The sequence below is a fragment of the Haliotis cracherodii genome, unplaced genomic scaffold (assembly GCF_022045235.1).
Source record: "Haliotis cracherodii isolate W230 unplaced genomic scaffold, xgHalCrac1.p SCAF_13, whole genome shotgun sequence".
Classification (NCBI taxonomy): domain Eukaryota; kingdom Metazoa; phylum Mollusca; class Gastropoda; order Lepetellida; family Haliotidae; genus Haliotis; species Haliotis cracherodii.
The window spans coordinates 839,929-912,017 of NW_027266268.1; positions in this window are offsets into that span (position 1 = coordinate 839,929).

The following is a 72,089-nucleotide window of genomic DNA, read 5'->3' on the forward strand; positions in this document are numbered from 1 at the left end:
CAGAACAAAAATGTTTGGTGTGTGGATGCATTCTTACATGGTCCACCCTCATGAAAAGAATTGGCGCATTTGCAAGAAAATTCATGACTTGAGGTCGAACTATAAATACATCAGTGATTCGAACTTTTTCACATGCACGACTTTTACGCCATGAGAGTTATTCTGTAAAGTATAAGTTTCAGAACAAAAATGTTTGGTGTGTGGATGCATTCTTACATGGTCCACCCTCATGAAAAAAATTGGCGCATTTGCAAGAAAAATCATGACTTGAGGTCGAACTATAAATACATCAGCGATTCGAGCTTTTTCACATACACGACTTTTACGCCATGAGAGTTATTCTGAAAAGTATAAGTTTCAGAACAAAAATGTTTGGTGTGTGGATGCATTCCTACATGGTCCACCCTCATGAAAAAAATTGGCGCATTTGCAAGAAAAATCATGACTTGAGGTCGAACTATAAATACATCAGCGATTCGAACTTTTTCGCATGCACGACTTTTACGCCATGAGAGTGATTCTCAAAAGTATAAGTTTCAGAACAAAGATGTTTGGTGTGTGGATGCATTCTTACATGGTCCACCCTCATGAAAAAGATTGGCGCAATTGCATAGAAATTCAGGACTTGAGGCCAAACTATAAATACATCAGCGATTCGAACTTTTTCGCATGCACGACTTTTACGCCATGAGAGCTATTCTCAAAAGTATAAGTTTCAGAACAAAAATATTTGGTGTGTGGATGCATTCTTACATGGTCCACCCTCATGAAAAAAATTGGCGCATTCGCAAGAAAAATCATGACTTGAGGTCGAACTATAAATACATCAGCGATTCGAACTTTTTCACATACACGACTTTTACGCCATGAGAGCTATTCTCAAAAGTATAAGTTTCAGAACAAAAATGTTTGGTGTGTGGATGCATTCTTACATGGTCCACCCTCATGAAAAAAATTGGCGCATTTGCAAGAAAAATCATGACTTGAGGTGGAACTATAAATACATCAGCGATTCGAACTTTTTCGCATGCACGACTTTTACGCCATGAGAGTGATTCTCAAAAGTATAAGTTTCAGAACAAAGATGTTTGGTGTGTGGATGCATTCTTACATGGTCCACCCTCATGAAAAAAATTGGCGCAATTGCATAGAAATTCATGACTTGAGGTCGAACTATAAATACATCAGCGATTCGAACTTTTTCACATGCACGACTTTTACGCCATGAGAGCTATTCTGAAAAGTATAAGTTTCAGAACAAAAATATTTGGTGTGTGGATGCATTCTTACATGGTCCACCCTCATGAAAAAAATTAGCGCATTCGCAAGAAAAATCATGACTTGAGGTCGAACTATAAATACATCAGCGATTCGAACTATTTCGCATGCACGACTTTTACGCCATGAGAGCTATTCTCAAAAGTATAAGTTTCAGAACAAAGATGTTTGGTGTGTGGATGCATTCTTACATGGTCCACCCTCATGAAAAAGATTGGCGCAATTGCATAGAAATTCAGGACTTGAGGCCAAACTATAAATACATCAGCGATTCGAACTTTTTCGCATGCACGACTTTTACGCCATGAGAGTTATTCTCAAAAGTATAAGTTTCAGAACAAAAATGTTTGGTGTGTGGATGCATTCTTACATGGTCCACCCTCATGAAAAGACTTGGCGCATTTGCAAGAAAATTCATGACTTGAGGTCGAACTATAAATACATCAGTGATTCGAACTTTTTCACATGCACGACTTTTACGCCATGAGAGTTATTCTGTAAAGTATAAGTTTCAGAACAAAAATGTTTGGTGTGTGGATGCATTCTTACATGGTCCACCCTCATGAAAAAAATTGGCGCATTTGCAAGAAAAATCATGACTTGAGGTCGAACTATAAATACATCAGCGATTCGAACTTTTTCACATACACGACTTTTACGCCATGAGAGCTATTCTGAAAAGTATAAGTTTCAGAACAAAAATGTTTGGTGTGTGGATGCATTCCTACATGGTCCACCCTTATGAAAAAAATTGGCGCATTTGCAAGAAAAATCATGACTTGAGGTCGAACTATAAATACATCAGCGATTCGAACTTTTTCGCATGCACGACTTTTACGCCATGAGAGTGATTCTCAAAAGTATAAGTTTCAGAACAAAGATGTTTGGTGTGTGGATGCATTCTTACATGGTCCACCCTCATGAAAAAGATTGGCGCAATTGCATAGAAATTCAGGACTTGAGGCCAAACTATAAATACATCAGCGATTCGAACTTTTTCGCATGCACGACTTTTACGCCATGAGAGCTATTCTCAAAAGTATAAGTTTCAGAACAAAAATATTTGGTGTGTGGATGCATTCTTACATGGTCCACCCTCATGAAAAAAATTGGCGCATTCGCAAGAAAAATCATGACTTGAGGTCGAACTATAAATACATCAGCGATTCGAACTTTTTCACATACACGACTTTTACGCCATGAGAGCTATTCTCAAAAGTATAAGTTTCAGAACAAAAATGTTTCGTGTGTGGATGCATTCTTACATGGTCCACCCTCATGAAAAAAATTGGCGCATTTGCAAGAAAAATCATGACTTGAGGTGGAACTATAAATACATCAGCGATTCGAACTTTTTCGCATGCACGACTTTTACGCCATGAGAGTGATTCTCAAAAGTATAAGTTTCAGAACAAAGATGTTTGGTGTGTGGATGCATTCTTACATGGTCCACCCTCATGAAAAAAATTGGCGCAATTGCATAGAAATTCATGACTTGAGGTCGAACTATAAATACATCAGCGATTCGAACTTTTTCACATGCACGACTTTTACGCCATGAGAGCTATTCTGAAAAGTATAAGTTTCAGAACAAAAATATTTGGTGTGTGGATGCATTCTTACATGGTCCACCCTCATGAAAAAAATTAGCGCATTCGCAAGAAAAATCATGACTTGAGGTCGAACTATAAATACATCAGCGATTCGAACTATTTCGCATGCACGACTTTTACGCCATGAGAGCTATTCTCAAAAGTATAAGTTTCAGAACAAAGATGTTTCGTGTGTGGATGCATTCTTACATGGTCCACCCTCATGAAAAAAATTGGCGCAATTGCATAGAAATTCATGACTTGAGGCCAAACTATAAATACATCAGCGATTCGAACTTTTTCGCATGCACGACTTTTACGCCATGAGAGCTATTCTCAAAAGTATAAGTTTCAGAACAAAAATGTTTGGTGTGTGGATGCATTCTTACATGGTCCACCCTCATGAAAAAAATTGGCGCATTTGCAAGAAAAATCATGACTTGAGGTCGAACTATAAATACATCAGCGATTCGAACTTTTTCGCATGCACGACTTTTACGCCATGAGAGCTATTCTCAATAGTATAAGTTTCAGAACAAAAATATTTGGTGTGTGGATGCATTCTTACATGGTCCACCCTCATGAAAAATATTGGCGCAATTGCATAGAAATTCATGACTTGAGGCCAAACTATAAATACATCAGCGATTCGAACTTTTTCGCATGCACGACTTTTACGCCATGAGAGCTATTCTCAATAGTATAAGTTTCAGAACAAAAATATTTGGTGTGTGGATGCATTCTTACATGGTCCACCCTCATGAAAAAAATTGGCGCATTTGCAAGAAAAATCATGACTTGAGGTCGAACTATAAATACATCAGCGATTCGAACTTTTTCACATACACGACTTTTACGCCATGAGAGCTATTCTCAAAAGTATAAGTTTCAGAACAAAAATGTTTGGTGTGTGGATGCATTCTTACATGGTCCACCCTCATGAAAAAAATTGGCGCATTTGCAAGAAAAATCATGACTTGAGGTCGAACTATAAATACATCAGCGATTCGAGCTTTTTCACAAGCACGACTTTTACGCCATGAGAGCTATTCTCAAAAGTATAAGTTTCAGAACAAAAATGTTTGGTGTGTGGATGCATTCTTACATGGTCCACCCTCATGAAAAAAATTGGCGCATTCGCAAGAAAATTCCTGACTTGAGGTCGAACTATAAATACATCAGCGATTCGAACTTTTTCGCATGCACGACTTTTACGCCATGAGAGTTATTCTGAAAAGTATAAGTTTCAGAACAAAAATGTTTGGTGTGTGGATGCATTCTTACATGGTCCACCCTCATGAAAAAAATTGGCGCATTCGCAAGAAAAATCATGACTTGAGGTCGAACTATAAATACATCAGCGATTCGAACTTTTTCACATTCACGACTTTTACGCCATGAGAGTTATTCTGTAAAGTATAAGTTTCAGAACAAAAATGTTTGGTGTGTGGATGCATTTTTACATGGTCCACCCTCATGAAAAAAATTGGCGCATTTGCAAGAAAAATCATGACTTGAGGTCGAACTATAAATACATCAGCGATTCGAACTTTTTCGCATGCACGACTTTTACGCCATGAGAGCTATTCTCAAAAGTATAAATTTCAGAACAAAAATGTTTGGTGTGTGGATGCATTCTTACATGGTCCACCCTCATGAAAAAAATTAGCGCATTCGTAAGAAAAATCATGACTTGAGGTCGAACTATAAATACATCAGCGATTCGAACTTTTTCACATGCACGACTTTTACGCCATGAGAGTTATTCTGAAAAGTATAAGTTTCAGAACAAAAATATTTGGTGTGTGGATGCATTCTTACATGGTCCACCCTCATGAAAAAAATTGGCGCATTTGCAAGAAAAATCATGACTTGAGGTCGAACTATAAATACATCAGCGATTCGAACTTTTTCGCATGCACGACTTTTACGCCATGAGAGTTATTCTCAAAAGTATAAGTTTCAGAACAAAGATGTTTGGTGTGTGGATGCATTCTTAGTGGTTCACCTTCATGAAAAAAATTGGCGCAATTGCATAGAAATTCATGACTTGAGGCAAAACTATAAATAAATCAGCGATTCGAACTTTTTCGCATGCACGACTTTTACGCCATGAGAGCTATTCTCAAAAGTATAAGTTTCAGAACAAAAATGTTTGGTGTGTGGATGCATTCTTACATGGTCCACCCTCATGAAAAAGATTGGCGCAATTGCATAGAAATTCAGGACTTGAGGCCAAACTATAAATACATCAGCGATTCGAACTTTTTCGCATGCACGACTTTTACGCCATGAGAGCTATTCTCAAAAGTATAAGTTTCAGAACAAAAATATTTGGTGTGTGGATGCATTCTTACATGGTCCACCCTCATGAAAAAAATTGGCGCATTTGCAAGAAAAATCATGACTTGAGGTCGAACTATAAATACATCAGCGATTCGAACTTTTTCACATACACGACTTTTACGCCATGAGAGCTATTCTCAAAAGTATAAGTTTCAGAACAAAAATGTTTGGTGTGTGGATGCATTCTTACATGGTCCACCCTCATGAAAAAAATTGGCGCATTTGCAAGAAAAATCATGACTTGAGGTCGAACTATAAATACATCAGCGATTCGAACTTTTTCGCATGCACGACTTTTACGCCATGGGAGTGATTCTCAAAAGTATAAGTTTCAGAACAAAAATATTTGGTGTGTGGATGCATTCTTACATGGTCCACCCTCATGAAAAAAATTGGCGCAATTGCATAGAAATTCAGGACTTGAGGCCAAACTATAAATACGTCAGAAATTCGAACTTTTTCACATGCACGACTTTTACGCCATGAGAGTTATTCTGAAAAGTATAAGTTTCAGAACAAAAATGTTTGGTGTGTGGATGCATTCTTACATGGTCCACCCTCATGAAAAAAATTGGCGCATTTGCAAGAAAAATCATGACTTGAGGTCGAACTATAAATACATCAGCGATTCGAACTTTTTCGCATGCACGACTTTTACGCCATGGGAGTGATTCTCAAAAGTATAAGTTTCAGAACAAAGATGTTTTGTGTGTGGATGCATTCTTACATGGTCCACCCTCATCAAAAAGATTAGCGCAACTGCATAGAAATTCAGGACTTGAGGCCAAAATATAAATACATCAGCGATTCGAACTTTTTCACATGCACGACTTTTACGCCATGAGAGCTATTCTCAAAAGTATAAGTTTCAGAACAAAAATGTTTGGTGTGTGGATGCATTCTTACATGGTCCACCCTCATGAAAAAAATTGGCGCATTTGCAAGAAAATTCATGACTTGAGGTCGAACTATAAATACATCAGCGATTCGAACTTTTTCGCATGCACGACTTTTACGCCATGAGAGTTATTCTGTAAAGTATAAGTTTCAGAACAAAAATGTTTGGTGTGTGGATGCATTCTTAGTGGTTCACCTTCATGAAAAAAATTGGCGCAATTGCATAGAAATTCAGGACTTGAGGCCAAACTATAAATACATCAGCGATTCGAACTTTTTCGCATGCACGACTTTTACGCCATGAGAGCTATTCTCAAAAGTATAAGTTTCAGAACAAAAATATTTGGTGTGTGGATGCATTCTTACATGGTCCACCCTCATGAAAAAAATTGGCGCATTTGCAAGAAAAATCATGACTTGAGGTCGAACTATAAATACATCAGCGATTCGAACTTTTTCACATACACGACTTTTACGCCATGAGAGCTATTCTCAAAAGTATAAGTTTCAGAACAAAAATGTTTGGTGTGTGGATGCATTCTTACATGGTCCACCCTCATGAAAAAAATTGGCGCATTTGCAAGAAAAATCATGACTTGAGGTCGAACTATAAATACATCAGCGATTCGAACTTTTTCGCATGCACGACTTTTACGCCATGGGAGTGATTCTCAAAAGTATAAGTTTCAGAACAAAAATGTTTGGTGTGTGGATGCATTCTTACATGGTCCACCCTCATGAAAAAAATTGGCGCAATTGCATAGAAATTCAGGACTTGAGGCCAAACTATAAATACATCAGAAATTCGAACTTTTTCGCATGCACGACTTTTACGCCATGAGAGTTATTCTGAAAAGTATAAGTTTCAGAACAAAAATGTTTGGTGTGTGGATGCATTCTTACATGGTCCACCCTCATGAAAAAAATTGGCGCATTTGCAAGAAAAATCATGACTTGAGGTCGAACTGTAAATACATCAGCGATTCGAACTTTTTCGCATGCACGACTTTTACGCCATGGGAGTGATTCTGAAAAGTATAAGTTTCAGAACAAAGATGTTTGGTGTGTGGATGCATTCTTACATGGTCCACCCTCATCAAAAAGATTGGCGCAATTGCATAGAAATTCAGGACTTGAGGCCAAAATATAAATACATCAGCGATTCGAACTTTTTCACATGCACGACTTTTACGCCATGAGAGCTATTCTCAAAAGTATAAGTTTCAGAACAAAAATGTTTGGTGTGTGGATGCATTCTTACATGGTCCACCCTCATGAAAAAAATTGGCGCAATTGCATAGAAATTCAGGACTTGAGGTCGAACTATAATTAAATCAGCGATTCGAACTTTTTCACATGCACGACTTTTACGCCATGAGAGCTATTCTGAAAAGTATAAGTTTCAGAACAAAAATATTTGGTGTGTGGATGCATTCTTACATGGTCCACCTTCATGAAAAAAATCAGCGCATTCGCAAGAAAAATCATGACTTGAGGTCAAACTATAAATACATCAGCGATTCGAACTATTTCGCATGCACGACTTTTACGCCATGAGAGCTATTCTCAAAAGTATAAGTTTCAGAACAAAAATATTTGGTGTGTGGATGCATTCTTACATGGTCCACCCTCATGAAAAAAATTGGCGCATTCGCAAGAAAAATCAGGACTTGAGGTCGAACTATAAATACATCAGCGATTCGAACTTTTTCACATGCACGACTTTTACGCCATGAGAGCTATTCTCAAAAGTATAAGTTTCAGAACAAAAATGTTTGGTGTGTGGATGCATTCTTACATGGTCCACCCTCATGAAAAAAATTGGCGCATTTGCAAGAAAAATCATGACTTGAGGTCGAACTATAAATACATCAGGGATTCGAACTTTTTCGCATGCACGACTTTTACGCCATGAGAGTTATTCTCAAAAGTATAAGTTTCAGAACAAAGATGTTTGGTGTGTGGATGCATTCTTAGTGGTCCACCTTCATGAAAAAAATTGGCGCAATTGCATAGAAATTCATGACTTGAGGCCAAACTATAAATACATCAGCGATTCGAACTTTTTCGCATGCACGACTTTTACGCCATGAGAGCTATTCTCAAAAGTATAAGTTTCAGAACAAAAATATTTGGTGTGTGGATGCATTCTTACATGGTCCACCCTCATGAAAAAAATTAGCGCATTCGCAAGAAAAATCATGACTTGAGGTCGAACTATAAATACATCAGCGATTCGAACTATTTCGCATGCACGACTTTTACGCCATGAGAGTGATTCTCAAAAGTATAAGTTTCAGAACAAAGATGTTTGGTGTGTGGATGCATTCTTACATGGTCCACCCTTATGAAAAAAATTGGCGCAATTGCATAGAAATTCAGGACTTTAGGCCAAAGTATAAATACATCAGCGATTCGAACTTTTTCGCATGCACGACTTTTACGCCATGAGAGCTATTCTCAAAAGTATAAGTTTCAGAAAAAAGATGTTTGGTGTGTGGATGCATTCTTACATGGTCCACCCTCATGAAAAAAATTGGCGCAATTGCATAGAAATTCATGACTTGAGGTCGAACTATAATTAAATCAGCGATTCGAACTTTTTCACATGCACGACTTTTACGCCATGAGAGCTATTCTGAAAAGTATAAGTTTCAGAACAAAAATATTTGGTGTGTGGATGCATTCTTACATGGTCCACCTTCATGAAAAAAATCAGCGCATTCCCAAGAAAAATCATGACTTGAGGTCGAACTATAAATACATCAGCGATTCGAACTATTTCGCATGCACGACTTTTACGCCATGAGAGCTATTCTCAAAAGTATAAGTTTCAGAACAAAAATATTTGGTGTGTGGATGCATTCTTACATGGTCCACCCTCATGAAAAAAATTGGCGCATTCGCAAGAAAAATCAGGACTTGAGGTCGAACTATAAATACATCAGCGATTCGAACTTTTTCACATGCACGACTTTTACGCCATGAGAGCTATTCTCAAAAGTATAAGTTTCAGAACAAAAATGTTTGGTGTGTGGATGCATCCTTACATGGTCCACCCTCATGAAAAAAATTAGCGCATTCGCAAGAAAAATCATGACTTGAGGTCGAACTATAAATACATCAGCGATTCGAACTATTTCGCATGCACGACTTTTACGCCATGAGAGTGATTCTCAAAAGTATAAGTTTCAGAACAAAGATGTTTGGTGTGTGGATGCATTCTTACATGGTCCACCCTTATGAAAAAATTGGCGCAATTGCATAGAAATTCAGGACTTGAGGCCAAAGTATAAATACATCAGCGATTCGAACTTTTTCGCATGCACGACTTTTACGCCATGAGAGCTATTCTCAAAAGTATAAGTTTCAGAAAAAAGATGTTTGGTGTGTGGATGCATTCTTACATGGTCCACCCTCATGAAAAAAATTGGAGCAAATGCATAGAAATTCATGACTTGAGGTCAAACTATAATTAAATCAGCGATTCGAACTTTTTCACATGCACGACTTTTACGCCATGAGAGCTATTCTGAAAAGTATAAGTTTCAGAACAAAAATATTTGGTGTGTGGATGCATTCTTACATGGTCCACCTTCATGAAAAAAATCAGCGCATTCCCAAGAAAAATCATGACTTGAGGTCGAACTATAAATACATCAGCGATTCGAACTATTTTGCATGCACGACTTTTACGCCATGAGAGTGATTCTCAAAAGTATAAGTTTCAGAACAAAGATGTTTGGTGTGTGGATGCATTCTTAGTGGTCCACCTTCATGAAAAAAATTGGCGCAATTGCATAGAAATTCATGACTTGAGGCCAAACTATAAATACATCAGCGATTCGAACTTTTTCGCATGCACGACTTTTACGCCATGAGAGCTATTCTCAAAAGTATAAGTTTCAGAACAAAAATATTTGGTGTGTGGATGCATTCTTACATGGTCCACCCTCATGAAAAAAATTAGCGCATTCGCAAGAAAAATCATGACTTGAGGTCGAACTATAAATACATCAGCGATTCGAACTATTTCGCATGCACGACTTTTACGCCATGAGAGTGATTCTCAAAAGTATAAGTTTCAGAACAAAGATGTTTGGTGTGTGGATGCATTCTTACATGGTCCACCCTTATGAAAAAATTGGCGCAATTGCATAGAAATTCAGGACTTGAGGCCAAAGTATAAATACATCAGCGATTCGAACTTTTTCGCATGCACGACTTTTACGCCATGAGAGCTATTCTCAAAAGTATAAGTTTCAGAAAAAAGATGTTTGGTGTGTGGATGCATTCTTACATGGTCCACCCTCATGAAAAAAATTGGAGCAAATGCATAGAAATTCATGACTTGAGGTCAAACTATAATTAAATCAGCGATTCGAACTTTTTCACATGCACGACTTTTACGCCATGAGAGCTATTCTGAAAAGTATAAGTTTCAGAACAAAAATATTTGGTGTGTGGATGCATTCTTACATGGTCCACCTTCATGAAAAAAATCAGCGCATTCCCAAGAAAAATCATGACTTGAGGTCGAACTATAAATACATCAGCGATTCGAACTATTTTGCATGCACGACTTTTACGCCATGAGAGTGATTCTCAAAAGTATAAGTTTCAGAACAAAGATGTTTGGTGTGTGGATGCATTCTTACATGGTCCACCCTTATGAAAAAAATTGGCGCAATTGCATAGAAAGTCATGACTTGAGGCCAAAGTATAAATACATCAGCGATTCGAACTTTTTCGCATGCACGACTTTTACGCCATGAGAGCTATTCTCAAAAGTATAAGTTTCAGAAAAAAGATGTTTGGTGTGTGGATGCATTCTTACATGGTCCACCCTCATGAAAAAAATTGGCGCAATTGCATAGAAATTCAGGACTTGAGGTCGAACTATAATTAAATCAGCGATTCGAACTTTTTCACATGCACGACTTTTACGCCATGAGAGCTATTCTGAAAAGTATAAGTTTCAGAACAAAAATATTTGGTGTGTGGATGCATTCTTACATGGTCCACCTTCATGAAAAAAATCAGCGCATTCGCAAGAAAAATCATGACTTGAGGTCGAACTATAAATACATCAGCGATTCGAACTATTTCGCATGCACGACTTTTACGCCATGAGAGCTATTCTCAAAAGTATAAGTTTCAGAACAAAAATATTTGGTGTGTGGATGCATTCTTACATGGTCCACCCTCATGAAAAAAATTGGCGCATTTGCAAGAAAAATCAGGACTTGAGGTCGAACTATAAATACATCAGCGATTCGAACTTTTTCACATGCACGACTTTTACGCCATGAGAGCTATTCTCAAAAGTATAAGTTTCAGAACAAAAATGTTTGGTGTGTGGATGCATTCTTACATGGTCCACCCTCATGAAAAAAATTGGCGCATTTGCAAGAAAAATCATGACTTGAGGTCGAACTATAAATACATCAGCGATTCGAACTTTTTCGCATGCACGACTTTTACGCCATGAGAGTTATTCTCAAAAGTATAAGTTTCAGAACAAAGATGTTTGGTGTGTGGATGCATTCTTAGTGGTCCACCTTCATGAAAAAAATTGGCGCAATTGCATAGAAATTCATGACTTGAGGCCAAACTATAAATACATCAGCGATTCGAACTTTTTCACATGCACGACTTTTACGCCATGAGAGTTATTCTGAAAAGTATAAGTTTCAGAACAAAAATGTTTGATGTGTGGATGCATTCTTACATGGTCCACCCTCATGAAAAAAATTGGCGCATTTGCAAGAAAAATCATGACTTGAGGTCGAACTATAAATACATCAGTGATTCGAACTTTTTCACATGCACGACTTTTACGCCATGAGAGTTATTCTGAAAAGTATAAGTTTCAGAACAAAAATGTTTGGTGTGTGGATGCATTTTTACATGGTCCACCCTCATGAAAAAAATTGGCGCATTTGCAAGAAAAATCATGACTTGAGGTCGAACTATAAATACATCAGCGATTCGAACTTTTTCGCATGCACGACTTTTACGCCATGAGAGCTATTCTCAAAAGTATAAGTTTCAGAACAAAAATGTTTGGTGTGTGGATGCATTCTTACATGGTCCACCCTCATGAAAAAAATTAGCGCATTCGTAAAAAAAATCATGACTTGAGGTCGAACTATAAATACATCAGCGATTCGAACTTTTTCGCATGCACGACTTTTACGCCATGAGAGTTATTCTCAAAAGTATAAGTTTCAGAACAAAGATGTTTGGTGTGTGGATGCATTCTTAGTGGTCCACCTTCATGAAAAAAATTGGCGCAATTGCATAGAAATTCATGACTTGAGGCCAAACTATAAATACATCAGCGATTCGAACTTTTTCGCATGCACGACTTTTACGCCATGAGAGCTATTCTCAAAAGTATAAGTTTCAGAACAAAAATGTTTGGTGTGTGGATGCATTCTTACATGGTCCACCCTCATGAAAAGAATTGGCGCATTTGTAAGAAAAATCATGACTTGAGGTCGAACTATAAATACATCAGTGATTCGAACTTTTTCACATGCACGACTTTTACGCCATGAGAGTTATTCTGTAAAGTATAAGTTTCAGAACAAAAATGTTTGGTGTGTGGATGCATTCTTACATGGTCCACCCTCATGAAAAAAATTGGCGCATTTGCAAGAAAAATCATGACTTGAGGCCAAAGTATAAATACATCAGCGATTCGAACTTTTTCGCATGCACGACTTTTACGCCATGAGAGCTATTCTCAAAAGTATAAGTTTCAGAAAAAAGATGTTTGGTGTGTGGATGCATTCTTACATGGTCCACCCTCATGAAAAAAATTGGCGCAATTGCATAGAAATTCATGACTTGAGGTCGAACTATAATTAAATCAGCGATTCGAACTTTTTCACATGCACGACTTTTACGCCATGAGAGCTATTCTGAAAAGTATAAGTTTCAGAACAAAAATATTTGGTGTGTGGATGCATTCTTACATGGTCCACCTTCATGAAAAAAATCAGCGCATTCGCAAGAAAAATCATGACTTGAGGTCGAACTATAAATACATCAGCGATTCGAACTATTTCGCATGCACGACTTTTACGCCATGAGAGCTATTCTCAAAAGTATAAGTTTCAGAACAAAAATATTTGGTGTGTGGATGCATTCTTACATGGTCCACCCTCATGAAAATAATTGGCGCATTCGCAAGAAAAATCAGGACTTGAGGTCGAACTATAAATACATCAGCGATTCGAACTTTTTCACATGCACGACTTTTACGCCATGAGAGCTATTCTCAAAAGTATAAGTTTCAGAACAAAAATGTTTGGTGTGTGGATGCATTCTTACATGATCCACCCTCATGAAAAAAATTGGCGCATTTGCAAGAATATTCATGACTTGAGGTCGAACTATAAATACATCAGCGATTCGAACTTTTTCGCATGCACGACTTTTACGCCATGAGAGCTATTCTCAAAAGTATAAGTTTCAGAACAAAAATGTTTGGTGTGTGGATGCTTTCTTACATGGTCCACCCTCATGAAAAGAATTGGCGCATTTGTAAGAAAAATCATGACTTGAGGTCGAACTATAAATACATCAGTGATTCGAACTTTTTCACATGCACGACTTTTACGCCATGAGAGTTATTCTGTAAAGTATAAGTTTCAGAACAAAAATGTTTGGTGTGTGGATGCATTCTTACATGGTCCACCCTCATGAAAAAAATTGGCGCATTTGCAAGAAAAATCATGACTTGAGGTCGAACTATAAATACATCAGCGATTCGAACTTTTTCACATGCACGACTTTTACGCCATGAGAGTTATTCTGAAAAGTATAAGTTTCAGAACAAAAATGTTTGGTGTGTGGATGCATTCTTACATGGTCCACCCTCATGAAAAAAATTGGCGCATTCGCAAGAAAATTCCTGACTTGAGGTCGAACTATAAATACATCAGCGATTCGAACTTTTTCGCATGCACGACTTTTACGCCATGAGAGTTATTCTGAAAAGTATAAGTTTCAGAACAAAAATGTTTGATGTGTGGATGCATTCTTACATGGTCCACCCTCATGAAAAAAATTGGCGCATTTGCAAGAAAAATCATGACTTGAGGTCGAACTATAAATACATCAGCGATTCGAACTTTTTCACATGCACGACTTTTACGCCATGAGAGTTATTCTGAAAAGTATAAGTTTCAGAACAAAAATGTTTGGTGTGTGGATGCATTTTTACATGGTCCACCCTCATGAAAAAAATTGGCGCATTTGCAAGAAAAATCATGACTTGAGGTCGAACTATAAATACATCAGCGATTCGAACTTTTTCGCATGCATGACTTTTACGCCATGAGAGCTATTCTCAAAAGTATAAGTTTCAGAACAAAAATGTTTGGTGTGTGGATGCATTCTTACATGGTCCACCCTCATGAAAAAAATTAGCGCATTCGTAAAAAAAATCATGACTTGAGGTCGAACTATAAATACATCAGCGATTCGAACTTTTTCACATGCACGACTTTTACGCCATGAGAGTTATTCTCAAAAGTATAAGTTTCAGAACAAAAATATTTGGTGTGTGGATGCATTCTTACATGGTCCACCCTCATGAAAAAAATTGGCGCATTCGCAAGAAAAATCATGACTTGAGGTCGAACTATAAATACATCAGCGATTCGAACTTTTTCACATGCACGACTTTTACGCCATGAGAGTTATTCTCTAAAGTATAAGTTTCAGAACAAAGATGTTTGGTGTGTGGATGCATTCTTACATGGTCCACCTTCATGAAAAAAATTGGCGCAATTGCATAGAAATTCATGACTTGAGGCCAAACTATAAATACATCAGCGATTCGAACTTTTTCGCATGCACGACTTTTACGCCATGAGAGCTATTCTCAAAAGTATAAGTTTCAGAACAAAAATGTTTGGTGTGTGGATGCATTCTTACATGGTCCACCCTCATGAAAAAAATTGGCGCATTTGCAAGAAAAATCATGACTTGAGGTCGAACTATAAATACATCAGCGATTCGAACTTTTTCACATACACGACTTTTACGCCATGAGAGCTATTCTCAAAAGTATAAGTTTCAGAACAAAAATGTTTGGTGTGTGGATGCATTCTTACATGGTCCACCCTCATGAAAAAAATTAGCGCATTTGCAAGAAAAATCATGACTTGAGGTCGAACTATAAATACATCAGCGATTCGAACTTTTTCACATGCACGACTTTTACGCCATGAGAGTTATTCTGAAAAGTATAAGTTTCAGAACAAAAATGTTTGGTGTGTGGATGCATTCTTACATGGTCCACCCTCATGAAAAAAATTGGCGCATTTGCAAGAAAAATCATGACTTGAGGTCGAACTATAAATACATCAGCGATTCGAACTTTTTCACATGCACGACTTTTACGCCATGAGAGCTATTCTCAAAGGATAAGTTTCAGAACAAAAATGTTTGGTGTGTGGATGCATTCTTACATGGTCCACCCTCATGAAAAAAATTAGCGCATTCGTAAGAAAAATCATGACTTGAGGTCGAACTATAAATACATCAGCGATTCGAACTTTTTCACATGCACGGCTTTTACGCCATGAGAGTTATTCTGAAAAGTATAAGTTTCAGAACAAAAATGTTTGATGTGTGGATGCATTCTTACATGGTCCACCCTCATGAAAAAAATTGGCGCATTTGCAAGAAAATTCATGACTTGAGGTCGAACTATAAATACATCAGCGATTCGAGCTTTTTCACAAGCACGACTTTTACGCCATGAGAGTTATTCTCAAAAGTATAAGTTTCAGAACAAAAATGTTTGGTGTGTGGATGCATTCTTACATGGTCCACCCTCATGAAAACAATTGGCGCATTTGCAAGAAAAATCATGACTTGAGGTCGAACTATAAATACATCAGCGATTCGAACTTTTTCGCATGCACGACTTTTACGCCATGAGAGTTATTCTCAAAAGTATAAGTTTCAGAACAAAGATGTTTGGTGTGTGGATGCATTCTTAGTGGTCCACCTTCATGAAAAAAATTGGCGGAATTGCATAGAAATTCATGACTTGAGGCCAAACTATAAATACATCAGCGATTCGAACTTTTTCGCATGCACGACTTTTACGCCATGAGAGCTATTCTCAAAAGTATAAGTTTCAGAACAAAAATGTTTGGTGTGTGGATGCTTTCTTACATGGTCCACCCTCATGAAAAGAATTGGCGCATTTGTAAGAAAAATCATGACTTGAGGTCGAACTATAAATACATCAGTGATTCGAACTTTTTCACATGCACGACTTTTACGCCATGAGAGTTATTCTGTAAAGTATAAGTTTCAGAACAAAAATGTTTGGTGTGTGGATGCATTCTTACATGGTCCACCCTCATGAAAAAAATTGGCGCATTTGCAAGAAAAATCATGACTTGAGGTCGAACTATAAATACATCAGCGATTCGAACTTTTTCACATACAGGACTTTTACGCCATGAGAGTTATTCTGAAAAGTATAAGTTTCAGAACAAAAATGTTTGGTGTGTGGATGCATTCTTACATGGTCCACCCTCATGAAAAAAATTGGCGCATTCGCAAGAAAATTCATGACTTGAGGTCGAACTATAAATACATCAGCGATTCGAACTTTTTCGCATGCACGACTTTTACGCCATGAGAGTTATTCTGAAAAGTATAAGTTTCAGAACAAAAATGTTTGATGTGTGGATGCATTCTTACATGGTCCACCCTCATGAAAAAAATTGGCGCATTCGCAAGAAAAATCATGACTTGAGGTCGAACTATAAATACATCAGCGATTCGAACTTTTTCACATGCACGACTTTTACGCCATGAGAGTTATTCTCTAAAGTATAAGTTTCAGAACAAAGATGTTTGGTGTGTGGATGCATTCTTACATGGTCCACCTTCATGAAAAAAATTGGCGCAATTGCATAGAAATTCATGACTTGAGGCCAAACTATAAATACATCAGCGATTCGAACTTTTTCGCATGCACGACTTTTACGCCATGAGAGCTATTCTCAAAAGTATAAGTTTCAGAACAAAAATGTTTGGTGTGTGGATGCATTCTTACATGGTCCACCCTCATGAAAAAAATTGGCGCATTCGCAAGAAAATTCATGACTTGAGGTCGAACTATAAATACATCAGCGATTCGAACTTTTTCGCATGCACGACTTTTACGCCATGAGAGTTATTCTGAAAAGTATAAGTTTCAGAACAAAAATGTTTGATGTGTGGATGCATTCTTACATGGTCCACCCTCATGAAAAAAATTGGCGCATTCGCAAGAAAAATCATGACTTGAGGTCGAACTATAAATACATCAGCGATTCGAACTTTTTCACATGCACGACTTTTACGCCATGAGAGTTATTCTCTAAAGTATAAGTTTCAGAACAAAGATGTTTGGTGTGTGGATGCATTCTTACATGGTCCACCTTCATGAAAAAAATTGGCGCAATTGCATAGAAATTCATGACTTGAGGCCAAACTATAAATACATCAGCGATTCGAACTTTTTCGCATGCACGACTTTTACGCCATGAGAGCTATTCTCAAAAGTATAAGTTTCAGAACAAAAATGTTTGGTGTGTGGATGCATTCTTACATGGTCCACCCTCATGAAAAAAATTGGCGCATTTGCAAGAAAAATCATGACTTGAGGTCGAACTATAAATACATCAGCGATTCGAACTTTTTCACATACACGACTTTTACGCCATGAGAGCTATTCTCAAAAGTATAAGTTTCAGAACAAAAATGTTTGGTGTGTGGATGCATTCTTACATGGTCCACCCTCATGAAAAAAATTAGCGCATTTGCAAGAAAAATCATGACTTGAGGTCGAACTATAAATACATCAGCGATTCGAACTTTTTCACATGCACGACTTTTACGCCATGAGAGTTATTCTGAAAAGTATAAGTTTCAGAACAAAAATGTTTGGTGTGTGGATGCATTCTTACATGGTCCACCCTCATGAAAAAAATTGGCGCATTTGCAAGAAAAATCATGACTTGAGGTCGAACTATAAATACATCAGCGATTCGAACTTTTTCACATGCACGACTTTTACGCCATGAGAGCTATTCTCAAAGGATAAGTTTCAGAACAAAAATGTTTGGTGTGTGGATGCATTCTTACATGGTCCACCCTCATGAAAAAAATTAGCGCATTCGTAAGAAAAATCATGACTTGAGGTCGAACTATAAATACATCAGCGATTCGAACTTTTTCACATGCACGGCTTTTACGCCATGAGAGTTATTCTGAAAAGTATAAGTTTCAGAACAAAAATGTTTGATGTGTGGATGCATTCTTACATGGTCCACCCTCATGAAAAAAATTGGCGCATTTGCAAGAAAATTCATGACTTGAGGTCGAACTATAAATACATCAGCGATTCGAGCTTTTTCACAAGCACGACTTTTACGCCATGAGAGTTATTCTCAAAAGTATAAGTTTCAGAACAAAAATGTTTGGTGTGTGGATGCATTCTTACATGGTCCACCCTCATGAAAACAATTGGCGCATTTGCAAGAAAAATCATGACTTGAGGTCGAACTATAAATACATCAGCGATTCGAACTTTTTCGCATGCACGACTTTTACGCCATGAGAGTTATTCTCAAAAGTATAAGTTTCAGAACAAAGATGTTTGGTGTGTGGATGCATTCTTAGTGGTCCACCTTCATGAAAAAAATTGGCGGAATTGCATAGAAATTCATGACTTGAGGCCAAACTATAAATACATCAGCGATTCGAACTTTTTCGCATGCACGACTTTTACGCCATGAGAGCTATTCTCAAAAGTATAAGTTTCAGAACAAAAATGTTTGGTGTGTGGATGCTTTCTTACATGGTCCACCCTCATGAAAAGAATTGGCGCATTTGTAAGAAAAATCATGACTTGAGGTCGAACTATAAATACATCAGTGATTCGAACTTTTTCACATGCACGACTTTTACGCCATGAGAGTTATTCTGTAAAGTATAAGTTTCAGAACAAAAATGTTTGGTGTGTGGATGCATTCTTACATGGTCCACCCTCATGAAAAAAATTGGCGCATTTGCAAGAAAAATCATGACTTGAGGTCGAACTATAAATACATCAGCGATTCGAACTTTTTCACATACAGGACTTTTACGCCATGAGAGTTATTCTGAAAAGTATAAGTTTCAGAACAAAAATGTTTGGTGTGTGGATGCATTCTTACATGGTCCACCCTCATGAAAAAAATTGGCGCATTCGCAAGAAAATTCATGACTTGAGGTCGAACTATAAATACATCAGCGATTCGAACTTTTTCGCATGCACGACTTTTACGCCATGAGAGTTATTCTGAAAAGTATAAGTTTCAGAACAAAAATGTTTGATGTGTGGATGCATTCTTACATGGTCCACCCTCATGAAAAAAATTGGCGCATTTGCAAGAAAAATCATGACTTGAGGTCGAACTATAAATACATCAGCGATTCGAACTTTTTCACATGCACGACTTTTACGCCATGAGAGTTATTCTGAAAAGTATAAGTTTCAGAACAAAAATGTTTGGTGTGTGGATGCATTTTTACATGGTCCACCCTCATGAAAAAAATTGGCGCATTTGCAAGAAAAATCATGACTTGAGGTCGAACTATAAATACATCAGCGATTCGAACTTTTTCACATGCACGGCTTTTACGCCATGAGAGTTATTCTGAAAAGTATAAGTTTCAGAACAAAAATGTTTGATGTGTGGATGCATTCTTACATGGTCCACCCTCATGAAAAAAATTGGCGCATTTGCAAGAAAATTCATGACTTGAGGTCGAACTATAAATACATCAGCGATTCGAGCTTTTTCACAAGCACGACTTTTACGCCATGAGAGTTATTCTCAAAAGTATAAGTTTCAGAACAAAAATGTTTGGTGTGTGGATGCATTCTTACATGGTCCACCCTCATGAAAACAATTGGCGCATTTGCAAGAAAAATCATGACTTGAGGTCGAACTATAAATACATCAGCGATTCGAACTTTTTCGCATGCACGACTTTTACGCCATGAGAGTTATTCTCAAAAGTATAAGTTTCAGAACAAAGATGTTTGGTGTGTGGATGCATTCTTAGTGGTCCACCTTCATGAAAAAAATTGGCGGAATTGCATAGAAATTCATGACTTGAGGCAAAACTATAAATACATCAGCGATTCGAACTTTTTCGCATGCACGACTTTTACGCCATGAGAGCTATTCTCAAAAGTATAAGTTTCAGAACAAAAATGTTTGGTGTGTGGATGCTTTCTTACATGGTCCACCCTCATGAAAAGAATTGGCGCATTTGTAAGAAAAATCATGACTTGAGGTCGAACTATAAATACATCAGTGATTCGAACTTTTTCACATGCACGACTTTTACGCCATGAGAGTTATTCTGAAAAGTATAAGTTTCAGAACAAAAATTGTTTGGTGTGTGGATGCATTCTTACATGGTCCAAACTCATGAAAAAAATTGGCGCATTTGCAAGAAAAATCATGACTTGAGGTCGAACTATAAATACATCAGCGATTCGAACTTTTTCACATGCACGACTTTTACGCCATGAGAGTTATTCTGAAAAGTATAAGTTTCAGAACAAAAATGTTTGGTGTGTGGATGCATTCTTACATGGTCCACCCTCATGAAAAAAATTGGCGCATTCGCAAGAAAATTCATGACTTGAGGTCGAACTATAAATACATCAGCGATTCGAACTTTTTCGCATGCACGACTTTTACGCCATGAGAGTTATTCTGAAAAGTATAAGTTTCAGAACAAAAATGTTTGATGTGTGGATGCATTCTTACATGGTCCACCCTCATGAAAAAAATTGGCGCATTTGCAAGAAAAATCATGACTTGAGGTCGAACTATAAATACATCAGCGATTCGAACTTTTTCACATGCACGACTTTTACGCCATGAGAGTTATTCTGAAAAGTATAAGTTTCAGAACAAAAATGTTTGGTGTGTGGATGCATTTTTACATGGTCCACCCTCATGAAAAAAATTGGCGCATTTGCAAGAAAAATCATGACTTGAGGTCGAACTATAAATACATCAGCGATTCGAACTTTTTCGCATGCACGACTTTTACGCCATGAGAGCTATTCTCAAAAGTATAAGTTTCAGAACAAAAATGTTTGGTGTGTGGATGCATTCTTACATGGTCCACCCTCATGAAAAAAATTGGCGCATTTGCAAGAAAAATCATGACTTGAGGTCGAACTATAAATACATCAGCGATTCGAACTTTTTCACATGCACGACTTTTACGCCATGAGAGCTATTCTCAAAAGTATAAGTTTCAGAACAAAAATGTTTGGTGTGTGGATGCATTCTTACATGGTCCACCCTCATGAAAAAAATTAGCGCATTCGTAAGAAAAATCTTGACTTGAGGTCGAACTATAAATACATCAGCGATTCGAACTTTTTCACATGCACGGCTTTTACACCATGAGAGTTATTCTGAAAAGTATAAGTTTCAGAACAAAAATGTTTGATGTGTGGATGCATTCTTACATGTTCCACCCTCATGAAAAAAATTGGCGCATTTGCAAGAAAATTCATGACTTGAGGTCGAACTATAAATACATCAGCGATTCGAGCTTTTTCAGAAGCACGACTTTTACGCCATGAGAGTTATTCTCAAAAGTATAAGTTTCAGAACAAAAATGTTTGGTGTGTGGATGCATTTTTACATGGTCCACCCTTATGAAAAAAATTGGCGCATTCGTAAGAAAATTCATGACTTGAGGCCAAACTATAAATACATCAGCGATTCGAACTTTTTCACATTCACGACTTTTACGCCATGAGAGTTATTCTGAAAAGTATAAGTTTCAGAACAAAAATGTTTGGTGTGTGGATGCATTCTTACATGGTCCACCCTCATGAAAAATATTGGCGCAAGTGCATAGAAAAATCATGACTTGAGGTCGAACTATAAATACATCAGCGATTCGAACTTTTTCACATGCACAACTTTTACGCCATGAGAGCTATTCTGAAAAGTATAAGTTTCAGATCAAAAATGTTTGGTGTGTGGATGCATTCTTACATGGTCCACCCTCATGAAAAAAATTGGCGCATTTGCAAGAAAAATCATGACTTGAGGTCGAACTATAAATACATCAGCGATTCGAACTTTTTCACATGCACGACTTTTACGCCATGAGAGTTATTCTGTAAAGTATAAGTTTCAGAACAAAAATGTTTGGTGTGTGGATGCATTCTTACATGGTCCACCCTCATGAAAAAAATTGGCGCATTTGCAAGAAAAATCATGACTTGAGGTCGAACTATAAATACATCAGTGATTCGAACTTTTTCACATGCACGACTTTTACGCCATGAGAGTTATTCTCAAAAGTATAAGTTTCAGAACAAAAATGTTTCGTGGGTGGATGAATTTTTACATGGTCCACCCTCATGAAAAAAATTGGCGCATTTGCAAGAAAAATCATGACTTGAGGTCGAACTATAAATACATCAGCGATTCGAACTTTTTCGCATGCACGACTTTTACGCCATGAGAGTGATTCTCAAAAGTATAAGTTTCAGAACAAAGATGTTTGGTGTGTGGATGCATTCTTACATGGTCCACCCTCATGAAAAAAATTGGCGCAATTGCATAGAAATTCATGACTTGAGGCCAAACTATAAATACATCAGCGATTCGAACTTTTTCACATGCACGACTTTTACGCCATGAGAGTTATTCTCAAAAGTATAAGTTTCAGAACAAAAATGTTTGGTGTGTGGATGCATTCTTACATGGTCCACCCTTATGAAAAAAATTGGCGCATTCGCAAGAAAATTCATGACTTGAGGTCGAACTATAAATACATCAGCGATTCGAACTTTTTCACATGCACGACTTTTACGCCATGAGAGTTATTCTCAAAAGTATAAGTTTCAGAACAAAAATGTTTGGTGTGTGGATGCATTCTTACATGGTCCACCCTCATGAAAAAAATTGGCGCATTCGCAAGAAAAATCATGACTTGAGGTCGAACTATAAATACATCAGCGATTCGAACTTTTTCACATGCACGACTTTTACGCCATGAGAGTTATTCTGAAAAGTATAAGTTTCAGAACAAAAATGTTTGGTGTGTGGATGCATTTTTACATGGTCCACCCTCATGAAAAAGATTGGCGCATTTGCAAGAAAAATCATGACTTGAGGTCGAACTATAAATACATCAGCGATTCGAACTTTTTCGCATGCACGACTTTTACGCCATGAGAATTATTCTCAAAAGTATAAGTTTCAGAACAAAGATGTTTGGTGTGTGGATGCATTCTTACATGGTCCACCCTCATGAAAAAAATTGGCGCATTTGCAAGAAAAATCATGACTTGAGGTCGAACTATAAATACATCAGCGATTCGAACTTTTTCGCATGCACGACTTTTACGCCATGAGAGTTATTCTGAAAAGTATAAGTTTCAGAACAAAAATGTTTGGTGTGTGGATGCATCCTTACATGGTCCACTTTCATGAAAACAATTGGCGCATTTGCAAGAAAAATCATGACTTGAGGTCGAACTATAAATACATCAGTGATTCGAACTTTTTCACATTCACGACTTTTACGCCATGAGAGTTATTCTGAAAAGTATAAGTTTCAGAACAAAAATGTTTGGTGTGTGGATGCATTTTTACATGGTCCACCCTCATGAAAAAAATTGGCGCATTTGCAAGAAAAATCATGACTTGAGGTCGAAATATATATACATCAGCGATTCGAACTTTTTCGCATGCACGACTTTTACGCCATGAGAGTTATTCTCAAAAGTATAAGTTTCAGAAGAAAGATGTTTGGTGTGTGGATGCATTTTTACATGGTCCACCCTCATGAAAAAAATTGGCGGAATTGCATAGAAATTCATGACTTGAGGTCGAACTATAAATACATCAGCGATTCGAACTTTTTCACATGCACGACTTTTACGCCATGAGAGCTATTCTGAAAAGTATAAGTTTCAGAACAAAAATATTTGGTGTGTGGATGCATTCTTACATGGTCCACCCTCATGAAAAAAATTGGCGCATTCGCAAGAAAAATCATGACTTGAGGTCGAACTATAAATACATCAGCGATTCGAACTTTTTCGCATTCACGACTTTTACGCCATGAGAGTTATTCAGAAAAGTATAAGTTTCAGAACAAAATATTTGGTGTGTGGATGCATTCTTACATGGTCCACCCTCATGAAAAAAATTGGCGCATTCGCCAGAACAATCATGACTTGAGGTCGAACTATAAATACATCAGCGATTCGAACTTTTTCGCATGCACGACTTTTACGCCATGAGAGTCATTCTGAAAAGTATAACTTTCAGAACAAAGATGTTTGGTGTGTGGATGCATTCTTACATGGTCCACCTTCATGAAAAAAATTGGCGCAATTGCATAGAAATTCAGGACTTGAGGCCAAACTATAAATACATCAGCGATTCGAACTTTTTCGTATGCACGACTTTTACGCCATGAGAGCTATTCTCAAAAGTATAAGTTTCAGAACAAAAATGTTTGGTGTGTGGATGCATTCTTACATGGTCCACCCTCATGAAAAAAATTGGCGCATTTGCAAGAAAAATCAGGACTTGAGGTCGAACTATAAATACATCAGCGATTCGAACTTTTTCACATGCACGACTTTTACGCCATGAGAGCTATTCTCAAAAGTATAAGTTTCAGAACAAAAATATTTGGTGTGTGGATGCATTCTTACATGGTCCACCCTCATGAAAAAAATTGGCGCATTTGCAAGAAAAATCATGACTTGAGGTCGAACTATAAATACATCAGCGATTCGAACTTTTTCACATGCACGACTTTTACGCCATGAGAGTTATTCTGAAAAGTATAAGTTTCAGAAGAAAAATGTTTGGTGTGTGGATGCATTCTTATATGGTCCACCCTCATGAAAAAAATTGGCGCATTTGCAAGAAAAATCATGACTTGAGGTCGAACTATAAATACATCAGCGATTCGAACTTTTTCACATGCACGACTTTTACGCCATGAGAGCTATTCTGAAAAGTATAAGTTTCAGAACAAAAATATTTGGTGTGTGGATGCATTCTCACATGGTCCACCCTCATGAAAAAAATTAGCGCATTCGCAAGAAAAATCATGACTTGAGGTCGAACTATAAATACATCAGCGATTCGAACTTTTTCGCATTCACGACTTTTACGCCATGAGAGTTATTCAGAAAAGTATAAGTTTCAGAACAAAATATTTGGTGTGTGGATGCATTCTTACATGGTCCACCCTCATGAAAAAAATTGGCGGAATTGCATAGAAATTCATGACTTGAGGTCGAACTATAAATACATCAGCGATTCGAACTTTTTCGCATGCACGACTTTTACGCCATGAGAGTCATTCTGAAAAGTATAAGTTTCAGAACAAAGATGTTTGGTGTGTGGATGCATTCTTACATGGTCCACCTTCATGAAAAAAATTGGCGCAATTGCATAGAAATTTAGGACTTGAGGCCAAACTATAAATACATCAGCGATTCGAACTTTTTCGTATGCACGACTTTTACTCCATGAGAGCTATTCTCAAAAGTATAAGTTTCAGAACAAAAATGTTTGGTGTGTGGATGCATTCTTACATGGTCCACCCTCATGAAAAAAATTGGCGGAATTGCATAGAAATTCATGACTTGAGGTCGAACTATAAATACATCAGCGATTCGAACTTTTTCACATGCACGACTTTTACGCCATGAGAGCTATTCTGAAAAGTATAAGTTTCAGAACAAAAATATTTGGTGTGTGGATGCATTCTTACATGGTCCACCCTCATGAAAAAAATTGGCGCATTCGCAAGAAAAATCATGACTTGAGGTCGAACTATAAATACATCAGCGATTCGAACTTTTTCGCATTCACGACTTTTACGCCATGAGAGTTATTCAGAAAAGTATAAGTTTCAGAACAAAATATTTGGTGTGTGGATGCATTCTTACATGGTCCACCCTCATGAAAAAAATTGGCGCATTCGCCAGAACAATCATGACTTGAGGTCGAACTATAAATACATCAGCGATTCGAACTTTTTCGCATGCACGACTTTTACGCCATGAGAGTCATTCTGAAAAGTATAACTTTCAGAACAAAGATGTTTGGTGTGTGGATGCATTCTTACATGGTCCACCTTCATGAAAAAAATTGGCGCAATTGCATAGAAATTCAGGACTTGAGGCCAAACTATAAATACATCAGCGATTCGAACTTTTTCGTATGCACGACTTTTACGCCATGAGAGCTATTCTCAAAAGTATAAGTTTCAGAACAAAAATGTTTGGTGTGTGGATGCATTCTTACATGGTCCACCCTCATGAAAAAAATTGGCGCATTTGCAAGAAAAATCAGGACTTGAGGTCGAACTATAAATACATCAGCGATTCGAACTTTTTCACATGCACGACTTTTACGCCATGAGAGCTATTCTCAAAAGTATAAGTTTCAGAACAAAAATATTTGGTGTGTGGATGCATTCTTACATGGTCCACCCTCATGAAAAAAATTGGCGCATTTGCAAGAAAAATCATGACTTGAGGTCGAACTATAAATACATCAGCGATTCGAACTTTTTCACATGCACGACTTTTACGCCATGAGAGTTATTCTGAAAAGTATAAGTTTCAGAAGAAAAATGTTTGGTGTGTGGATGCATTCTTATATGGTCCACCCTCATGAAAAAAATTGGCGCATTTGCAAGAAAAATCATGACTTGAGGTCGAACTATAAATACATCAGCGATTCGAACTTTTTCACATGCACGACTTTTACGCCATGAGAGCTATTCTGAAAAGTATAAGTTTCAGAACAAAAATATTTGGTGTGTGGATGCATTCTCACATGGTCCACCCTCATGAAAAAAATTAGCGCATTCGCAAGAAAAATCATGACTTGAGGTCGAACTATAAATACATCAGCGATTCGAACTTTTTCGCATTCACGACTTTTACGCCATGAGAGTTATTCAGAAAAGTATAAGTTTCAGAACAAAATATTTGGTGTGTGGATGCATTCTTACATGGTCCACCCTCATGAAAAAAATTGGCGCATTCGCCAGAAAAATCATGACTTGAGGTCGAACTATAAATACATCAGCGATTCGAACTTTTTCGCATGCACGACTTTTACGCCATGAGAGTCATTCTGAAAAGTATAAGTTTCAGAACAAAGATGTTTGGTGTGTGGATGCATTCTTACATGGTCCACCTTCATGAAAAAAATTGGCGCAATTGCATAGAAATTTAGGACTTGAGGCCAAACTATAAATACATCAGCGATTCGAACTTTTTCGTATGCACGACTTTTACTCCATGAGAGCTATTCTCAAAAGTATAAGTTTCAGAACAAAAATGTTTGGTGTGTGGATGCATTCTTACATGGTCCACCCTCATGAAAAAAATTGGCGCATTTGCAAGAAAAATCATGACTTGAGGTCGAACTATAAATACATCAGCGATTCGAACTTTTTCACATGCACGACTTTTACGCCATGAGAGCTATTCTGAAAAGTATAAGTTTCAGAACAAAAATATTTGGTGTGTGGATGCATTCTCACATGGTCCACCCTCATGAAAAAAATTAGCGCATTCGCAAGAAAAATCATGACTTGAGGTCGAACTATAAATACATCAGCGATTCGAACTTTTTCGCATTCACGACTTTTACGCCATGAGAGTTATTCAGAAAAGTATAAGTTTCAGAACAAAATATTTGGTGTGTGGATGCATTCTTACATGGTCCACCCTCATGAAAAAAATTGGCGGAATTGCATAGAAATTCATGACTTGAGGTCGAACTATAAATACATCAGCGATTCGAACTTTTTCGCATGCACGACTTTTACGCCATGAGAGTCATTCTGAAAAGTATAAGTTTCAGAACAAAGATGTTTGGTGTGTGGATGCATTCTTACATGGTCCACCTTCATGAAAAAAATTGGCGCAATTGCATAGAAATTTAGGACTTGAGGCCAAACTATAAATACATCAGCGATTCGAACTTTTTCGTATGCACGACTTTTACTCCATGAGAGCTATTCTCAAAAGTATAAGTTTCAGAACAAAAATGTTTGGTGTGTGGATGCATTCTTACATGGTCCACCCTCATGAAAAAAATTGGCGGAATTGCATAGAAATTCATGACTTGAGGTCGAACTATAAATACATCAGCGATTCGAACTTTTTCACATGCACGACTTTTACGCCATGAGAGCTATTCTGAAAAGTATAAGTTTCAGAACAAAAATATTTGGTGTGTGGATGCATTCTTACATGGTCCACCCTCATGAAAAAAATTGGCGCATTCGCAAGAAAAATCATGACTTGAGGTCGAACTATAAATACATCAGCGATTCGAACTTTTTCGCATTCACGACTTTTACGCCATGAGAGTTATTCAGAAAAGTATAAGTTTCAGAACAAAATATTTGGTGTGTGGATGCATTCTTACATGGTCCACCCTCATGAAAAAAATTGGCGCATTCGCCAGAACAATCATGACTTGAGGTCGAACTATAAATACATCAGCGATTCGAACTTTTTCGCATGCACGACTTTTACGCCATGAGAGTCATTCTGAAAAGTATAACTTTCAGAACAAAGATGTTTGGTGTGTGGATGCATTCTTACATGGTCCACCTTCATGAAAAAAATTGGCGCAATTGCATAGAAATTCAGGACTTGAGGCCAAACTATAAATACATCAGCGATTCGAACTTTTTCGTATGCACGACTTTTACGCCATGAGAGCTATTCTCAAAAGTATAAGTTTCAGAACAAAAATGTTTGGTGTGTGGATGCATTCTTACATGGTCCACCCTCATGAAAAAAATTGGCGCATTTGCAAGAAAAATCAGGACTTGAGGTCGAACTATAAATACATCAGCGATTCGAACTTTTTCACATGCACGACTTTTACGCCATGAGAGCTATTCTCAAAAGTATAAGTTTCAGAACAAAAATATTTGGTGTGTGGATGCATTCTTACATGGTCCACCCTCATGAAAAAAATTGGCGCATTTGCAAGAAAAATCATGACTTGAGGTCGAACTATAAATACATCAGCGATTCGAACTTTTTCACATGCACGACTTTTACGCCATGAGAGTTATTCTGAAAAGTATAAGTTTCAGAAGAAAAATGTTTGGTGTGTGGATGCATTCTTATATGGTCCACCCTCATGAAAAAAATTGGCGCATTTGCAAGAAAAATCATGACTTGAGGTCGAACTATAAATACATCAGCGATTCGAACTTTTTCACATGCACGACTTTTACGCCATGAGAGCTATTCTGAAAAGTATAAGTTTCAGAACAAAAATATTTGGTGTGTGGATGCATTCTCACATGGTCCACCCTCATGAAAAAAATTAGCGCATTCGCAAGAAAAATCATGACTTGAGGTCGAACTATAAATACATCAGCGATTCGAACTTTTTCGCATTCACGACTTTTACGCCATGAGAGTTATTCAGAAAAGTATAAGTTTCAGAACAAAATATTTGGTGTGTGGATGCATTCTTACATGGTCCACCCTCATGAAAAAAATTGGCGCATTCGCCAGAAAAATCATGACTTGAGGTCGAACTATAAATACATCAGCGATTCGAACTTTTTCGCATGCACGACTTTTACGCCATGAGAGTCATTCTGAAAAGTATAAGTTTCAGAACAAAGATGTTTGGTGTGTGGATGCATTCTTACATGGTCCACCTTCATGAAAAAAATTGGCGCAATTGCATAGAAATTTAGGACTTGAGGCCAAACTATAAATACATCAGCGATTCGAACTTTTTCGTATGCACGACTTTTACTCCATGAGAGCTATTCTCAAAAGTATAAGTTTCAGAACAAAAATGTTTGGTGTGTGGATGCATTCTTACATGGTCCACCCTCATGAAAAAAATTGGCGCATTTGCAAGAAAAATCATGACTTGAGGTCGAACTATAAATACATCAGCGATTCGAACTTTTTCACATGCACGACTTTTACGCCATGAGAGCTATTCTCAAAAGTATAAGTTTCAGAACAAAAATATTTGGTGTGTGGATGCATTCTTACATGGTCCACCCTCATGAAAAAAATTGGCGCATTCGCAAGAAAAATCATGACTTGAGGTCGAACTATAAATACATCAGCGATTCGAACTTTTTCACATGCACGACTTTTACGCCATGAGAGCTATTCTGAAAAGTATAAGTTTCAGAACAAAAATATTTGGTGTGTAGATGCATTCTTACATGGTCCACCCTCATGAAAAAAATTGGCGCATTTGCAAGAAAAATCATGACTTGAGGTCGAACTATAAATACATCAGCGATTCGAACTTTTTCACATGCACGACTTTTACGCCATGAGAGTTATTCTGAAAAGTATAAGTTTCAGAAGAAAAATTTTTGGTGTGTGGATGCATTCTTACATGGTCCACCCTCATGAAAAAAATTGGCGCATTTGCAAGAAAAATCATGACTTGAGGTCGAACTATAAATACATCAGCGATTCGAACTTTTTCGCATGCACGACTTTTACGCCATGAGAGCTATTCTCAAAAGTATAAGTTTCAGAACAAAGATGTTTGGTGTGTGGATGCATTCTTAGTGGTCCACCTTCATGAAAAAAATTGGCGCAATTGCATAGAAATTCAGGACTTGAGGCCAAACTATAAATACATCAGCGATTCGAACTTTTTCGCATGCACGACTTTTACGCCATGAGAGTTATTCTGAAAAGTATAAGTTTCAGAACAAAAATGTTTGGTGTGTGGATGCATTCTTACATGGTCCACCCTCGTGAAAAAAATTGGCGCATTCGCAAGAAAAATCATGACTTGAGGTCGAACTATAAATACATCAGCGATTCGAACTTTTTCACATGCACGACTTTTACGCCATGAGAGTTATTCTCAAAAGTATAAGTTTCAGAACAAAGATGTTTGGTGTGTGGATGCATTCTTAGTGGTCCACCTTCATGAAAAAAATTGGCGCAATTGCATAGAAATTCATGACTTGAGGCCAAAGTATAAATACATCAGCGATTCGAACTTTTTCGCATGCACGACTTTTACGCCATGAGAGCTATTCTCAAAAGTATAAGTTTCAGAACAAAAATGTTTGGTGTGTGGATGCATTCTTACATGGTCCACCCTCATGAAAAAGATTGGCGCATTTGCAAAAAAAATCACGACTTGAGGTCGAACTATAAATACATCAGCGATTCGAACTTTTTCACATGCACGACTTTTACGCCATGAGAGTTATTCTGAAAAGTATAAGTTTCAGAACAAAAATGTTTGGTGTGTGGATGCATTCTTACATGGTCCACCCTCATGAAAAAAATTGGCGCATTTGCAAGAAAAATCATGACTTGAGGTCGAACTATAAATACATCAGCGATTCGAACTTTTTCGCATGCACGACTTTTACGCCATGAGAGTTATTCTCAAAAGTATAAGTTTCAGAACAAAGATGTTTGGTGTGTGGATGCATTCTTAGTGGTCCACCTTCATGAAAAAAATTGGCGCAATTGCATAGAAATTCAGGACTTGAGGCCAAACTATAAATACATCAGCGATTCGAACTTTTTCGCATGCACGACTTTTACGCCATGAGAGCTATTCTCAAAAGTATAAGTTTCAGAACAAAAATGTTTGGTGTGTGGATGCATTCTTACATGGTCCACCCTCATGAAAAAAATTGGCGCATTCGCAAGAAAAATCAGGACTTGAGGTCGAACTATAAATACATCAGCGATTCGAACTTTTTCACATGCACGACTTTTACGCCATGAGAGTTATTCTGTCGAGTATAATTTTCAGAACAAAAATGTTTGGTGTGTGGATGCATTCTTACATGGTCCACCCTCATGAAAAAAATTGGCGCATTTGCAAGAAAATTCATGACTTGAGGTCGAACTATAAATACATCAGTGATTCGAGCTTTTTCACATGCACGACTTTTACGCCATGAGAGTTATTCTAAAAAGTAAAAGTTTCAGAACAAAAATGTTTGGTGTGTGGATGCATTCTTACATGGTCCACCCTCATGAAAAAAATTGGCGCATTCGCAAGAAAATTCAGGACTTGAGGTCGAACTATAAATACATCAGCGATTCGAACTTTTTCACATGCACGACTTTTACGCCATGAGAGCTATTCTCAAAAGTATAAGTTTCAGAACAAAAATGTTTGGTGTGTGGATGCATTCTTACATGGTCCACCCTCATGAAAAAAATTGGCGCATTCGCAAGAAAAATCATGACTTGAGGTCGAACTATAAATACATCAGCGATTCGAACTGTTTCACATGCACGACTTTTACGCCATGAGAGCTATTCTCAAAAGTATAAGTTTCAGAACATATATATTTGGTGTGTGGATGCATTCTTACATGGTCCACCCTCATGAAAAAAATTGGCGCATTCGCAAGAAAAATCATGACTTGAGGTCGAACTATAAATACATCAGCGATTCGAACTGTTTCACATGCACGACTTTTACGCCATGAGAGCTATTCTCAAAAGTATAAGTTTCAGAACATATATATTTGGTGTGTGGATGCATTCTTACATGGTCCACCCTCATGAAAAAAATTGGCGCATTTGCAAGAAAAATCATGACTTGAGGTCGAACTATAAATACATCAGCGATTCGAACTGTTTCACATACAAGACTTTTACGGCATGAGAGCTATTCTCAAAAGTATAAGTTTCAGAACAAAAATGTTTGGTGTGTGGATGCATTCTTACATGGTCCACCCTCATGAAAAAAATTGGCGCATTTGCAAGAAAAATCATGACTTGAGGTCGAACTATAAATACATCAGCGATTCGAACTTTTTCACATGCACGACTTTTACGCCATGAGAGTTATTCTGAAAAGTATAAGTTTCAGAACAAAAATGTTTGGTGTGTGGATGCATTCTTACATGGTCCACCCTCATGAAAAAAAATGGCGCATTTGCACAAAAATTCAGGACTTGAGGTCGAACTATAAATACATCAGCGATTCGAACTTTTTCACATGCACGACTTTTACGCCATGAGAGTTATTCTGAAAAGTATAAGTTTCAGAACAAAAATATTTGGTGTGTGGATGCATTCTTACATGGTCCACCCTCATGAAAAAAATTGGCGCAATTGCATAAAAATTCAGGACTTGAGGTCGAACTATAAATACATCAGCGATTCGAACTTTTTCACATGCACGACTTTTACGCCATGAGAGTTATTCTGTCAAGTATAATTTTCAGAACAAAAATGTTTGGTGTGTGGATGCATTCTTACATGGTCCACCCTCATGAAAAAAATTGGCGCATTTGCAAGAAAATTCATGACTTGAGGTCGAACTATAAATACATCAGCTATTCGAGCTTTTTCACAAGCACGACTTTTACGCCATGAGAGTTATTCTAAAAAGTAAAAGTTTCAGAACAAAAATGTTTGGTGTGTGGATGCATTCTTACATGGTCCACCCTCATGAAAAAAATTGGCGCATTCGCAAGAAAATTCATGACTTGAGGTCGAACTATAAATACATCAGCGATTCGAACTTTTTCACATACACGACTTTTACGCCATGAGAGCTATTCTCAAAAGTATAAGTTTCAGAACAAAAATGTTTGGTGTGTGGATGCATTCTTACATGGTCCACCCTCATGAAAAAAATTGGCGCAATTGCATAGAAATTCAGGACTTGAGGCCAAACTATAAATACATCAGCGATTCGAACTTTTTCGCATGCACGACTTTTACGCCATGAGAGCTATTCTCAAAAGTATAAGTTTCAGAACAAAAATGTTTGGTGTGTGGATGCATTCTTACATGGTCCACCCTCATGAAAAAAATTGGCGCATTCGGAAGAAAAATCATGACTTGAGGTCGAACTATAAATACATCAGCGATTCGAACTTTTTCACATGCACGACTTTTACGCCATGAGAGTTATTCTGAAAAGTATAAGTTTCAGAACAAAAATGTTTGGTGTGTGGATGCATTCTTACATGGTCCACCCTCATGAAAAAAATTGGCGCATTCGCAAGAAAAATCATGACTTGAGGTCGAACTATAAATACATCAGCGATTCGAACTGTTTCACATGCACGACTTTTACGCCATGAGAGCTATTCTCAAAAGTATAAGTTTCAGAACATATATATTTGGTGTGTGGATGCATTCTTACATGGTCCACCCTCATGAAAAAAATTGGCGCAATTGCATAAAAATTCAGGACTTCAGACCGAACTATAAATACATCAGCGATTCGAACTTTTTCACATGCACGACTTTTACGCCATGAGAGTTATTCTGAAAAGTATAAGTTTCAGAACAAAAATGTTTGGTGTGTGGATGCATTCTTACATGGTCCACCCTCATGAAAAAAATTGGCGCATTCGCAAGAAAAATCATGACTTGAGGTCGAACTATAAATACATCAGCGATTCGAACTGTTTCACATGCACGACTTTTACGCCATGAGAGCTATTCTCAAAAGTATAAGTTTCAGAACATATATATTTGGTGTGCGGATGCATTCTTACATGGTCCACCCTCATGAAAAAAATTGGCGCATTTGCAAGAAAAATCATGACTTGAGGTCGAACTATAAATACATCAGCGATTCGAACTGTTTCACATGCACGACTTTTACGCCATGAGAGCTATTCTGAAAAGTATAAGTTTCAGAACAAAAATGTTTGGTGTGTGGATGCATTCTTACATGGTCCACCCTCATGAAAAAAATTGGCGCATTTGCAAGAAAAATCATGACTTGAGGTCGAACTATAAATACATCAGCGATTCGAACTTTTTCACATGCACGACTTTTACGCCATGAGAGTTATTCTGAAAAGTATAAGTTTCAGAACAAAAATGTTTGGTGTGTGGATGCATTTTTACATGGTCCACCCTCATGAAAAAAAATAGCGCATTTGCAAGAAAATTCATGACTTGAGGTCGAACTATAAATACATCAGCGATTCGAACTTTTTCACATGCACGACTTCTAAGCCATGAGAGTTATTCTGAAAAGTATAAGTTTCAGAACAAAAATATTTGGTGTGTGGATGCATTCTTACATGGTCCACCCTCATGAATAAAATTGGCGCAATTGCATAAAAATTCAGGACTTGAGGTCGAACTATAAATACATCAGCGATTCGAACTTTTTCACATGCACGACTTTTACGCCATGAGAGTTATTCTGAAAAGTATAAGTTTCAGAACAAAAATGATTGGTGTGTGGATGCATTCTTACATGGTCCACCCTCATGAAAAAAATTGGCGCATTCGCAAGAATATTCATGACTTGAGGTTGAACTATAAATACATCAGCGATTCGAACTTTTTCACATGCACGACTTTTACGCCATGAGAGTTATTCTGAAAAGTATAAGTTTCAGAACAAAAATATTTGGTGTGTGGATGCATTCTTACATGGTCCACCCTCATGAAAAAAGTTGGCGCAATTGCATAAAAATTCAGGACTTGAGGTCGAACTATAAATACATCAGCGATTCGAACTTTTTCACATACAAGACTTTTACGCCATGAGAGTTATTCTGAAAAGTATAAGTTTCAGAACAAAAATGTTTAGGGTGTGGATGCATTCTTACATGGTCCACCCTCATGAAAAAAATTGGCGCATTCGCAAGAAAAATCATGACTTGAGGTCGAACTATAAATACATCAGCGATTCGAACTGTTTCACATGCACGACTTTTACGCCATGAGAGCTATTCTCAAAAGTATAAGTTTCAGAACATATATATTTGGTGTGTGGATGCATTCTTACATGGTCCACCCTCATGAAAAAAATTGGCGCATTTGCAAGAAAAATCATGACTTGAGGTCGAACTATAAATACATCAGCGATTCGAACTTTTTCACATGCACGACTTTTACGCCATGAGAGTTATTCTGAAAAGTATAAGTTTCAGAACAAAAATGTTTGGTGTGTGGATGCATTTTTACATGGGCCACCCTCATGAAAAAAAATGGCGCATTTGCAACAAAATTCATGACTTGAGGTCGAACTATAAATACATCAGCGATTCGAACTTTTTCACATGCACGACTTTTACGCCATGAGAGTTATTCTGAAAAGTATAAGTTTCAGAACAAAAATATTTGGTGTGTGGATGCATTCTTACATGGTCCACCCTCATGAATAAAATTGGCGCAATTGCATAAAAATTCAGGACTTGAGGTCGAACTATAAATACATCAGCGATTCGAACTTTTTCACATGCACGACTTTTACGCCATGAGAGTTATTCTGAAAAGTATAAGTTTCAGAACAAAAGTGATTGGTGTGTGGATGCATTCTTACATGGTCCACCCTCATGAAAAAAATTGGCGCATTCGCAAGAATATTCATGACTTGAGGTTGAACTATAAATACATCAGCGATTCGAACTTTTTCACATGCACGACTTTTACGCCATGAGAGTTATTCTGAAAAGTATAAGTTTCAGAACAATAATATTTGGTGTGTGGATGCATTCTTACATGGTCCACCCTCATGAAAAAAATTGGCGCAATTGCATAAAAATTCAGGACTTGAGGTCGAACTATAAATACATCAGCGATTCGAACTTTTTCACATACAAGACTTTTACGCCATGAGAGTTATTCTGAAAAGTATAAGTTTCAGAACAAAAATGTTTAGTGTGTGGATGCATTCTTACATGGTCCACCCTCATGAAAAAAATTGGCGCATTCGCAAGAAAAATCATGACTTGAGGTCGAACTATAAATACATCAGCGATTCGAACTGTTTCACATGCACGACTTTTACGCCATGAGAGCTATTCTCAAAAGTATAAGTTTCAGAACATATATATTTGGTGTGTGGATGCATTCTTACATGGTCCACCCTCATGAAAAAAATTGGCGCATTTGCAAGAAAAATCATGACTTGAGGTCGAACTATAAATACATCAGCGATTCGAACTTTTTCACATGCACGACTTTTACGCCATGAGAGTTATTCTGAAAAGTATAAGTTTCAGAACAAAAATGTTTGGTGTGTGGATGCATTTTTACATGGGCCACCCTCATGAAAAAAAATGGCGCATTTGCAACAGAATTCATGACTTGAGGTCGAACTATAAATACATCAGCGATTCGAACTTTTTCACATGCACGACTTTTACGCCATGAGAGTTATTCTGAAAAGTATAAGTTTCAGAACAAAAATATTTGGTGTGTGGATGCATTCTTACATGGTCCACCCTCATGAAAAAAATTGGCGCAATTGCATAAAAATTCAGGACTTGAGGTCGAACTATAAATACATCAGCGAATCGAACTTTTTCACATGCACAACTTTTACGCCATGAGAGTTATTCTGAAAAGTATAAGTTTCAGAACAAAAATGTTTGGTGTGTGGATGCATTCTTACATGGTCCGCCCTCATGAAAAAAATTGGCGCATTTGCAAGAAAAATAATGACTTGAGGTCGAACTATAAATACATCAGCGATTCGAACTTTTTCACATGCACGACTTTTACGCCATGAGAGTTATTCTGAAAAGTATAAGTTTCAGAACAAAAATGTTTGGTGTGTGGATGCATTCTTACATGGTCCACCCTCATGAAAAAAATTGGCGCATTTGCAAGAAAATTCAGGACTTGAGGTCGAACTATAAATACATCAGCGATTCGAACTGCTTCACATGCACGACTTTTACGCCATGAGAGCTATTCTCAAAAGTATAAGTTTTAGAAGATATATATTTGGTGTGTGGATGCATTCTTACCTGGTCCACCCTCACGAAAAAAATTGGCGCATTCGCAAGAAAAATCATGACTTGAGGTCGAACTATAAATACATCAGCGATTCGAACTTTTTCACATGCACGACTTTTACGCCATGAGAGCTATTCTCAAAAGTATGTTTCAGAACAGAAATATTTGGTGTGTGGATGCATTCTTACATGGTCCAACCTCATGAAAAAAATTGGCGCATTTGCAAGAAAAATCATGACTTGAGGTCGAACTATAAATACATCAGCGATTCGAACTTTTTCACATACACGACTTTTACGCCATGAGAGTTATTCTGAAAAGTATAAGTTTCAGAACAAAAATGTTTGGTGTGTGGATGCATTTTTACATGGTCCACCCTCATGAAAAAAATTGGCGCATTTGCAACAAAAATCATGACTTGAGGTCGAACTATAAATACATCAGCGATTCGAACTTTTTCACATACACGACTTTTACGCCATGAGAGCTATTCTCAAAAGTATACGTTTCAGAACAAAAATGTTTGGTGTGTGGATGCATTCTTACATGGTCCACCCTCATGAAAAAAATTGGCGCAATTGCATAGAAATTCAGGACTTGAGGCCAAACTATAAATACATCAGCGATTCGAACTTTTTCACATGCACGACTTTTACGCCATGAGAGCTATTCTCAAAAGTATAAGTTTCAGAACAAAAATGTTTGGTGTGTGGATGCATTCTTACATGGTCCACCCTCATGAAAAAAATTGGCGCATTCGGAAGAAAAATCATGACTTGAGGTCGAACTATAAATACATCAGCGATTCGAACTTTTTCACATGCACGACTTTTACGCCATGAGAGTTATTCTGAAAAGTATAAGTTTCAGAACAAAAATGTTTGGTGTGTGGATGCATTCTTACATGGTCCACCCTCATGAAAAAAATTGGCGCATTCGCAAGAAAAATCATGACTTGAGGTCGAACTATAAATACATCAGCGATTCGAACTGTTTCACATGCACGACTTTTACGCCATGAGAGCTATTCTCAAAAGTATAAGTTTCAGAACATATATATTTGGTGTGCGGATGCATTCTTACATGGTCCACCCTCATGAAAAAAATTGGCGCATTTGCAAGAAAAATCATGACTTGAGGTCGAACTATAAATACATCAGCGATTCGAACTGTTTCACATGCACGACTTTTACGCCATGAGAGCTATTCTCAAAAGTATAAGTTTCAGAACAAAAATGTTTGGTGTGTGGATGCATTCTTACATGGTCCACCCTCATGAAAAAAATTGGCGCATTTGCAAGAAAAATCATGACTTGAGGTCGAACTATAAATACATCAGCGATTCGAACTTTTTCACATGCACGACTTTTACGCCATGAGAGTTATTCTGAAAAGTATAAGTTTCAGAACAAAAATGTTTGGTGTGTGGATGCATTTTTACATGGTCCACCCTCATGAAAAAAAATAGCGCATTTGCAACAAAATTCATGACTTGAGGTCGAACTATAAATACATCAGCGATTCGAACTTTTTCACATGCACGACTTTTACGCCATGAGAGTTATTCTGAAAAGTATAAGTTTCAGAACAAAAATATTTGGTGTGTGGATGCATTCTTACATGGTCCACCCTCATGAATAAAATTGGCGCAATTGCATAAAAATTCAGGACTTGAGGTCGAACTATAAATACATCAGCGATTCGAACTTTTTCACATGCACGACTTTTACGCCATGAGAGTTATTCTGAAAAGTATAAGTTTCAGAACAAAAATGATTGGTGTGTGGATGCATTCTTACATGGTCCACCCTCATGAAAAAAATTGGCGCATTCGCAAGAATATTCATGACTTGAGGTTGAACTATAAATACATCAGCGATTCGAACTTTTTCACATGCACGACTTTTACGCCATGAGAGTTATTCTGAAAAGTATAAGTTTCAGAACAAAAATATTTGGTGTGTGGATGCATTCTTACATGGTCCACCCTCATGAAAAAAATTGGCGCAATTGCATAAAAATTCAGGACTTGAGGTCGAACTATAAATACATCAGCGATTCGAACTTTTTCACATACAAGACTTTTACGCCATGAGAGTTATTCTGAAAAGTATAAGTTTCAGAACAAAAATGTTTAGTGTGTGGATGCATTCTTACATGGTCCACCCTCATGAAAAAAATTGGCGCATTCGCAAGAAAAATCATGACTTGAGGTCGAACTATAAATACATCAGCGATTCGAACTGTTTCACATGCACGACTTTTACGCCATGAGAGCTATTCTCAAAAGTATAAGTTTCAGAACATATATATTTGGTGTGTGGATGCATTCTTACATGGTCCACCCTCATGAAAAAAATTGGCGCATTTGCAAGAAAAATCATGACTTGAGGTCGAACTATAAATACATCAGCGATTCGAACTTTTTCACATGCACGACTTTTACGCCATGAGAGTTATTCTGAAAAGTATAAGTTTCAGAACAAAAATGTTTGGTGTGTGGATGCATTTTTACATGGGCCACCCTCATGAAAAAAAATGGCGCATTTGCAACAAAATTCATGACTTGAGGTCGAACTATAAATACATCAGCGATTCGAACTTTTTCACATGCACGACTTTTACGCCATGAGAGTTATTCTGAAAAGTATAAGTTTCAGAACAAAAATATTTGGTGTGTGGATGCATTCTTACATGGTCCACCCTCATGAATAAAATTGGCGCAATTGCATAAAAATTCAGGACTTGAGGTCGAACTATAAATACATCAGCGATTCGAACTTTTTCACATGCACGACTTTTACGCCATGAGAGTTATTCTGAAAAGTATAAGTTTCAGAACAAAAATGATTGGTGTGTGGATGCATTCTTACATGGTCCACCCTCATGAAAAAAATTGGCGCATTCGCAAGAATATTCATGACTTGAGGTTGAACTATAAATACATCAGCGATTCGAACTTTTTCACATGCACGACTTTTACGCCATGAGAGTTATTCTGAAAAGTATAAGTTTCAGAACAATAATATTTGGTGTGTGGATGCATTCTTACATGGTCCACCCTCATGAAAAAAATTGGCGCAATTGCATAAAAATTCAGGACTTGAGGTCGAACTATAAATACATCAGCGATTCGAACTTTTTCACATACAAGACTTTTACGCCATGAGAGTTATTCTGAAAAGTATAAGTTTCAGAACAAAAATGTTTAGTGTGTGGATGCATTCTTACATGGTCCACCCTCATGAAAAAAATTGGCGCATTCGCAAGAAAAATCATGACTTGAGGTCGAACTATAAATACATCAGCGATTCGAACTGTTTCACATGCACGACTTTTACGCCATGAGAGCTATTCTCAAAAGTATAAGTTTCAGAACATATATATTTGGTGTGTGGATGCATTCTTACATGGTCCACCCTCATGAAAAAAATTGGCGCATTTGCAAGAAAAATCATGACTTGAGGTCGAACTATAAATACATCAGCGATTCGAACTTTTTCACATGCACGACTTTTACGCCATGAGAGTTATTCTGAAAAGTATAAGTTTCAGAACAAAAATGTTTGGTGTGTGGATGCATTTTTACATGGGCCACCCTCATGAAAAAAAATGGCGCATTTGCAACAAAATTCATGACTTGAGGTCGAACTATAAATACATCAGCGATTCGAACTTTTTCACATGCACGACTTTTACGCCATGAGAGTTATTCTGAAAAGTATAAGTTTCAGAACAAAAATATTTGGTGTGTGGATGCATTCTTACATGGTCCACCCTCATGAAAAAAATTGGCGCAATTGCATAAAAATTCAGGACTTGAGGTCGAACTATAAATACATCAGGGAATCGAACTTTTTCACATGCACAACTTTTACGCCATGAGAGTTATTCTGAAAAGTATAAGTTTCAGAACAAAAATGTTTGGTGTGTGGATGCATTCTTACATGGTCCGCCCTCATGAAAAAAATTGGCGCATTTGCAAGAAAAATAATGACTTGAGGTCGAACTATAAATACATCAGCGATTCGAACTTTTTCACATGCACGACTTTTACGCCATGAGAGTTATTCTGAAAAGTATAAGTTTCAGAACAAAAATGTTTGGTGTGTGGATGCATTCTTACATGGTCCACCCTCATGAAAAAAATTGGCGCATTTGCAAGAAAATTCAGGACTTGAGGTCGAACTATAAATACATCAGCGATTCGAACTGCTTCACATGCACGACTTTTACGCCATGAGAACTATTCTCAAAAGTATAAGTTTTAGAAGATATATATTTGGTGTGTGGATGCATTCTTACCTGGTCCACCCTCACGAAAAAAATTGGCGCATTCGCAAGAAAAATCATGACTTGAGGTCGAACTATAAATACATCAGCGATTCGAACTTTTTCACATGCACGACTTTTACGCCATGAGAGCTATTCTCAAAAGTATGTTTCAGAACAGAAATATTTGGTGTGTGGATGCATTCTTACATGGTCCACCCTCATGAAAAAAATTGGCGCATTTGCAAGAAAAATCATGACTTGAGGTCGAACTATAAATACATCAGCGATTCGAACTTTTTCACATGCACGACTTTTACGCCATGAGAGTTATTCTGAAAAGTATAAGTTTCAGAACAAAAATGTTTGGTGTGTGGATGCATTTTTACATGGTCCACCCTCATGAAAAAAATTGGCGCATTTGCAACAAAAATCATGACTTGAGGTCGAACTATAAATACATCAGCGATTCGAACTTTTTCGCATGCACGACTTTTACGCCATGAGAGCTATTCTCAAAAGTATAAGTTTCAGAACAAAAATATTTGGTGTGTGGATGCATTCTTACATGGTCCACCCTCATGAAAAAAATTGGCGCAATTGCATAAAAATTCAGGACTTGAGGTCGAACTATAAATACATCAGCGATTCGAACTTTTTCACATGCACGACTTTTACGCCATGAGAGTTATTCTGAAAAGTATAAGTTTCAGAACAAAAATATTTGGTGTGTGGATGCATTCTTACATGGTCCACCCTGATGAAAAAACTTGGCGCAATTGCATAAAAATTCAGGACTTGAGGTCGAACTATAAATACATCAGCGATTCGAACTTTTTCACATGCACGACTTTTACGCCATGAGAGTTATTCTGAAAAGTATAAGTTTCAGAACAAAAATGTTTGGTGTGTGGATGCATTCTTACATGGTCCGCCCTCATGAAAAAAATTGGCGCATTTGCAAGAATATTCATGACTTGAGGTCGAACTATAAATACATCAGCGATTCGAACTTTTTCACATGCACGACTTTTACGCCATGAGAGTTATTCTGAAAAGTATAAGTTTCAGAACAAAAATGTTTGGTGTGTGGATGCATTCTTACATGGTCCACCCTCATGAAAAAAATTGGCGCATTTGCAAGAAAAATCATGACTTGAGGTCGAACTATAAATACATCAGCGATTCGAACTGCTTCACATGCACGACTTTTACGCCATGAGAGCTATTCTCAAAAGTATAAGTTTCAGAAGATATATATTTGGTGTGTGGATACATTTTTATCTGGTCCACCCTCACGAAAAAATTGGCGCATTCGCAAGAAAATTCATGACTTGAGGTCGAACTATAAATACATCAGCGATTCGAACTTTTTCACATGCACGACTTTTACGCCATGAGAGCTATTCTCAAAAGTATGTTTCAGAACAGAAATATTTGGTGTGTGGATGCATTCTTACATGGTCCACCTTCATGAAAAAAATTGGCGCATTTGCAAGAAAAATCATGACTTGAGGTCGAACTATAAATACATCAGCGATTCGAACTTTTTCGCATGCACGACTTTTACGCCATGAGAGCTATTCTCAAAAGTATAAGTTTCAGAACAAAAATGTTTGGTGTGTGGATGCATTCTTACATGGTCCACCCTCATGAAAAAAATTGGCGCAATTGCATAGAAATTCAGGACTTGAGGCCAAACTATAAATACATCAGCGATTCGAACTTTTTCGCAAGCACGACTTTTACGCCATGAGAGCTATTCTCAAAAGTATAAGTTTCAGAACAAAAATGTTTGGTGTGTGGATGCATTCTTACATGGTCCACCCTCATGAAAAAAATTGGCGCATTCGGAAGAAAAATCATGACTTGAGGTTGAACTATAAATACATCAGCGATTCGAACTTTTTCACATGCACGACTTTTACGCCATGAGAGTTATTCTGAAAAGTATAAGTTTCAGAACAAAAATGTTTGGTGTGTGAATGCATTCTTACATGGTCCACCCTCATGAAAAAAATTGGCGCATTCGCAAGAAAAATCATGACTTGAGGTCGAACTATGAATACATCAGCGATTCGAACTGTTTCACATGCACGACTTTTACGCCATGAGAGCTATTCTCAAAAGTATAAGTTTCAGAACATATATATTTGGTGTGTGGATGCATTCTTACATGGTCCACCCTCATGAAAAAAATTCGCGCAATTGCATAAAAATTCAGGACTTGAGACCGAACTATAAATACATCAGCGATTCGAACTTTTTCACATGCACGACTTTTACGCCATGAGAGTTATTCTGAAAAGTATAAGTTTCAGAACAAAAATGTTTGGTGTGTGGATGCATTCTTACATGGTCCACCCTCATGAAAAAAATTGGCGCATTCGCAAGAAAAATCATGACTTGAGGTCGAACTATAAATACATCAGCGATTCGAACTGTTTCACATGCACGACTTTTACGCCATGAGAGCTATTCTCAAAAGTATAAGTTTCAGAACATATATATTTGGTGTGTGGATGCATTCTTACATGGTCCACCCTCATGAAAAAAAATGGCGCATTTGCAAGAAAAATCATGACTTGAGGTCGAACTATAAATACATCAGCGATTCGAACTGTTTCACATGCACGACTTTTACGCCATGAGAGCTATTCTCAAAAGTATAAGTTTCAGAACAAAAATGTTTGGTGTGTGGATGCATTCTTACATGGTCCACCCTCATGAAAAAAATTGGCGCATTTGCAAGAAAAATCATGACTTGAGGTCGAACTATAAATACATCAGCGATTCGAACTTTTTCACATACACGACTTTTACGCCATGAGAGTTATTCTGAAAAGTATAAGTTTCAGAACAAAAATGTTTGGTGTGTGGATGCATTTTTACATGGTCCACCCTCACGAAAAAAAATAGCGCATTTGCAACAAAATTCATGACTTGAGGTCGAACTATAAATACATCAGCGATTCGAACTTTTTCACATGCACGACTTTTACGCCATGAGAGTTATTCTGAAAAGTATAAGTTTCAGAACAAAAATATTTGGTGTGTGGATGCATTCTTACATGTTCCACCCTCATGAAAAGAATTGGCGCAATTGCATAAAAATTCAGGACTTGAGGTCGAACTATAAATACATCAGCGATTCGAACTTTTTCACATGCACGACTTTTACGCCATGAGAGTTATTCTGAAAAGTATAAGTTTCAGAACAAAAATGTTTGGTGTGTGGATGCATTCTTACATGGTCCACCCTCATGAAAAAAATTGGCGCATTCGCAAGAATATTCATGACTTGAGGTTGAACTATAAATACATCAGCGATTCGAACTTTTTCACATGCACGACTTTTACGCCATGAGAGTTATTCTGAAAAGTATAAGTTTCAGAACAAAAATATTTGGTGTGTGGATGCATTCTTACATGTTCCACCCTCATGAAAAAAATTGGCGCAATTGCATAAAAATTCAGGACTTGAGGTCGAACTATAAATACATCAGCGATTCGAACTTTTTCACATACAAGACTTTTACACCATGAGAGTTATTCTGAAAAGTATAAGTTTCAGAACAAAAATGTTTAGTGTGTGGATGCATTCTTACATGGTCCACCCTCATGAAAAAAATTGGCGCATTCGCAAGAAAAATCATGACTTGAGGTCGAACTATAAATACATCAGCGATTCGAACTGTTTCACATGCACGACTTTTACGCCATGAGAGCTATTCTCAAAAGTATAAGTTTCAGAACATATATATTTGGTGTGTGGATGCATTCTTACATGGTCCACCCTCATGAAAAAAATTGGCGCATTTGCAAGAAAAATCATGACTTGAGGTCGAACTATAAATACATCAGCGATTCGAACTTTTTCACATGCACGACTTTTACGCCATGAGAGTTATTCTGAAAAGTATAAGTTTCAGAACAAAAATATTTGGTGTGTGGATGCATTCTTACATGGTCCACCCTCATGAAAAAAATTGGCGCAATTGCATAAAAATTCATGACTTGAGGTCGAACTATAAATACATCAGCGATTCGAACTTTTTCACATGCACAACTTTTACGCCATGAGAGTTATTCTGAAAAGTATAAGTTTCAGAACAAAAATGTTTGGTGTGTGGATGCATTCTTACATGGTCCGCCCTCATGAAAAAAATTGGCGCATTTGCAAGAAAAATAATGACTTGAGGTCGAACTATAAATACATCAGCGATTCGAACTTTTTCACATGCACGACTTTTACGCCATGAGAGTTATTCTGAAAAGTATAAGTTTCAGAACAAAAATGTTTGGTGTGTGGATGCATTCTTACATGGTCCACCCTCATGAAAAAAATTGGCGCATTTGCAAGAAAAATCATGACTTGAGGTCGAACTATAAATACATCAGCGATTCGAACTGCTTCACATGCACGACTTTTACGCCATGAGAGCTATTCTCAAAAGTATAAGTTTTAGAAGATATATATTTGGTGTGTGGATGCATTCTTACCTGGTCCACCCTCACGAAAAAAATTGGCGCATTCGCAAGAAAAATCATGACTTGAGGTCGAACTATAAATACATCAGCGATTCGAACTTTTTCACATACACGACTTTTACGCCATGAGAGCTATTCTCAAAAGTATGTTTCAGAACAGAAATATTTGGTGTGTGGATGCATTCTTACATGGTCCACCCTCATGAAAAAAATTGGCGCATTTGCAAGAAAAATCATGACTTGAGGTCGAACTATAAATACATCAGCGATTCGAACTTTTTCACATACACGACTTTTACGCCATGAGAGTTATTCTGAAAAGTATAAGTTTCAGAACAAAAATGTTTGGTGTGTGGATGCATTTTTACATGGTCCACCCTCATGAAAAAAATTGGCGCATTTGCAACAAAAATCATGACTTGAGGTCGAACTATAAATACATCAGCGATTCGAACTTTTTCGCATGCACGACTTTTACGCCATGAGAGCTATTCTCAAAAGTATAAGTTTCAGAACAAAAATATTTGGTGTGTGGATGCATTCTTACATGGTCCACCCTCATGAAAAAAATTGGCGCAATTGCATAAAAATTCAGGACTTGAGGTCGAACTATAAATACATCAGCGATTCGAACTTTTTCACATACACGACTTTTACGCCATGAGAGTTATTCTGAAAAGTATAAGTTTCAGAACAAAAATATTTGGTGTGTGGATGCATTCTTACATGGTCCACCCTGATGAAAAAAATTGGCGCAATTGCATAAAAATTCAGGACTTGAGGTCGAACTATAAATACATCAGCGATTCGAACTTTTTCACATGCACGACTTTTACGCCATGAGAGTTATTCTCAAAAGTATAAGTTTCAGAACAAAAATGTTTGGTGTGTGGATGCATTCTTACATGGTCCGCCCTCATGAAAAAAATTGGCGCATTTGCAAGAATATTCATGACTTGAGGTCGAACTATAAATACATCAGCGATTCGAACTTTTTCACATGCACGACTTTTACGCCATGAGAGTTATTCTGAAAAGTATAAGTTTCAGAACAAAAATGTTTGGTGTGTGGATGCATTCTTACATGGTCCACCCTCATGAAAAAAATTGGCGCATTTGCAAGAAAAATCATGACTGGAGGTCGAACTATAAATACATCAGCGATTCGAACTGCTTCACATACACGACTTTTACGCCATGAGAGCTATTCTCAAAAGTATAAGTTTCAGAAGATATATATTTGGTGTGTGGATACATTTTTATCTGGTCCACCCTCACGAAAAAAATTGGCGCATTCGCAAGAAAAATCATGACTTGAGGTCGAACTATAAATACATCAGCGATTCGAACTTTTTCACATGCACGACTTTTACGCCATGAGAGCTATTCTCAAAAGTATGTTTCAGAACAAAAATATTTGGTGTGTGGATGCATTCTTACATGGTCCACCCTCATGAAAAAAATTGGCGCATTTGCAAGAAAAATCATGACTTGAGGTCGAACTATAAATACATCAGCGATTCGAACTTTTTCACATACACGACTTTTACGCCATGAGAGTTATTCTGAAAAGTATAAGTTTCAGAACAAAAATGTTTGGTGTGTGGATGCATTTTTACATGGTCCACCCTCATGAAAAAAATTGGCGCATTTGCAACAAAAATCATGACTTGAGGTCGAACTATAAATACATCAGCGATTCGAACTTTTTCGCATGCACGACTTTTACGCCATGAGAGCTATTCTCAAAAGTATAAGTTTCAGAACAAAAATATTTGGTGTGTGGATGCATTCTTACATGGTCCACCCTCATGAAAAAAATTGGCGCAATTGCATAAAAATTCAGGACTTGAGGTCGAACTATAAATACATCAGCGATTCGAACTTTTTCACATACACGACTTTTACGCCATGAGAGTTATTCTGAAAAGTATAAGTTTCAGAACAAAAATATTTGGTGTGTGGATGCATTCTTACATGGTCCACCCTGATGAAAAAAATTGGCGCAATTGCATAAAAATTCAGGACTTGAGGTCGAACTATAAATACATCAGCGATTCGAACTTTTTCACATGCACGACTTTTACGCCATGAGAGCTATTCTGAAAAGTATAAGTTTCAGAACAAAAATGTTTGGTGTGTGGATGCATTCTTACATGGTCCGCCCTCATGAAAAAAATTGGCGCATTTGCAAGAATATTCATGACTTGAGGTCGAACTATAAATACATCAGCGATTCGAACTTTTTCACATGCACGACTTTTACGCCATGAGAGTTATTCTGAAAAGTATAAGTTTCAGAACAAAAATGTTTGGTGTGTGGATGCATTCTTACATGGTCCACCCTCATGAAAAAAATTGGCGCATTTGCAAGAAAAATCATGACTGGAGGTCGAACTATAAATACATCAGCGATTCGAACTGCTTCACATACACGACTTTTACGCCATGAGAGCTATTCTCAAAAGTATAAGTTTCAGAAGATATATATTTGGTGTGTGGATACATTTTTATCTGGTCCACCCTCACGAAAAAAATTGGCGCATTCGCAAGAAAAATCATGACTTGAGGTCGAACTATAAATACATCAGCGATTCGAACTTTTTCACATGCACGACTTTTACGCCATGAGAGCTATTCTCAAAAGTATGTTTCAGAACAGAAATATTTGGTGTGTGGATGCATTCTTACATGGTCCACCCTCATGAAAAAAATTGGCGCATTTGCAAGAAAAATCATGACTTGAGGTCGAACTATAAATACATCAGCGATTCGAACTTTTTCGCATGCACGACTTTTACGCCATGAGAGCTATTCTGAAAAGTATAAGTTTCAGAACAAAAATGTTTGGTGTGTGGATGCATTTTTACATGGTCCACCCTCATGAAAAAAATTGGCGCATTTGCAAGAAAAATCATGACTTGAGGTCGAACTATAAATACATCAGCGATTCGAACTTTTTCACATACACGACTTTTACGCCATGAGAGTTATTCTGAAAAGTATAAGTTTCAGAACAAAAATGTTTGGTGTGTGGATGCATTTTTACATGGTCCACCCTCATGAAAAAAATTGGCGCATTCGCAAGAAAAATCATGACTTGAGGTCGAACTATAAATACATCAGCGATTCGAACTGTTTCACATGCACGACTTTTACGCCATGAGAGCTATTCTCAAAAGTATAAGTTTCAGAACATATATATTTGATGTGTGGATGCATTCTTACATGGTCCACCCTCATGAAAAAAATTGGCGCATTTGCAAGAAAAATCATGACTTGAGGTCGAACTATAAATACATCAGCGATTCGAACTTTTTCACAAGCACGACTTTTACGCCATGAGAGTTATTCTGAAAAGTATAAGTTTCAGAACAAAAATGTTTGGTGTGTGGATGCATTTTTACATGGTCCACCCTCATGAAAAAAAATGGCGCATTTGCAACAAAATTCATGACTTGAGGTCGAACTATAAATACATCAGCGATTCGAACTTTTTCGCATGCACGACTTTTACGCCATGAGAGCTATTCTCAAAAGTATAAGTTTCAGAACAAAAATATTTGGTGTGTGGATGCATTCTTACATGGTCCACCCTCATGAAAAAAATTGGCGCAATTGCATAAAAATTCAGGACTTGAGGTCGAACTATAAATACATCAGCGATTCGAACTTTTTCACATGCACGACTTTTACGCCATGAGAGTTATTCTGAAAAGTATAAGTTTCAGAACAAAAATGTTTGGTGTGTGGATGCATTCTTACATGGTCCACCCTCATGAAAAAAATTGGCGCATTCGCAAGAATATTCATGACTTGAGGTCGAACTATAAATACATCAGCGATTCGAACTTTTTCACATGCACGACTTTTACGCCATGAGAGTTATTCTGAAAAGTATAAGTTTCAGAACAAAAATATTTGGTGTGTGGATGCATTCTTACATGGTCCACCCTCATGAAAAAATTTGGCGCAATTGTATAAAAATTCATGACTTGAGGTCGAACTATAAATACATCAGCGATTCGAACTTTTTCACATGCACGACTTTTACGCCATGAGAGTTATTCTGAAAAGTATAAGTTTCAGAACAAAAATGTTTGGTGTGTGGATGCATTCTTACCTGGTCCACCCTCACGAAAGAAATTGGCCCATTCGCAAGAAAAATCATGACTTGAGGTCGAACTATAAATACATCAGCGATTCGAACTTTTTCACATGCATGACTTTTACGCCATGAGAGCTATTCTCAAAAGTATGTTTCAGAACAGAAATATTTGGTGTGTGGATGCATTCTTACATGGTCCACCCTCATGAAAAAAATTGGCGCAATTGCATAAAAATTCAGGACTTGAGGTCGAACTATAAATACATCAGCGATTCGAACTTTTTCGCATGCACGACTTTTACGCCATGAGAGTTATTCTGAAAAGTATAAGTTTCAGAACAAAAATATTTGGTGTGTGGATGCATTCTTACATGGTCCACCCTCATGAAAAAAATTGGCGTAATTGCATAAAAATTCAGGACTTGAGACCGAACTATAAATACATCAGCGATTCGAGCTTTTTCACATGCACGACTTTTACGCCATGAGAGTTATTCTGAAAAGTATAAGTTTCAGAACAAAAATATTTGGTGTGTGGATGCATTCTTACATGGTCCACCCTCATGAAAAAAATTGGCGCATTCGCAAGAAAAATCATGACTTGAGGTCGAACTATAAATACATCAGCGATTCGAACTTTTTCACATGCACGACTTTTACGCCATGAGAGTTATTCTGAAAAGTATAAGTTTCAGAACAAAAATGTTTGGTGTGTGGATGCATTTTTACATGGTCCACCCTCATGAAAAAAATTGGCGCATTCGCAAGAAAAATCATGACTTGAGGTCGAACTATAAATACATCAGCGATTCGAACTGTTTCACATGCACGACTTTTACGCCATGAGAGCTATTCTCAAAAGTATAAGTTTCAGAACATATATATTTGATGTGTGGATGCATTCTTACATGGTCCACCCTCATGAAAAAAATTGGCGCATTTGCAAGAAAAATCATGACTTGAGGTCGAACTATAAATACATCAGCGATTCGAACTTTTTCACAAGCACGACTTTTACGCCATGAGAGTTATTCTGAAAAGTATAAGTTTCAGAACAAAAATGTTTGGTGTGTGGATGCATTTTTACATGGTCCACCCTCATGAAAAAAAATGGCGCATTTGCAACAAAATTCATGACTTGAGGTCGAACTATAAATACATCAGCGATTCGAACTTTTTCGCATGCACGACTTTTACGCCATGAGAGCTATTCTCAAAAGTATAAGTTTCAGAACAAAAATATTTGGTGTGTGGATGCATTCTTACATGGTCCACCCTCATGAAAAAAATTGGCGCAATTGCATAAAAATTCAGGACTTGAGGTCGAACTATAAATACATCAGCGATTCGAACTTTTTCACATGCACGACTTTTACGCCATGAGAGTTATTCTGAAAAGTATAAGTTTCAGAACAAAAATGTTTGGTGTGTGGATGCATTCTTACATGGTCCACCCTCATGAAAAAAATTGGCGCATTCGCAAGAATATTCATGACTTGAGGTCGAACTATAAATACATCAGCGATTCGAACTTTTTCACATGCACGACTTTTACGCCATGAGAGTTATTCTGAAAAGTATAAGTTTCAGAACAAAAATATTTGGTGTGTGGATGCATTCTTACATGGTCCACCCTCATGAAAAAATTTGGCGCAATTGTATAAAAATTCATGACTTGAGGTCGAACTATAAATACATCAGCGATTCGAACTTTTTCACATGCACGACTTTTACGCCATGAGAGTTATTCTGAAAAGTATAAGTTTCAGAACAAAAATGTTTGGTGTGTGGATGCATTCTTACCTGGTCCACCCTCACGAAAGAAATTGGCCCATTCGCAAGAAAAATCATGACTTGAGGTCGAACTATAAATACATCAGCGATTCGAACTTTTTCACATGCATGACTTTTACGCCATGAGAGCTATTCTCAAAAGTATGTTTCAGAACAGAAATATTTGGTGTGTGGATGCATTCTTACATGGTCCACCCTCATGAAAAAAATTGGCGCAATTGCATAAAAATTCAGGACTTGAGGTCGAACTATAAATACATCAGCGATTCGAACTTTTTCGCATGCACGACTTTTACGCCATGAGAGTTATTCTGAAAAGTATAAGTTTCAGAACAAAAATATTTGGTGTGTGGATGCATTCTTACATGGTCCACCCTCATGAAAAAAATTGGCGTAATTGCATAAAAATTCAGGACTTGAGACCGAACTATAAATACATCAGCGATTCGAGCTTTTTCACATGCACGACTTTTACGCCATGAGAGTTATTCTGAAAAGTATAAGTTTCAGAACAAAAATATTTGGTGTGTGGATGCATTCTTACATGGTCCACCCTCATGAAAAAAATTGGCGCATTCGCAAGAAAAATCATGACTTGAGGTCGAACTATAAATACATCAGCGATTCGAACTTTTTCACATGCACGACTTTTACGCCATGAGAGTTATTCTGAAAAGTATAAGTTTCAGAACAAAAATGTTTGGTGTGTGGATGCATTCTTACATGGTCCACCCTCATGAAAAAAATTGGCGCATTTGCAACAAAATTCATGACTTGAGGTCGAACTATAATTAAATCAGCGATTCGAACTTTTTTGAATGCACGACTTTTACGCCATGAGAGTTATTCTGAAAAGCATAAGTTTCAGAACAAAAATGTTTGGTGTGTGGATGCATTCTTACATGGTCCACCCTCATGAAAAAAATTGGCGCATTCGCAAGAAAAATCATGACTTGAGGTCGAACTATAAATACATCAGCGATTCGAACTTTTTCGCATGCACGACTTTTACGCCATGAGAGCTATTCTGAAAAGTATAAGTTTCAGAACAAAAATATTTGGTGTGTGGATGCATTCTTACATGGTCCACCCTCATGAAAAACATTGGCGCAATTGCATAAAAATTCAGGACTTGAGGTCGAACTATAAATACATCAGCGATTCGAACTTTTTCACATGCACGACTTTTACGCCATGAGAGTTATTCTGAAAAGTATAAGTTTCAGAACAAAAATATTTGGTGTGTGGATGCATTCTTACATGGTCCACCCTCATGAAAAAAATTGGCGCATTCGCAAGAATATTCATGACTTGAGGTCGAACTATAAATACATCAGCGATTCGAACTTTTTCACATGCACGACTTTTACGCCATGAGAGTTATTCTGAAAAGTATAAGTTTCAGAACAAAAATATTTGGTGTGTGGATGCATTCTTACATGGTCCACCCTCATAAAAAAATTTGGCGCAATTGTATAAAAATTCATGACTTGAGGTCGAACTATAAATACATCAGCGATTCGAACTTTTTCACATACACGACTTTTACGCCATGAGAGTTATTCTGAAAAGTATAAGTTTCAGAACAAAAATGTTTGGTGTGTGGATGCATTCTTACATGGTCCACCCTCATGAAAAAAATTGGCGCATTTGCAAGAAAAATCATGACTTGAGGTCGAACTATAAATACATCAGCGATTCGAACTTTTTCACATGCACGACTTTTACGCCATGAGAGTTATTCTGAAAAGTATAAGTTTCAGAACAAAAATGTTTGGTGTGTGGATGCATTCTTACCTGGTCCACCCTCACGAAAGAAATTGGCCCATTCGCAAGAAAAATCATGACTTGAGGTCGAACTATAAATACATCAGCGATTCGAACTGTTTCACATGCACGACTTTTACGCCATGAGAGCTATTCTCAAAAGTATAAGTTTCAGAACATATATATTTGATGTGTGGATGCATTCTTACATGGTCCACCCTCATGAAAAAAATTGGCGCATTTGCAAGAAAAATCATGACTTGAGGTCGAACTATAAATACATCAGCGATTCGAACTTTTTCACATGCATGACTTTTACGCCATGAGAGCTATTCTCAAAAGTATGTTTCAGAACAGAAATATTTGGTGTGTGGATGCATTCTTACATGGTCCACCCTCATGAAAAAAATTGGCGCAATTGCATAAAAATTCAGGACTTGAGGTCGAACTATAAATACATCAGCGATTCGAACTTTTTCGCATGCACGACTTTTACGCCATGAGAGTTATTCTGAAAAGTATAAGTTTCAGAACAAAAATATTTGGTGTGTGGATGCATTCTTACATGGTCCACCCTCATGAAAAAAATTGGCGTAATTGCATAAAAATTCAGGACTTGAGACCGAACTATAAATACATCAGCGATTCGAGCTTTTTCACATGCACGACTTTTACGCCATGAGAGTTATTCTGAAAAGTATAAGTTTCAGAACAAAAATATTTGGTGTGTGGATGCATTCTTACATGGTCCACCCTCATGAAAAAAATTGGCGCATTCGCAAGAAAAATCATGACTTGAGGTCGAACTATAAATACATCAGCGATTCGAACTTTTTCACATGCACGACTTTTACGCCATGAGAGCTATTCTGAAAAGTATAAGTTTCAGAACAAAAATATTTGGTGTGTGGATGCATTCTTACATGGTCCACCCTCATGAAAAAAATTGGCGCATTTGCAACAAAATTCATGACTTGAGGTCGAACTATAATTAAATCAGCGATTCGAACTTTTTTGAATGCACGACTTTTACGCCATGAGAGTTATTCTGAAAAGCATAAGTTTCAGAACAAAAATGTTTGGTGTGTGGATGCATTCTTACATGGTCCACCCTCATGAAAAAAATTGGCGCATTCGCAAGAAAAATCATGACTTGAGGTCGAACTATAAATACATCAGCGATTCGAACTTTTTCGCATGCACGACTTTTACGCCATGAGAGTTATTCTGAAAAGTATAAGTTTCAGAACAAAAATGTTTGGTGTGTGGATGCATTCTTACATGGTCCACCCTCATGAAAAAAATTGGCGCATTTGCAAGAAAAATCATGACTTGAGGTCGAACTATAAATACATCAGCGATTCGAACTTTTTCGCATGCACGACTTTTACGCCATGAGAGCTATTCTCAAAAGTATAAGTTTCAGAACAAAAATATTTGGTGTGTGGATGCATTCTTACATGGTCCAACCTCATGAAAAAAATTGGCGCATTCGCAAGAAAAATCATGACTTGAGGTCGAACTATAAATACATCAGCGATTCGAACTTTTTCACATGCATGACTTTTACGCCATGAGAGCTATTCTCAAAAGTATGTTTCAGAACAGAAATATTTGGTGTGTGGATGCATTCTTACATGGTCCACCCTCATGAAAAAAATTGGCGCAATTGCATAAAAATTCAGGACTTGAGGTCGAACTATAAATACATCAGCGATTCGAACTTTTTCGCATGCACGACTTTTACGCCATGAGAGTTATTCTGAAAAGTATAAGTTTCAGAACAAAAATATTTGGTGTGTGGATGCATTCTTACATGGTCCACCCTCATGAAAAAAATTGGCGTAATTGCATAAAAATTCAGGACTTGAGACCGAACTATAAATACATCAGCGATTCGAACTTTTTCACATGCACGACTTTTACGCCATGAGAGTTATTCTGAAAAGTATAAGTTTCAGAACAAAAATATTTGGTGTGTGGATGCATTCTTACATGGTCCACCCTCATGAAAAAAATTGGCGCATTCGCAAGAAAAATCATGACTTGAGGTCGAACTATAAATACATCAGCGATTCGAACTTTTTCACATGCACGACTTTTACGCCATGAGAGCTATTCTGAAAAGTATAAGTTTCAGAACAAAAATATTTGGTGTGTGGATGCATTCTTACATGGTCCACCCTCATGAAAAAAATTGGCGCATTTGCAACAAAATTCATGACTTGAGGTCGAACTATAATTAAATCAGCGATTCGAACTTTTTTGAATGCACGACTTTTACGCCATGAGAGTTATTCTGAAAAGCATAAGTTTCAGAACAAAAATGTTTGGTGTGTGGATGCATTCTTACATGGTCCACCCTCATGAAAAACATTGGCGCATTCGCAAGAAAAATCATGACTTGAGGTCGAACTATAAATACATCAGCGATTCGAACTTTTTCGCATGCACGACTTTTACGCCATGAGAGTTATTCTGAAAAGTATAAGTTTCAGAACAAAAATGTTTGGTGTGTGGATGCATTCTTACATGGTCCACCCTCATGAAAAAAATTGGCGCATTTGCAAGAAAAATCATGACTTGAGGTCGAACTATAAATACATCAGCGATTCGAACTTTTTCGCATGCACGACTTTTACGCCATGAGAGCTAATCTCAACAGTATAAGTTTCAGAACAAAAATATTTGGTGTGTGGATGCATTCTTACATGGTCCAACCTCATGAAAAAAATTGGCGCATTCGCAAGAAAAATCATGACTTGAGGTCGAACTATAAATACATCAGCGATTCGAACTTTTTCACATACACGACTTTTACGCCATGAGAGTTATTCTGAAAAGTATAAGTTTCAGAACAAAAATGTTTGGTGTGTGGATGCATTTTTACATGGTCCACCCTCATGAAAAAAAATGGCGCATTTGCAACAAAATTCATGACTTGAGGTCGAACTATAAATACATCAGCGATTCGAACTTTTTCGCATGCAGGACTTTTACGCCATGAGAGCTATTCTCAAAAGTATAAGTTTCAGAACAAAAATATTGGGTGTGTGGATGCATTCTTACATGGTCCACCCTCATGAAAAAAATTGGCGCAATTGCATAAAAATTCAGGACTTGAGGTCGAACTATAAATACATCAGCGATTCGAACTTTTTCACATGCACGACTTTTACGCCATGACAGTTATTCTGAAAAGTATAAGTTTCAGAACAAAAATGTTTGGTGTGTGGATGCATTCTTACATGGTCCACCCTCATGAAAAAAATTGGCGCATTCGCAAGAATATTCATGACTTGAGGTCAAACTATAAATACATCAGCGATTCGAACTTTTTCACATGCACGACTTTTACGCCATGAGAGTTATTCTGAAAAGTATAAGTTTCAGAACAAAAATATTTGGTGTGTGGATGCATTCTTACATGGTCCACCCTCATGAAAAAAATTGGCGCAATTGCATAAAAAATCATGACTTGAGGTCGAACTATAAATACATCAGCGATTCGAACTGTTTCACATGCACGACTTTTACGCCATGAGAGTTATTCTGAAAAGTATAAGTTTCAGAACAAAAATGTTTGGTGTGTGGATGCATTCTTACCTGGTCCACCCTCACGAAAGAAATTGGCCCATTCGCAAGAAAAATCATGACTTGAGGTCGAACTATAAATACATCAGCGATTCGAACTTTTTCACATGCATGACTTTTACGCCATGAGAGCTATTCTCAAAAGTATGTTTCAGAACAAAAATATTTGGTGTGTGGATGCATTCTTACATGGTCCACCCTCATGAAAAAAATTGGCGCAATTGCATAAAAATTCAGGACTTGAGGTCGAACTATAAATACATCAGCGATTCGAACTTTTTCGCATGCACGACTTTTACGCCATGAGAGTTATTCTGAAAAGTATAAGTTTCAGAACAAAAATATTTGGTGTGTGGATGCATTCTTACATGGTCCACCCTCATGAAAAAAATTGGCGCATTCGCAAGAAAAATCATGACTTGAGGTCGAACTATAAATACATCAGCGATTCGAACTTTTTCACATACACGACTTTTACGCCATGAGAGCTATTCTCAAAAGTATAAGTTTCAGAACAAAAATATTTGGTGTGTGGATGCATTCTTACATGGTCCACCCTCATGAAAAAAATTGGCGCATTTGCAACAAAATTCATGACTTGAGGTCGAACTATAATTAAATCAGCGATTCGAACTTTTTTGAATGCACGACTTTTACGCCATGAGAGTTATTCTGAAAAGCATAAGTTTCAGAACAAAAATGTTTGGTGTGTGGATGCATTCTTACATGGTCCACCCTCATGAAAAAAATTGGCGCATTCGCAAGAAAAATCATGACTTGAGGTCGAACTATAAATACATCAGCGATTCGAACTTTTCGCATGCACGACTTTTACGCCATGAGAGTTATTCTGAAAAGTATAAGTTTCAGAACAAAAATGTTTGGTGTGTGGATGCATTCTTACATGGTCCACCCTCATGAAAAAAATTGGCGCATTTGGAAGAAAAATCATGACTTGAGGTCGAACTATAAATACATCAGCGATTCGAACTTTTTCGCATGCGCGACTTTTACGCCATGAGAGCTATTCTCAAAAGTATAAGTTTCAGAACAAAAATATTTGGTGTGTGGATGCATTCTTACATGGTCCACCCCTCATGAAAAAAATTGGCGCATTTGCAAGAAAAATCATGACTTGAGGTCGAACTATAAATACATCAGCGATTCGAACTTTTTCACATACACGACTTTTACGCCATGAGAGTGATTCTGAAAAGTATAAGTTTCAGAACAAAGATGTTTGGTGTGTGGATGCATTCTTACATGGTCCACCCTCATGAAAAAAATTGGCGCATTTGCAAGAAAATTCCTGACTTGAGGTCGAACTATAAATACATCAGCGATTCGAACTGTTTCACATGCACGACTTTTACGCCATGAGAGCTATTCTCAAAAGTATAAGTATCAGAAGATATATATTTGGTGTGTGGATGCATTCTTACCTGGTCCACCCTCACGAAAAAAATTGGCGCATTCGCAAGAAAAATCATGACTTGAGGTCGAACTATAAATACATCAGCGATTCGAACTTTTTCACAAGCATGACTTTTACGCCATGAGAGTTATTCTCAAAAGTATGTTTCAGAACAGAAATATTTGGTGTGTGGATGCATTCTTACATGGTCCACCCTCATGAAAAAAATTGGCGCAATTGCATAAAAATTCAGGACTTGAGGTCGAACTATAAATACATCAGCGATTCGAACTTTTTCGCATGCACGACTTTTACGCCATGAGAGTTATTCTGAAAAGTATAAGTTTCAGAACACAAATATTTGGTGTGTGGATGCATTCTTACATGGTCCACCCTCATGAAAAAAATTGGCGTAATTGCATAAAAATTCAGGACTTGAGATCGAACTATAAATACATCAGCGATTCGAGCTTTTTCACATGCACGACTTTTACGCCATGAGAGTTATTCTGAAAAGTATAAGTTTCAGAACAAAAATATTTGGTGTGTGGATGCATTCTTACATGGTCCACCCTCATGAAAAAAATTGGCGCATTCGCAAGAAAAATCATGACTTGAGGTCGAACTATAAATACATCAGCGATTCGAACTTTTTGACATGCACGACTTTTACGCCATGAGAGCTATTCTCAAAAGTATAAGTTTCAGAACAAAAATATTTGGTGTGTGGATGCATTCTTACATGGTCCACCCTCATGAAAAAAATTGGCGCATTTGCAACAAAATTCATGACTTGAGGTCGAACTATAATTAAATCAGCGATTCGAACTTTTTTGAATGCACGACTTTTACGCCATGAGAGTTATTCTGAAAAGCACAAGTTTCAGAACAAAAATGTTTGGTGTGTGGATGCGTTCTTACATGGTCCACCCTCATGAAAAAAATTGGCGCATTCGCAAGAAAAATCATGACTTGAGGTCGAACTATAAATACATCAGCGATTCGAACTTTTTCGCATGCACGACTTTTACGCCATGAGAGTTATTCTGAAAAGTATAAGTTTCAGAACAAAAATGTTTGGTGTGTGGATGCATTCTTACATGGTCCACCCTCATGAAAAAAATTGGCGCATTTGCAAGAAAAATCATGACTTGAGGTCGAACTATAAATACATCAGCGATTCGAACTTTTTCGCATGCAGGACTTTTACGCCATGAGAGCTATTCTCAAAAGTATAAGTTTCAGAACAAAAATATTTGGTGTGTGGATGCATTCTTACATGGTCCACCCTCATGAAAAAAATTGGCGCATTTGCAAGAAAAATCATGACTTGAGGTCGAACTATAAATACATCAGCGATTCGAACTTTTTCACATACACGACTTTTACGCCATGAGAGTTATTCTCAAAAGTATAAGTTTCAGAACAAAGATGTTTGGTGTGTGGATGCATTCTTACATGGTCCACCCTCATGAAAAAAATTGGCGCATTTGCAAGAAAATTCATGACTTGAGGTCGAACTATAAATACATCAGCGATTCGAACTGTTTCACATGCACGACTTTTACGCCATGAGAGCTATTCTCAAAAGTATAAGTATCAGAAGATATATATTTGGTGTGTGGATGCATTCTTACCTGGTCCACCCTCACGAAAAAAATTGGCGCATTCGCAAGAAAAATCATGACTTGAGGTCGAACTATAAATACATCAGCGATTCGAACTTTTTCACATGCACGACTTTTACGCCATGAGAGTTATTCTGAAAAGTATAAGTTTCAGAACAAAAATATTTGGTGTGTGGATGCATTCTTACATGGTCCACCCTCATGAAAAAAATTGGCGCATTTGCAAGAAAAATCATGACTTGAGGTCGAACTATAAATACATCAGCGATTCGAACTTTTTCACATACACGACTTTTACGCCATGAGAGTTATTCTCAAAAGTATAAGTTTCAGAACAAAAATGTTTGGTGTGTGGATGCATTTTTACATGGTCCACCCTCATGAAAAAAATTGGCGCATTTGCAAGAAAAATCATGACTTGAGGTCGAACTATAAATACATCAGCGATTCGAACTTTTTCACATGCACGACTTTTACGCCATGAGAGTTTTTCTGAAAAGTATAAGTTTCAGAACAAAAATGTTTGGTGTGTGGATGCATTCTTACATGGTCCACCCTCATGAAAAAAATTGGCGCATTTGCAAGAATATTCATGACTTGAGGTCGAACTATAAATACATCAGCGATTCGAACTTTTTCACATACACGACTTTTACGCCATGAGAGTTATTCTGAAAAGTATAAGTTTCAGAACAAAAATGTTTGGTGTGTGGATGCATTCTTACATGGTCCACCTTCATGAAAAAAATTGGCGCATTTGCAAGAAAAATCATGACTTGAGGTCGAACTATAAATACATCAGCGATTCGAACTTTTTCGCATGCACGACTTTTACGCCATGAGAGCTATTCTCAAAAGTATGTTTCAGAACAGAAATATTTGGTGTGTGGATGCATTCTTACATGGTCCAACCTCATGAAAAAAATTGGCGCAATTGCATAAAAATTCATGACTTGAGGTCGAACTATGAATACATCAGCGATTCGAACTTTTTTGCATACACGACTTTTACGCCATGAGAGTTATTCTAAAGTGTATAAGTTTCAGAACAAAAATGTTTGGTGTGTGGATGCATTCTTACATGGTCCACCCTCATGAAAAAAATTGGCGCATTTGGAAGAAAAATCATGACTTGAGGTCGAACTATAAATACATCAGCGATTCGAGCTTTTTCACATGCACGACTTTTACGCCATGAGAGCTATTCTCAAAAGTATAAGTTTCAGAACAAAAATATTGGGTGTGTGGATGCATTCTTACATGGTCCACCCTCATGAAAAAAATTGGCGCAATTGCATAAAAATTCAGGACTTGAGGTCGAACTATAAACACATCAGCGATTCGAACTTTTTCACATGCACGACTTTTACGCCATGACAGTTATTCTGAAAAGTATAAGTTTCAGAACAAAAATGTTTGGTGTGTGGATGCATTCTTACATGGTCCACCCTCATGAAAATAATTGGCGCATTCGCAAGAATATTCATGACTTGAGGTCGAACTATAAATACATCAGCGATTCAAACTTTTTCACATGCACGACTTTTACGCCATGAGAGTTATTCTCAAAAGTATAAGTTTCAGAACAAAAATATTTGGTGTGTGGATGCATTCTTACATGGTCCACCCTCATGAAAAAAATTGGCGCATTCGCAAGAAAAATCATGACTTGAGGTCGAACTATAAATACATCAGCGATTCGAACTTTTTGACATGCACGACTTTTACGCCATGAGAGCTATTCTCAAAAGTATAAGTTTCAGAACAAAAATATTTGGTGTGTGGATGCATTCTTACATGGTCCACCCTCATGAAAAAAATTGGCGCAATTGCATAAAAATTCAGGACTTGAGACCGAACTATAAATACATCAGCGATTCGAGCTTTTTCACATGCACGACTTTTACGCCATGAGAGCTATTCTCAAAAGTATAAGTTTCAGAACAAAAATATTGGGTGTGTGGATGCATTCTTACATGGTCCACCCTCATGAAAAAAATTGGCGCAATTGCATAAAAATTCAGGACTTGAGGTCGAACTATAAATACATCAGCGATTCGAACTTTTTCACATGCACGACTTTTACGCCATGACAGTTATTCTGAAAAGTATAAGTTTCAGAACAAAAATGTTTGGTGTGTGGATGCATTCTTACATGGTCCACCCTCATGAAAAAAATTGGCGCATTCGCAAGAATATTCATGACTTGAGGTCGAACTATAAATACATCAGCGATTCGAACTTTTTCACATGCACGACTTTTACGCCATGAGAGTTATTCTCAAAAGTATAAGTTTCAGAACAAAAATATTTGGTGTGTGGATGCATTCTTACATGGTCCACCCTCATGAAAAAAATTGGCGCATTCGCAAGAAAAATCATGACTTGAGGTCGAACTATAAATACATCAGCGATTCGAACTTTTTGACATGCACGACTTTTACGCCATGAGAGCTATTCTCAAAAGTATAAGTTTCAGAACAAAAATATTTGGTGTGTGGATGCATTCTTACATGGTCCACCCTCATGAAAAAAATTGGCGCATTCGCAAGAAAAATCATGACTTGAGGTCGAACTATAAATACATCAGCGATTCGAACTTTTTCGCATGCACGACTTTTACGCCATGAGAGTTATTCTGAAAAGTATAAGTTTCAGAACAAAAATGTTTGGTGTGTGGATGCATTCTTACCTGGTCCACCCTCACGAAAGAAATTGGCGCATTCGCAAGAAAAATCATGACTTGAGGTCGAACTATAAATACATCAGCGATTCGAACTTTTTCACATGCATGACTTTTACGCCATGAGAGCTATTCTCAAAAGTATGTTTCAGAACAAAAATATTTGGTGTGTGGATGCATTCTTACATGGTCCACCCTCATGAAAAAAATTGGCGCAATTGCATAAAAATTCAGGACTTGAGGTCGAACTATAAATACATCAGCGATTCGAACTTTTTCGCATGCACGACTTTTACGCCATGAGAGTTATTCTGAAAAGTATAAGTTTCAGAACAAAAATATTTGGTGTGTGGATGCATTCTTACATGGTCCACCCTCATGAAAAAAATTGGCGCATTCGCATGAAAAATCATGACTTGAGGTCGAACTATAAATACATCAGCGATTCGAACTTTTTCACATACACGACTTTTACGCCATGAGAGCTATTCTCAAAAGTATAAGTTTCAGAACAAAAATATTTGGTGTGTGGATGCATTCTTACATGGTCCACCCTCATGAAAAAAATTGGCGCATTTGCAACAAAATTCATGACTTGAGGTCGAACTATAATTAAATCAGCGATTCGAACTTTTTTGAATGCACGACTTTTACGCCATGAGAGTTATTCTGAAAAGCATAAGTTTCAGAACAAAAATGTTTGGTGTGTGGATGCATTCTTACATGGTCCACCCTCATGAAAAAAATTGGCGCATTCGCAAGAAAAATCATGACTTGAGGTCGAACTATAAATACATCAGCGATTCGAACTTTTCGCATGCACGACTTTTACGCCATGAGAGTTATTCTGAAAAGTATAAGTTTCAGAACAAAAATGTTTGGTGTGTGGATGCATTCTTACATGGTCCACCCTCATGAAAAAAATTGGCGCATTTGGAAGAAAAATCATGACTTGAGGTCGAACTATAAATACATCAGCGATTCGAACTTTTTCGCATGCGCGACTTTTACGCCATGAGAGCTATTCTCAAAAGTATAAGTTTCAGAACAAAAATATTTGGTGTGTGGATGCATTCTTACATGGTCCACCCCTCATGAAAAAAATTGGCGCATTTGCAAGAAAAATCATGACTTGAGGTCGAACTATAAATACATCAGCGATTCGAACTTTTTCACATACACGACTTTTACGCCATGAGAGTTATTCTGAAAAGTATAAGTTTCAGAACAAAAATGTTTGGTGTGTGGATGCATTCTTACATGGTCCACCCTCATGAAAAAAATTGGCGCATTTGCAAGAAAAATCATGACTTGAGGTCGAACTATAAATACATCAGCGATTCGAACTTTTACATGCACGACTTTTACGCCATGAGAGTTATTCTCAAAAGTATAAGTTTCAGAACAAAGATGTTTGGTGTGTGGATGCATTCTTACATGGTCCACCCTCATGAAAAAAATTGGCGCATTTGCAAGAATATTCATGACTTGAGGTCGAACTATAAATACATCAGCGATTCGAACTGTTTCACATGCACGACTTTTACGCCATGAGAGCTATTCTGAAAAGTATAAGTATCAGAAGATATATATTTGGTGTGTGGATGCATTCTTACATGGTCCACCCTCACGAAAGAAATTGGCACATTCGCAAGAAAAATCATGACTTGAGGTCGAACTATAAATACATCAGCGATTCGAACTTTTTCACATGCGCGACTTTTACGCCATGAGAGCTATTCTCAAAAGTATGTTTCAGAACAAAGATGTTTGGTGTGTGGATGCATTCTTACATGGTCCACCCTCATGAAAAAAATTGGCGCATTTGCAAGAAAATTCCTGACTTGAGGTCGAACTATAAATACATCAGCGATTCGAACTGTTTCACATGCACGACTTTTACGCCATGAGAGCTATTCTCAAAAGTATAAGTATCAGAAGATATATATTTGGTGTGTGGATGCATTCTTACCTGGTCCACCCTCACGAAAAAAATTGGCGCATTCGCAAGAAAAATCATGACTTGAGGTCGAACTATAAATACATCAGCGATTCGAACTTTTTCACAAGCATGACTTTTACGCCATGAGAGTTATTCTCAAAAGTATGTTTCAGAACAGAAATATTTGGTGTGTGGATGCATTCTTACATGGTCCACCCTCATGAAAAAAATTGGCGCAATTGCATAAAAATTCAGGACTTGAGGTCGAACTATAAATACATCAGCGATTCGAACTTTTTCGCATGCACGACTTTTACGCCATGAGAGTTATTCTGAAAAGTATAAGTTTCAGAACACAAATATTTGGTGTGTGGATGCATTCTTACATGGTCCACCCTCATGAAAAAAATTGGCGTAATTGCATAAAAATTCAGGACTTGAGACCGAACTATAAATACATCAGCGATTCGAGCTTTTTCACATGCACGACTTTTACGCCATGAGAGTTATTCTGAAAAGTATAAGTTTCAGAACAAAAATATTTGGTGTGTGGATGCATTCTTACATGGTCCACCCTCATGAAAAAAATTGGCGCATTCGCAAGAAAAATCATGACTTGAGGTCGAACTATAAATACATCAGCGATTCGAACTTTTTGACATGCACGACTTTTACGCCATGAGAGCTATTCTCAAAAGTATAAGTTTCAGAACAAAAATATTTGGTGTGTGGATGCATTCTTACATGGTCCACCCTCATGAAAAAAATTGGCGCATTTGCAACAAAATTCATGACTTGAGGTCGAACTATAATTAAATCAGCGATTCGAACTTTTTTGAATGCACGACTTTTACGCCATGAGAGTTATTCTGAAAAGCACAAGTTTCAGAACAAAAATGTTTGGTGTGTGGATGCATTCTTACATGGTCCACCCTCATGAAAAAAATTGGCGCATTCGCAAGAAAAATCATGACTTGAGGTCGAACTATAAATACATCAGCGATTCGAACTTTTTCGCATGCACGACTTTTACGCCATGAGAGTTATTCTGAAAAGTATAAGTTTCAGAACAAAAATGTTTGGTGTGTGGATGCATTCTTACATGGTCCACCCTCATGAAAAAAATTGGCGCATTTGCAAGAAAAATCATGACTTGAGGTCGAACTATAAATACATCAGCGATTCGAACTTTTTCGCATGCACGACTTTTACGCCATGAGAGCTATTCTCAAAAGTATAAGTTTCAGAACAAAAATATTTGGTGTGTGGATGCATTCTTACATGGTCCACCCTCATGAAAAAAATTGGCGCATTTGCAAGAAAAATCATGACTTGAGGTCGAACTATAAATACATCAGCGATTCGAACTTTTTCACATACACGACTTTTACGCCATGAGAGTTATTCTCAAAAGTATAAGTTTCAGAACAAAGATGTTTGGTGTGTGGATGCATTCTTACATGGTCCACCCTCATGAAAAAAATTGGCGCATTTGCAAGAAAATTCATGACTTGAGGTCGAACTATAAATACATCAGCGATTCGAACTGTTTCACATGCACGACTTTTACGCCATGAGAGCTATTCTCAAAAGTATAAGTATCAGAAGATATATATTTGGTGTGTGGATGCATTCTTACCTGGTCCACCCTCACGAAAAAAATTGGCGCATTCGCAAGAAAAATCATGACTTGAGGTCGAACTATAAATACATCAGCGATTCGAACTTTTTCGCATGCACGACTTTTACGCCATGAGAGTTATTCTGAAAAGTATAAGTTTCAGAACAAAAATATTTGGTGTGTGGATGCATTCTTACATGGTCCACCCTCATGAAAAAAATTGGCGCATTTGCAAGAAAAATCATGACTTGAGGTCGAACTATAAATACATCAGCGATTCGAACTTTTTCACATACACGACTTTTACGCCATGAGAGTTATTCTCAAAAGTATAAGTTTCAGAACAAAAATGTTTGGTGTGTGGATGCATTTTTACATGGTCCACCCTCATGAAAAAAATTGGCGCATTTGCAAGAAAAATCATGACTTGAGGTCGAACTATAAATACATCAGCGATTCGAACTTTTTCACATGCACGACTTTTACGCCATGAGAGTTTTTCTGAAAAGTATAAGTTTCAGAACAAAAATGTTTGGTGTGTGGATGCATTCTTACATGGTCCACCCTCATGAAAAAAATTGGCGCATTTGCAAGAATATTCATGACTTGAGGTCGAACTATAAATACATCAGCGATTCGAACTTTTTCACATACACGACTTTTACGCCATGAGAGTTATTCTGAAAAGTATAAGTTTCAGAACAAAAATGTTTGGTGTGTGGATGCATTCTTACATGGTCCACCTTCATGAAAAAAATTGGCGCATTTGCAAGAAAAATCATGACTTGAGGTCGAACTATAAATACATCAGCGATTCGAACTTTTTCGCATGCACGACTTTTACGCCATGAGAGCTATTCTCAAAAGTATGTTTCAGAACAGAAATATTTGGTGTGTGGATGCATTCTTACATGGTCCAACCTCATGAAAAAAATTGGCGCAATTGCATAAAAATTCATGACTTGAGGTCGAACTATGAATACATCAGCGATTCGAACTTTTTTGCATACACGACTTTTACGCCATGAGAGTTATTCTGAAAAGTATAAGTTTCAGAACAAAAATATTTGGTGTGTGGATGCATTCTTACATGGTCCACCCTCATAAAAAAATTGGCGCAATTGCATAAAAATTCAGGACTTGAGACCGAACTATAAATACATCAGCGATTCGAGCTTTTTCACATGCACGACTTTTACGCCATGAGAGCTATTCTCAAATGTATAAGTTTCAGAACAAAAATATTTGGTGTGTGGATGCATTCTTACATGGTCCACCCTCATGAAAAAAATTGGCGCATTTGCAAGAAAAATCATGACTTGAGGTCGAACTATAAATACATCAGCGATTCGAACTTTTTCACATACACGACTTTTACGCCATGAGAGCTATTCTCAAAAGTATAAGTTTCAGAACAAAAATATTTGGTGTGTGGATGCATTCTTACATGGTCCAACCTCATGAAAAAAATTGGCGCATTTGCAAGAAAACTCATGACTTGAGGTCGAACTATAAATACATCAGCGATTCGAACTTTTTCACATACACGACTTTTACGCCATGAGAGTTATTCTAAAAAGTATAAGTTTCAGAACAAAGATGTTTGGTGTGTGGATGCATTCTTACATGGTCCACCCTCATGAAAAAAATTGGCGCATTTGTAAGAAAATTCCTGACTTGAGGTCGAACTATAAATACATCAGCGATTCGAACTGTTTCACATGCACGACTTTTACGCCATGAGAGCTATTCTCAAAAGTATAAGTATCAGAAGATATATATTTGGTGTGTGGATGCATTCTTACATGGTCCACCCTCACGAAAAAAATTGGAACATTCGCAAGAAAAATCATGACTTGAGGTCGAACTATAAATACATCAGCGATTCGAACTTTTTCACATGCGCGACTTTTACGCCATGAGAGCTATTCTCAAAAGTATGTTTCAGAACAGAAATATTTGGTGTGTGGATGCATTCTTACATGGTCCACCCTCATGAAAAAAATTGGCGCAATTGCATAAAAATTCAGGACTTGAGACCGAACTATAAATACATCAGCGATTCGAGCTTTTTCACATACACGACTTTTACGCCATGAGAGTTATTCTGAAAAGTATAAGTTTCAGAACAAAAATGTTTGGTGTGTGGATGCATTCTTACATGGTCCACCCTCATGAAAAAAATTGGCGCATTTGCAACAAAATTCATGACTTGAGGTCGAACTATAATTAAATCAGCGATTCGAACTTTTTTGAATGCACGACTTTTACGCCATGAGAGTTATTCTGAAAAGCATAAGTTTCAGAACAAAAATGTTTGGTGTGTGGATGCATTCTTACATGGTCCACCCTCATGAAAAAAATTGGCGCATTCGCAAGAAAAATCATGACTTGAGGTCGAACTATAAATACATCAGCGATTCGAACTTTTCGCATGCACGACTTTTACGCCATGAGAGTTATTCTGAAAAGTATAAGTTTCAGAACAAAAATGTTTGGTGTGTGGATGCATTCTTACATGGTCCACCCTCATGAAAAAAATTGGCGCATTTGGAAGAAAAATCATGACTTGAGGTCGAACTATAAATACATCAGCGATTCGAACTTTTTCGCATGCGCGACTTTTACGCCATGAGAGCTATTCTCAAAAGTATAAGTTTCAGAACAAAAATATTTGGTGTGTGGATGCATTCTTACATGGTCCACCCCTCATGAAAAAAATTGGCGCATTTGCAAGAAAAATCATGACTTGAGGTCGAACTATAAATACATCAGCGATTCGAACTTTTTCACATACACGACTTTTACGCCATGAGAGTGATTCTGAAAAGTATAAGTTTCAGAACAAAGATGTTTGGTGTGTGGATGCATTCTTACATGGTCCACCCTCATGAAAAAAATTGGCGCATTTGCAAGAAAATTCCTGACTTGAGGTCGAACTATAAATACATCAGCGATTCGAACTGTTTCACATGCACGACTTTTACGCCATGAGAGCTATTCTCAAAAGTATAAGTATCAGAAGATATATATTTGGTGTGTGGATGCATTCTTACCTGGTCCACCCTCACGAAAAAAATTGGCGCATTCGCAAGAAAAATCATGACTTGAGGTCGAACTATAAATACATCAGCGATTCGAACTTTTTCACAAGCATGACTTTTACGCCATGAGAGTTATTCTCAAAAGTATGTTTCAGAACAGAAATATTTGGTGTGTGGATGCATTCTTACATGGTCCACCCTCATGAAAAAAATTGGCGCAATTGCATAAAAATTCATGACTTGAGGTCGAACTATAAATACATCAGCGATTCGAACTTTTTCACAAGCATGACTTTTACGCCATGAGAGTTATTCTCAAAAGTATGTTTCAGAACAGAAATATTTGGTGTGTGGATGCATTCTTACATGGTCCACCCTCATGAAAAAAATTGGCGCAATTGCATAAAAATTCAGGACTTGAGGTCGAACTATAAATACATCAGCGATTCGAACTTTTTTGAATGCACGACTTTTACGCCATGAGAGTTATTCTGAAAAGCACAAGTTTCAGAACAAAAATGTTTGGTGTGTGGATGCATTCTTACATGGTCCACCCTCATGAAAAAAATTGGCGCATTCGCAAGAAAAATCATGACTTGAGGTCGAACTATAAATACATCAGCGATTCGAACTTTTTCGCATGCACGACTTTTACGCCATGAGAGTTATTCTGAAAAGTATAAGTTTCAGAACAAAAATGTTTGGTGTGTGGATGCATTCTTACATGGTCCACCCTCATGAAAAAAATTGGCGCATTTGCAAGAAAAATCATGACTTGAGGTCGAACTATAAATACATCAGCGATTCGAACTTTTTCGCATGCACGACTTTTACGCCATGAGAGCTATTCTCAAAAGTATAAGTTTCAGAACAAAAATATTTGGAGTGTGGATGCATTCTTACATGGTCCACCCTCATGAAAAAAATTGGCGCATTTGCAAGAAAAATCATGACTTGAGGTCGAACTATAAATACATCAGCGATTCGAACTTTTTCACATACACGACTTTTACGCCATGAGAGTTATTCTCAAAAGTATAAGTTTCAGAACAAAGATGTTTGGTGTGTGGATGCATTCTTACATGGTCCACCCTCATGAAAAAAATTGGCGCATTTGCAAGAAAATTCATGACTTGAGGTCGAACTATAAATACATCAGCGATTCGAACTGTTTCACATGCACGACTTTTACGCCATGAGAGCTATTCTCAAAAGTATAAGTATCAGAAGATATATATTTGGTGTGTGGATGCATTCTTACCTGGTCCACCCTCACGAAAAAAATTGGCGCATTCGCAAGAAAAATCATGACTTGAGGTCGAACTATAAATACATCAGCGATTCGAACTTTTTCGCATGCACGACTTTTACGCCATGAGAGCTATTCTCAAAAGTATAAGTTTCAGAACAAAAATATTTGGTGTGTGGATGCATTCTTACATGGTCCACCCTCATGAAAAAAATTGGCGCATTTGCAAGAAAAATCATGACTTGAGGTCGAACTATAAATACATCAGCGATTCGAACTTTTTCACATACACGACTTTTACGCCATGAGAGTTATTCTCAAAAGTATAAGTTTCAGAACAAAAATATTTGGTGTGTGGATGCATTCTTACATGGTCCACCCTCATGAAAAAAATTGGCGCATTTGCAAGAAAAATCATGACTTGAGGTCGAACTATAAATACATCAGCGATTCGAACTTTTTCGCATGCATGACTTTTACGCCATGAGAGCTATTCTCAAAAGTATAAGTTTCAGAACAAAAATATTTG